At 44.4% G+C, this 72,089-nt stretch overlaps 2 protein-coding genes and 1 long non-coding RNA gene across 3 annotated transcripts in view; 2 read left to right on the top strand and 1 right to left on the bottom strand.

The window, feature by feature from the left end:
- Nucleotides 1–8,860: 8,860 nt before the first annotated feature.
- Nucleotides 8,861–10,069, top strand: LOC143706823 (uncharacterized). The gene is made up of 3 exons (XR_013193037.1): nucleotides 8,861–8,898; nucleotides 9,742–9,783; nucleotides 9,956–10,069. It is a non-coding gene; the product is annotated as an uncharacterized LOC143706823 (long non-coding RNA).
- Nucleotides 10,070–26,723: 16,654 nt separating this feature from the next.
- Nucleotides 26,724–28,373, bottom strand: LOC143707263 (uncharacterized). Its single transcript, XM_077199977.1, has 2 exons — nucleotides 28,217–28,373; nucleotides 26,724–28,032 (listed from the first exon to the last, which is right to left on the bottom strand). Exons 1-2 carry the CDS (start codon nucleotides 28,352–28,354, stop codon nucleotides 26,932–26,934), a joined length of 1,239 nt encoding a protein of 412 aa, XP_077056092.1. The 5' UTR covers nucleotides 28,355–28,373; the 3' UTR covers nucleotides 26,724–26,931.
- A 42,820-nt stretch (nucleotides 28,374–71,193) lies between these two features.
- Nucleotides 71,194–72,089, top strand: part of LOC143706817 (delayed-rectifier potassium channel regulatory subunit KCNS2) — a 3,597-nt gene continuing 2,701 nt past the window's right edge. The window contains exon 1 of the mRNA XM_077199163.1: nucleotides 71,194–72,089. This exon is cut by the window's right edge and continues 78 nt beyond it. Within this exon, the coding sequence (XP_077055278.1) occupies nucleotides 71,202–72,089 (888 nt within the window). The 5' untranslated portion in view covers nucleotides 71,194–71,201.

Genomic DNA, 72,089 nt, shown 5'->3' with positions numbered 1-72,089 from the left:
ACACGTGATACAACAATTGTGACCATCAGAGAGAGACAGGGAACGACCGCACCCAGAAACGCATGGGCGGAATGACATCTTGAAAAAGACGCAAACGCACCCGTGTTGCTCTTTTAGGAAGTGAAAAACTCTCACCAGTGCCGGAGCACACAGGGGAATGACCGCGGCAACACCAACAAAGGAATGGTGCACCCTGTGTCAGTGAAGCACTCCCTTTCTCGCCCTCAACCGACCGTCAGACAAACAAACACAAACAGAAACTTGGTTGCTGTGAGAACAGCAGTTGAGAGCTTGAAGCTCGCGATCACCGCTGCACTCGCGCTGCAAACACCGACACCAGGAGAGACTTCCCAAAGAAGCGCCGACACACTCGCTCGTTGTACAACAACACTCTTCAGATCCAGACATTAAGCTCGGCTCCGAAGCGAAAGGCAAATGGTGCGTGCATCTACTTCCGTATTTATACCCGCGCTGCAGATCTCACACGCCAATGTGTATTGGCTCGTTCAATAATACTCAAAGACAATAGGCTCCCTGGCGTGATCCCATTCAGTCGACCGTCGACTACGTCTGACGTTATCGACTGAAAGGGAACCAGGTTTTCTACACCAAAATAGTAAATCCTGTTAAGCAGGTTTTTAAACTCAGTGGTTTCCATATACTTACTATAAAAACAACTTTGGTGTTGTGTACTACAGTAGAATATCAGCCAACAGGACATTCAATATTTACCATTGGAATTGTTTACTAAGAAAACCTGTAAACCTGTAAAAAAAAGGGCAGCAGAGGACAAGACAGCACTGCTTTCTTGTAGGGCCTGTGGTGACTTGGAGTATTCCTCTACCAGAGAGACCATAAGATTTGTTGCGTATCCTTGAGGAGAGATGTTTAGAACACATTTAATAACATGGTTGATTCACATAAAAAAAGATATTGAGAAACTAAGTGAAACTACTAACCGTAAGATGGTTTCTCCTTGATGGGGTGGACTACCCAGCCACCTTTCCGAAACCGCGGGTAGCGAACGGCGTAGCGTGCCTCACCCTCACTGGTTCGAGCTACATCTCTGTTGCCATTACTATTGAAATGTAGGGCTGCCAAGAGAAGTCTGTAGGAGATAAGTAGATAGAACATTAGGTCTCCAAAGCTAACCCAATGCAGTGAAATGCAACATAAATACATGACATTCATGTTTTCAGTTCAAATGGGTCTAAGACAATGACTCAACTTTGCAATTATTTTTTTGCAAACAATATGTAATGCTGTTATCAATCAATAACATTTTGGTCCGCTATACAAGACAGCATTAGTTTTTAGCCATATTCATTGTATACCAACATCACAATACATCACAATACATACTTTTCCCAATATGCCAGATGTCAAAGAAATGCCTTGTTCCTTCTGAACACATTTTCTCACGTACCCACTTGGCCACCTAAAACAAAGATCACACAAATTGATTTTATAGAATTTAGAATTTATTTGGAGTGATACTGTGCATGTCAATACTGTTCAGCTTTAGATCTCTCCTAGCATCATTACCTGCCGATTTCTGTCTGTTATCAGAGCAGACACTTGCTTGTCTTGGTCCATCAGGAACTGCATACTCCGCTTTAGACCCCCTACCTCACACCAAGAGCTGCTTGGGACTTCTGAGCTCTGTAAAACGTCCTGGTTGCGTATGCAACCCACCGTTCCCTGAAGGAGGGAACGGAGGACGTAGTCGACGGTCGACTGAATTGGGATCTCGCTAGAGAGCCTGTCTTCTTCGAGTACTATTGAACGAGCCAATGTAATTGGCGTGCGTGATTCGCATCACACACTCCGCCCCCGCGGCGCGGGTATAAATACGGAAGTGGATGCACGCACTAGTTGCTTTTCGCTGAGGAGCCGAGAGTAACCCGGGGTCAGCGGTGGTCCAGCGGTAGTGGCAAGGGGACTACGTCCTCCGTTCCCTCCTTCAGGGAACGGTGGGTTGCATACGCAACCAGGACGTTCCCTTTCAGTCGAGAACGTCAGACGTAGTCGACGGTCGACTGAATTGGGATCACCCATTGAACACGCCACTAACGCTGCCACCTTCCAGTGCCTAAACCAAAGCCTCCTGATGCCCCCGCAAACTAAAGTCACTGCTGTTCCTACAGGACCACTGGGAAAGCGTTCCCCGTACGTTGGAAGGAAGGGACGCTGCGGAAGCCACATCCAACCCAGAGGGAGGTAATGTGGAGAATACACATATGAACTGGGCGGAAACCGGGCAGTCTAACATATGGACTGTCACTGGGGTGGCTTCAGCCTAAGACGGGGGGAGACACACCGGACAGTGACGGCAGAGAGACTCTGCCGAGGGAAGACACGGGGTCACCGCAGGGAGCCGTATCGTGGAAGAATACACATATGGGGTCACCGAAGGGACCGCAACATATGGACCCAGCCTAACACAGGTTCCACACTGCTTATGAGTGGTAGGCCTAACACCAGACGTTCCGCACGTCCGACGTCGGAGGGGTGTGGAGGAACTCAACAGGGTTCAATTTTAAGGGAACTCAACTGGAGTAGAAAGGCGCACGTATCCAGTCCATAGGAGGGGAATGGCGCAGCAAGCCGACACTTGAACCGGGCTCACGGTGAAACTGGCTTCATGAGAAGGGAGCCCACGTGAGGCAGCGGTTCAACTAGGTGTCGTCCAGCCCCCAACTCTAGAATCTGTTTTAGCAAAGCATATCGTCAACGCCCAGGCGGAGCACTTTACACTCATCATAGAGGAGCTCAACACCTAAGTGGACATGTTGCATCTCGGACCTTTGCCGAAATGAAGGCAAGCACTAAGTGCAACTTTGCAACTTTGCATTCCCCAGAGAGGGAAACAGCCTTCCCTCTCTGCTGAATTCCAACAGATATTTGAAGAGCTGGTCTGAGGTCTATGACTTGCATTCTGTACACGTCCAAGCGAACGGACAGAGAAGCCAGGGCTGGATCTGCCTCCTCCAGGGCAGCGCTTGAAGTGATCGAAAGCTTTCAGGATCTCCTCTGGAGAGAAGACGCACTCAACGACTAGGTTCCACTTCTAAAGGCGTAAGCACGCTACCCAATTCTAGGGGGTGCTCGCAGAAGTGATGGTAACTATCACATGTTCTTGTGATAGCCACCTGAACCTCCGCGTTCAGATGTAAGACCGCCCGGAATCTCCTGGGGAAGAACGCATGTGCCATCGTGCCCCGTCCCCGAAAGAGTTTTCAGGGGAAGTCAGGAAGGCTGTTGAAGGGAACCAGGTCTAGTTGGGCCAATAAGGGGCAACTATGAAGACCTGTTCCTCTCCTGACTTGGCACGTAGGTGCAAGCGACGGGCGCAAAAGACAGGAGCATTGCTCAACACAACATGTGAAGATCACTGGGCTTCAGGAGCATTTTCTGCTCAGCACTTGGGTGTGACAAGTTCACTGAGCTTCAGGAGCATTCCTGCTCAACACCTGAGTGTGATAAACTCACCGAGCTTCAGGAGCATTTCTGCTCAACACTTGAGTGCGAAGAACTTCACTGAACGACAGGAGCATTTCTGCTCAGCACTTGAGTGTGACAAGTTCACTGAGCTTCAGGAGCATTACTGCTCAACACCTGAGTGTGATAAACTCACTGAGCTGCAGGAGCATTTCTGCTCAACACTTGAGTGCGAAGAACTTCACTGAGCACCAGGAGCATTTCTGCTCAGCACTGCGTGTGACGAATTCACTGAGCTACCTGTGATGAACTCACAGAGCTACAGGAGCATTGCTGCTCAACACCTGAGTGCGATGAACTTCACTGAGTTTCAGGAGCAATTCTGCTCAACATGAAGAGTGATGATTTCACTGACTTGAGCAGGCGCAAGGCGACCATGAGTCGCAGTCACTTTTAGAAGGCTCACTGGGGTTAAACGCATTTCTGCGGGCCCCTGGGGCAGCTGAGACCCAGTGTTTGTCCAAGGGTAGTCCGCTCGGTTTACCCAAACACTGGCGGAAAAATAAAACCGGGGGGGCAACTGAGCAACCCCGGAATGGTCATGACCCAGCCGGACCCAGGGGATGGAGTCTCCACTGCCCTGGCTATAAATGTCGTGAGGCTCGATGGCGGCACGATTGAGTAAGCGGGAGGAGTGGAACAAGGCGCCCTCAGAAGCGTCTGACTCCAAGGAGGAGGTGACGGGTGAGTTTGTGACATGCAGGGGAAGCTTGCGCAACGGTCGCAATGTCTAACAACTCGAGGCACGAATGCCTGTGTAGTCGGGGGTCGCCCAGGCCCCCGTTAAAACACGCCCTTTGTACATGGCCCCTCTGTTGAAGAGGGTTTGGCAGCAGACCGGGATGAACTATAGTCACACAGGGTGAGCTGCTCTGCCACGGTCACCTCGGGACTCGATCGTGAAGCTAGCGCTGAAGCGGTCACATATGGAGGAAGCCAAAGGCTGCGACTACCATATACCCCAGGAGCCTCTGAAAGTTCTTTCAGTGGGACCCTTTCTCACTTCAACACCAGCTGAACACATTCTCATTGGAGAGACATGTTGGACCGAGTACCTCTCCAAAACTAAGAAAGAGATACTCAGCCCGTGGGCGAGACTACTCTCTTCCAGTTGACCTGACGACCCAACGGGCTCTGGAGCACTCGAGGGGAAGGACACTGTACTGATACTCCACCCTTAGACGCAACACACAGGATGGCCTGCGGTGCGGGAGGTAGAGATCTGAAGCACATGTCTTTCAGGTCAAAGCTGCAGACCAATCTTGGGCCAAGATGGTCACGACCCACCCCCTAGTAGCACGAAGAACGAGTTTACAACTGGCCTTCGTACCGGCTGGAGGAGCGGCTATATCAAATCCTTCGCCAGCAGGATAAGATAAGCACGCACAAGTCAGGAGCACTGCTCAACACTCGGTGTGATGAATATCACTGAATTTTCAGGAGCACGTCTGCTCAACACCTAATGTGATGACTATCACTGACTTGAGCGGGGTAGCCGAGCCTGAGGTCGGGCAGCAAAGTAGAGAGAGTGGTGTTAGTGTGCTGTGCAACACTTACCTGTCTCCACAAGCGGCAGGGGGCGCGTGAGAAGGCGGATGACCGGGTCCTCGAACGCACCAAGCTGCCTGCTGGCGACCAAGGGGGAGCTGAGGGGTGTAAGGCTATACAGGGTCACACCCGCCAGACTGGCCCTCTTGGGACCCAGGAACAGATGAAATTGCTCTCTCTTTGAAGTGTGGGTACCGCTTGCTCAGCTTTTTTTTTTTTTTTTTTTTTTTTTAGGGAGCCAGCGGCGGAACAGACACACACACAAACAAAGGCTCCACCCGGCCCTCACCCGGGGGGAGGGAGTGATCGTGCCACTCCAAGAGCATCTCATCCATTCCTGGGCGGCCCGCTCCGGAATGCTTTCGCTGTCGCTTGCCACCTGGCTTGGCAGCGCCTGGAGCGGGCTGGGTGTCTCTACTGCGGCCGGCTCCATGCTGAGGCCTGGGTGGAGGCTGCTGCGGAGGGCCAGCAGGAGCGGCGGCCGGAGAACACCCACGGCGACGAGCAGGCGGAGGAGCTGCCACCGGCGGCGGGTGGAGGCAGCAGCTGGCCACCGGGGCAGGATGTGCCGGATGACCTCCGTCTGCGCTTGAGCGGCAGAGAACTGTTTGATGCAGTTCTCCAAAGCGTCGACCAGCCCAACCTGGGAAATTGGGGAGACCAGGAACCGAACCTTATCCGCATCCGCCATACCAACCAGGCTGAGCCAACGAAGGCGCTACTGGACCACCAAGGTGGACATCGCCAGACCGATCACGCACGCTACGACACCCGTACCCCGGAGGGTGAGGTCGGATGCAGTGCGGTGCTCACCTATGAGCGCACGGTCTGGATTACCCTCGTGCATGCCATGGGTGCCCTAGCCTGCAGCAATGCCATGGCACGCAAGAGGAAGGGGCTTGCCCACAGGCTTTGTAAGCTCTGCCCGTCGGAACAGACGAAACTCACAGGCCTTAGGGGGGAGACGAGGATCCCCCCAAATGGCAGCGGCCGCCGGACACAGGTGCACCTGTGTCGACAGACCGCTCCAATGGAGGGACACCTCGCAACCCTTCACCGTTCCTCCATCAAGGGTAATGAGGGGGAAAAGCTATTCAGGCAGTTTCTGGCAGAGAAAGATGCTGTTCACCACCTGATAAGCTCTCCATGCATTTCGGGAAAGAAAGGCACTGGGGCGGCGAGCTGAGAACTAGCGCGGCCCGCCCCAAGATACCAAACTCCAGATTCCAACCGAGACTGAACGGGACACGGTGGAGGTTCCACTCGAGCCCGGCAGCCTCGGCGGCCCGTTTCAGCATAGCTGATAATTCTGGATCCGGCTCGGGCAACATTGAACTCCCGGAGGGAGACAATGCAGCCGAGTCATCATCTCTAGAAGTCAGCTCACCCTCCGATGCTGCAATCGGCGTCCTGTCCTCCAGGGGAGCCCCGAGTGAAACCGCTGGCCCACCCATTACAGATGGACCAGCAGACAACACAGGAGGCTCCAGTGGTTGCAGTGGAAGGGAGGAGTGAGGAGCCCACAGGGAATGGTTACCGGGCGGGACATCCAACACTATCCTCCGGTCACCCATCCCACACAGCACCCGAGGGTGGGGCATGGTAATGGGGACTCACTCTCCGCGAACGAAGGCGAGTCTCGCCCTCAACACTGCGACAGTCATGTTCCCACAGTGAAAACATGAGCTGTCCACAAAAGCTGTCTCAGCGTGCTGTAAGCCAAACACGTGACACAACAGTTGTGACCATCAGAGAGAGACAGGGAACGACCGCACCCAGAATCGCACGGGCGGAATGACATCTTGAAAAAGACGCAAACGCACCCGTGTTGCTCTTTCAGAAAATAGGACCGTCACCAGTGCCGGAGCACACAGGGGAATGACCGCGGCAACACTGAACAGAGAACTGAAACAGTGAAGCACTCACTTTTCCGCCCTCTAACCAGCCATCAACACACACAAACATTTAGAAATTTGTTGCTGTTAAAACAGCAGTTGAGAGCTCAAAGCTCGCGATCACCGCTGCACTCGCGCTGTAGAACACCGGCACTGGGAGAGTCTTCCTGAAGAACACCGACACACTCGCTCGTTGTAGACAACAGCACTCTCAGAGACATCACACGATCGGCTCCGAAGCGAAAGGCAACTAGTGCGTGCATCCACTTCCGTATTTTTACCCGCGCCGCGGGGGCGGAGTGTGTGATGCGAGTCACGCACGCCAATTACATTGGCTCGTTCAATAGTACTCGAAGAAGACAGGCTCTCTAGCGAGATCCCAATTCAGTCGACCGTCGACTACGTCTGACGTTCTCGACTGAAAGGGAACCAATTGATTATTACTGAACAGTATCAGTAATAGTAGTAACTAAATCAGACACAAGATTTCTGTGTGACATCAACTTACTTGGACTAGTTGAACATCCAAAACTTTGTTAATCCGATCCTCAATCAAGGAGTAGCTACCATATTTGGCACAGTGTCCAGGAGAATCTGATCTAAGAACGTCAAAAACAGTTACATTTAGAGGTTAATGCAAAAACACACTGACCTGTTATACATCAGTGACGTGAGGTGGATCATTCTACCTGCAGTCACCAGACAGGATCAATCCACCTGCAGTCTCCTTCAACTCCCTGATTATCCCCCTCTGCTCATTCCTCCAGGCCTGCACGATAGTAGGGATAGTGTAATAGCGCTGATGGCGGAAAAAAGTGCCGGGACTTATGCACTGCAGTCCAAACAGCTTCAGCATCCTGATGGTCTGAGTAGCCATGCAACCTGAGAAGTGGATGGCACCGCTGAGTAACAGGTTGCAGGCAGGCATGTTTTGATGCACCTTTTCTTGGTTTTGCCAGTAACGCTCATAACCACAAGTTCCGCAGGCCTGAAAGATGAGAGAAGATTCAAGACTCAAGCAGCTTTAAGATGAAGCAGTGAAATGCCTGTATAGTTAAGACACAAATAATTAATATACGTACTGTACATTCAGATTCATGGGGTTAACGTAACAAGAGTAAGCTGACGGCGTGCCTCCATTTGCCAGCCCAACCCAATCTCTTCGTCGAAATCCCATGCGAAATTCCCATGCGAAATTGTGAAGTGTTTTTCACATACCACCGTGTGTCTTGTCACCAAGGAGGCAGCGAAATTGCTTCTCTTTGCCTGGACGAAATGTATCCAAGCACGGAAATCTTTGTGTTTCTTGTTTGGAAATCGGTGGACCCGATGACCAGACAAGTTGGAGTGGTTGCATCCAAAACAAACACAAGAATTCACCATCGTGACAATTCAAACCAACTCAACTATAGCGATAACTACAAGCTCTATTTTCTGTACCACCTCTCAGGCTACGTAAACCCACACTGAGAACCAGGGCAGCAACGCCTATTTGTGTGCCTGTGGTTACGTCATATGCCGCGTTCTCTGGAAAAGGGCGGGTTTTTAGCCTAGCTTAGAATAGGTACACTTTTTTCTTAATTTCTGCCTGTGGGTGTTGTAAAACATATGTATTCTTATGTATGTCTTTTTAAATTGACATTTTCATACAAGATTCTGTATAATTTAAGTTATACAATTAAATTGAAAGGTGGCCTTTAAGCGTCTATAGTAATTTATTGCCATGTGTAACCTGAAAAAAACAAGAGGTGATAAAAATGTCAACGTGGACCTCATGGCTACGGCTGTGAGAGGACTCCATACTGAAAGAACATTGTGGACACACAGCTCTGACGTTTTCCAAGAGTATTTTGCCCAGCCTCTTCTGTATAAATAGTTAAGACAAATCATTTCTGGACCAAAAACTTTTGCACTCTCACTCCTCTTACCACCTCATCAAAAGACATGTCTAAAAGTGAGTATTGTCTCTATAATTAATTTATGCTACGGTGTTTTATTTAAAAAGATTGTTTATACATAAGGAAAAGACGGTATAATTCATTAGTGTTTTAAACGTGCTATTGCTGTTTAGCTTACCCTCTAGCATGCTTTGTTGCTCTTACACATTGTTATATGTTCTATATCAAATGTTTTTGGCGTCATATATGTTTCAGAAAAAAAAAAAAAAAAAAAATATATATATATATATATATATATATATATATATTTCACCCCATCCAATCACAGTTTACTGTAGTTGGCCGCTGCGGGATTTCCATAAAGGACTTTAAAATAAATGTTTTGGTTTTTAATTCAGTTTTAAATCTTATTTAGATTATTTTAGTCAGACATGGTTATATGTGCCTAAGCCTATTTAATTATTTAATCTGTATTTTATTCCTCTTCATTTACTTATTTTTTTTAAATTTCGGTAGGCTACTTTTTAATTCTTCTTTTACTTTGTCTTTGATTTTAACTTTTAGCACTTTGCATGATACAATTGTTTAAAATGTAAGCTATAAATATGAATGGCACAATGTGATAACCAAAATATATAAAATTAAGTGAAAGCTATTTATATAGCCTAGCGTTTTTCACAATACACATTCTCATAAATTAGTTGTACATTCTGACGCTGGGCACCGTCTAGCGTCTTCTTTCAGATGGTTCAATGTTTATGATATTATGCTCCCTTGAATGGAAAAGAACTGTAAACTTTATTAATGTACTGTAATGCACTGCGTTACTGCCTATAGGATGATTGCATGATTTTTTCCATTTAAAATAACATGGTCTTTCCTTTTCTCTCTCTCTCTAGAGACAGCAAACACTGCAGGACAATCGGGCATCCAAGTAACATGTTAGTGTGGTTTATATTTATTTTTAATGAGAAACATTATAGGGTGCAACAGGCGTTTTCTGGAAGTAAAAACATTTCCGGTAACCAGCGACTGTGGGAAAGGGGGCAGGTACTCTATTGGGTTTATAATGAACAATTGACAGATAAACTGACAGATATTTTATGTAAACAGGCAAAATCTCTTCATCTGATGGTGGCCATGTGTTTTCGCCTATCATAACTGGTGTAACTGGCTCCTCCTTTGAGATCAACATGACTTCTGCCAAATCAAATGTACCAGCAAATTGTAAGTGTAATAAAACGTCCCGGTTTACGTATATAACCCTAGTTCCCCGAAGGGACGGACGCTGCGTGTAATCGCAGTGGGAACGCCCTCCAGCGTAACGCGTCTGAAGCATGAATGAAATCAGTCAATGGAGAGATGGAGCGTCATAGCGAGTGACTTCATCGACCAGGAAGCTATAAATATTCCCTGAGCACACAATACGCCAGCTTAAAGTTACTGAAGCAAGCGACCCAAGGGGATGCCGGGAGTATGGCAGGACACGCAGCGTCCGTCCCTTCGGGGAACTAGGGTTACATACGTAACCCGGGACGTTCCCTTCAGGGACTACCGCTGCGTGTAATCGCAGTGGGAACGCAATACCCACATCCCCATACGACCAAATCCCCGTCGTGTGTCATTAGGAGACACAAACCGACGAGAGAACCTGAGCCCCGGGAGTGGAGCTAAGATCAAGGGAATAAAATCTAACGAAAGTGTGCGGTGAGGACCAGCCTGCTGCATCACAAACGTCCTGAAGAGAAGCTCCTGAAAGAAGAGCTGTAGAGGCAGCCATACTCCTGGTGGAATGAGCCCTTACAGCCAAAGGTGAAGGCTGATGGGCCGAACCGTAAGCAAGCGAGATGGCCTCGACCACCCACTTGCTCATCCTTTGCTTAGATGCCGGACACCCTTTCTTAGGTGACCCAAAACAGACAAACAGTTGTTCCGATCCCCCACAGGGCAGCTCTGTGGACATAAGCATCTAAAGCCCTAACGGGGCACAGCAAATTAAGTCACTTCTGGTCTGACGTCAGAAAAGGCGGAGGACAGAAAGCCTGCAGAACTATAGGTCTAACAAAAGTAGTTGGCACCTTAGGAACATAACCTGGTCTCGGACAGAGAATGGCCTTAACCATACCAGGAGCAGATTCCAGGCACGAGGGAGCCACCGAAAGTGCTTGAATATCTCCAAATCTTTTTAGAGATGAGATAGCGAGAAGAAGGATAGTCTTTAGCGTAAGAAACTTTTCTGAAACTTCCTCGATGGGCTCGAAAGGAGCTAGGGAAAGACCTTCTAAGACGATGGCCAGATCTCAAGCTGGTACCCTCGTGCGAACTGCAGGCCTCAGCCACAAAGCGCCACGAAGGAAGCGAGATATAAGTGGGTGTCTCCCGAGAGAACCTCCGCTCGAAGGGGCGTGGTAAGCAGCTAAGGCCGCCACGTACACCTTCAGTGTGGAGTGGGATAACCCTGTGGAGAGACGGTCCTGCAGGAAATCCAGCACTGTATCAACCAGGCAGTTAACTGGGTCCTGCTGGCGCTCTCCACACCAAGAGGTGAAAAGTTTCCACCTCGAGGCATATGACTTCCTCGTGGCGGGAGCTCTGGATTGGAGGATGGTCTCAACGACCTCAGTCGAGAGACCAGAATCTATGAGCTGGGCCCCCTCAGAGGCCAAGCCCAAAGCCTCCATAGTTCTGGGCGGGGGTGAAGGATCGACCCACTCGCCTGAGAGGGTAGATCTCTCCTGATCGGTATCTCCAGGGGAGAGCCGTCGAGGAGAGACACTAGGTCCGCAAACCATCCTCGGGCCGGCCAGAACGGGGCTATTAGCAGAAGACTGAGCCCGTCCCGGCGAACCCTCTCCAGAATTCCCGGGAGCAGAGCGATCGGGGGAAAAGCGTACAAACGTGACCTCGGCCACAGATGTACCATCGCGTCCAACCCCAGTGGGGCTGGCAGGCTGAGAGAGAACCAGAGTGGACAGTGTGATGTCTCTCGGGAAGCAAATAGGTCTACCTCGGCACGACTAAAATGTTCCCATAGGAGCTCCACCACCTCGGGGTGAAGACTCCATTCCCCGGGCCTCGGCCCCTGCCTCGACAGGATGTCTGCCCCCTGATTTAAATACCCCGGGAGATAAATAGCTCTCAGAGAAAGAATTTTCCCCTGGGACCATAGAAGGATCTGACGTGCCAGTTTTTAAAGTGGGCGAGAACGCAGACCCCCCTGATGGTTGATATAAGAGACCACCGATGTGTTGTCTGACCGGACAAGAACATGGTGGCCCCTTAGGTCTGGGAGGAAATGTTTCAGAGCCTGAAACACTGCCAACATCTCTAGACAATTTATGTGCCATAGACGGTGACGGTCCTCCCACAGACCCTGAGCTGGGCGACCAATCATGATCGCCCCCCACCCCGTGAGAGAGGCATCTGTCGTTAGCATAACGCGACGACAAGGAGCTCCCAACACAGGGCCTTGGGACAGAAACCGAGGATCTTTCCACATAACCAGGGCGCGATGACACCGTCGCGAACTCATGATCATGCGAAGCGGATTTCCCCTCGGGGAGAATCCCCTGGTTCTGAGCCACCACTGTAACGGTCTCATGTGCAGGAGGCCAAAAGGTATCACGTTGGACGCAGCTGCCATGAAACCTAACAGTCTCTGGAACTGTTTTACAGTGGATGACTGGCCTAGCTTGACCTGATCTACTGCGGCGAGAATCGAAGCAACACGAGCAGGTGACAACTGTGCCTGCATCGTCGTCGAATCCCACACTACACCGAGAAAAGTGGTTCTCTGTAATGGAGAAAGAACACTCTTCTTGGCGTTGCGGCTCAACCCCAACCTCTTGATGTGAGCAAGAACGACATCTCGATGCCGAACCGCCTGTTGTTCTGATTGAGCTAGAATTAACCAATCGTCTATATAGTTCAGAATACTGATGCCCTGCAGCCTCAGCGGGGCTATAGCCGCATCCATACACTTCGTGAACGTGCGGGGTGACAGTGCTAGGCCGAACGGAAGAACCTGTTATTGGTAAGCTTCGCCCCCGAAAGCGAACCTCAGGAACTTCCTGTGTTGAGGTAGGATAGATACGTAGGGAACCAGCCTCTCGAGGCTGGCCTCTGGATGAACATCCCGAGTGACAGACACAGCGCCCTGTAACGTACTGGCAGGGAACAGCTGGTCTGGGCACTCCACAACCCTCCTTGGAGGGGGCGAGCGTCCCTCGGGAAATCGCTCGCCGAGTCTCTCTACGCCCTGTAAGGCAGGGTTAGTAGAGCAGACCCCTGAGGGCATCGGGAAAGACAGGGCACCGTGTTTTGTGCAGTGAACTCAAGTCTTCCACGATGGGGACCACCCTCAGAGTCCTGACGTTCAGCACGTCAGGATTTTTTCTACGCGGCCTTCTTGGCGATAATGACTGTCCTCAGATCAGCCCTACCCCGAGAAGGTCGCGCCGGAGAGCGCCCCGCCTCGTCCCTCCAGTTTCTCTGCGGGGGGCACGAGACACGACGCTCCGTTTCTGCTGCGCTCTTTTTGAAGTACTCGGCAGCTGGGACTGCCCTCGCTCAGCAGCCCCAGCGACACGCACTTTAAGGGGCATAAATTTCTGAAAAGCAGCCGCCTGTGTCTTCTCTTCCGGGAACCTCTCCGTGACAGAGTGAAGAGCGTCACCGAAGAGGCCTGCAGGCGAAACTGGAGCATTTAAAAGGAGAGTCTTATCTTTCTCCTTCATAGAGGTCTGACTCAACCACAAGTGTCTCTCTGTGGCCACGATGCCATAGACCGGCCGATAGATTTATTGGTCTCCTTGGTGGCCCGGAGAGTGAGATCAGCAGTCTGCCTGAGCTCATTAATCATATCCACAGAAATTTCACCCCCCTCACAAGCATCTTTAAGCAGGTCAGCCTGATAAGCCTGCATTATGGCCATAGTGTGTAGACATGCAGCCGCCTGACCCGCCGCCGAGTAAGCCTTCCCCACTAACACAGAAGTATTTTTTAGTGGCTTAGAGGGCAGAGCCGGTGCTTTAAGTGAAGATGACGAAGCAGGAGAGAGATAGCTGGAGAGCGTCTCCTCTGCCTTCGGCATGGTCACGTACCCTGAAGCTTTTGCACCAAAAATGTTTCCATAAGCATTAGACTAGTTAGTATAAATTCTATTTGAAACAGGTCTAACCCAGGTCTTTGAAACCTCAGAGTGAAGACCTGGGAAGAATGGTAAGCACCGGCGAGAAGGCTGAGGATGTGCAGACAGAAGTCTATCATCTAATTTGCTTTCATTTCTAGACTCTTGCCTATCAGTTGGCCACTTTTTTTTTTTTTGAATTTTTTTTTTTTTACAGCCCGAGATAACACATCTATCAGCCCCTCTTCAGCAGTATGCTGGAGTGACGAGTCAGTTTCTTCTGATGCAAAACTTTCGACATCGAGCTCCTCAGAACTGGATAATCTAAGTTCGACATCATGTGCCTCGACCCGGGCAGAAGTAACCGCCGCAGCGCGTGCTTCCAGAGCCGGGTGAGAGGCACTACATTCTCGCTGGAGATAGCTGAGATAGGGCGGAGCCCGTCTCAACGTCGCCAGTGAGATCCATCTGCGAGCCCCAAGACAAGCGCCGCCGCTCTGCCTCAACAGAAGCGGGACCCGAGCCTCGGGGAGCTCGCAGCAAACCACTCTCCTCGAAGAGCGATCGCCGCGAGCGCAGAGTTCTCAAGGGAAAACGCTCGCAATGCTCACAATCGACCCCCTCGAGAGCCGACTGGGCATGCTGCAATCCCAAACAAGCAACACACAGCTGATGTGTATCCCCACCCGTGATGTATCGTGTACAGGGGGAAACACACTTTCTATATTGCTCGCTCGTCACTTTGACACTCATATTGTTTTATATATATATATATATATATATATATATATATATATATATATATATATATATAGTGAGAAACTCCTGTCTAAACAGACAAACACAATTGCTAGATTTCAGACACACACAGAGCTTGCTGAAGTAACAAAAAGCTGGCGTATTGTGGGCTCAGGGGATATTTATAGCTTCCTGGTCGATGACGTCACTCGCTATGACGCTCCATCTCTCCATTGACTGATTTCATTCATGCTTCAGACGCGTTACGCTGGAGGGCGTTCCCACTGCGATTACACGCAGTCCCTGAAGGGGAACAGTTTCGCCTATGTAATGTATTAAATTAATCTTAATTAAGCAGTCCGAGTTAACTATTTGGGACCAATTGGAAATTTACATTCTGATCTAACAGCGTCATGTACAAATTTGTCATGCTCCTGGATTATTTTACTATACTACATTACTATAGCCTTTTATTTACTGCTGATTTTATCAAAGCCACAAATTAACTCAATTAACCTGTCATATCTGACAGATGAACTGACAGATATTTTATGCAAACTGGCAAAATCTCTGGATCTGATGGTGGCCATGTGTTTTTCGCCTATCATAACTGGTTCAAGCTCCTTCGAGATTAGCACAACTTCTGCCGAATCAAATGTACCGGCAAATTGTAAGTGTGATACATGAGAAACTATTAAAACAGTTTTTCGCCTATGTTATGTATAAAATTAATCTTAATTAAGCAGTCGGAGTTAACTATTTGGGACCAATTTTAAGGAAAGTTATGGTGTCATGCTCCTGGATTATTCAGAATTATAACTATAGCCTTTTATTTTACGGCACTTATTTATTTTACTACAGATTTTGTCAAAGCCAAATACTGTCCAAAAGGGGCGACTGGGAAAGAAGAGAAACAGGTCAATACAAGGTTAGATTCAATCTTTATATTCTTTCCCATTTTGCCTTCATTTTCCTTTTCCTGTTTTAATTTTTTAATTTTTATATTCTCAGATCATCAAGGGTTTTCTGAAAGCAAACACCAGTCAGTTGGTTGAAAAAATGAATAACATTGATCCAATCATTGACGATCTTGACTTGCACAATGAATCAGTTGCAAATGTGCGAGTGAATCCAACACGCCGGATGAAGATGAGGGAACTGCTGGACTGTGTGATGAAGATGAGGGAACTGCTTGACTGTGTGAATTGTGAAAGCTTTGCCAAGGACCTGGTCAACGCTTTGTTCAAGCATGAAGAATATCTCATGAAGAAGAAACTGCAGTAACAGTTTTTAAGCTTAGATATCTTAAAATACATTTTAATGTTTTTTCATTCTACTTGACCTTATGATTATTATAATCAATTATAATAATCAAATATAATGTATTTTTTTATTACCATCAATTGAGAAACAACTAAACATCACATCAAGTTTTGTTGACGTAATTTTTACTGCTTCCTAAAGACAACACTTAATTCAATTTCCAGGTTAGTTTTTGACAAATGATTGGTTAATAATTGAACAATTGCATGATACCATCCTCTGTGAACTAAAGCAAATGCACTAACATTAAGAGTCTTTACGGAGTAAAGATTTTGTAAAAGGTTTTCTTATTAGATAACTTCATTTACATAAGTAAATTGAACAAGCATCAAATATTGTTTTTGCTCTAATTAACATGAACATATTGAGTTAAGCCAAAACGCAATCGTGTTAAATGAAAAATATTTTTCATAAACTGACCAGTATTTTTTAAATGTAGTAAAACAATCCAGGAAGATCATTCAACTATTAATTTGTAAGAATCAAGATACAAATTTTTTTATTTTATTTTTTATTTTATTTTATTTTTAGTAGCTATTTTAAAAAGATCTTCTCTTTCAAAAGAAGCAAAACATAATTTAATTTAATTTTTATATCATCTGGACTTAAATAAAACATATCCAAAAGAATTTGATATATTTTTGATTTTATGAGTTGTGTCTCCTGAGATACGTTGCCTGATTAGGGTATAAAAAAGGACCATGTCATTAATCTGTTAACTGCTACTGCCACTGTATGTTTAAAACAACTCATTTGTGTAATCTCGACTCAAATGCATAAAGTAAAATGTTTGAAAGTATTGTGTTGATTTAACTCCATTTACTTAAGTAATTATTTTGGTCTACTTAACTGAAACACGTTCTTTCAACATGACAATATTGAGTTAAGTCAGTTTAACGCAATGCATTGTGTTTGAACTATACTCGGGCCGGCCAGAACGGGGCTACTAGAAGTAGGCTGACCCCGTCCCGGCGAACCCTCTCCAGAACTCCTGGTAGCAGAGCAACCGGGGGAAAAGCATACAGACGTGACCTCGGCCACGGCTGTACCAGCGCGTCCAACCCCAGAGGGGCTGGATGACTGATGGAGAACCACAGATGACAGTGCGTTGTCTCCTTGGAAGCGAATAGGTCCACCTCGGCTCGACCGAAACTCAACTAAAGGAGCTCCACCACCTCGGGGTGGAGCCTCCATTCCCCCGGCCTCGGCCCCTGCCTCGACAGGGAGTCTGCTACCACATTCAAATAACCAGGAAGATACATAGCTCTCAGAGACCGTAACTTCCCCTGGGACCACAGGAGGATCTGGCGGGCCAACTTGTAAAGTGGACGCGACCGCAGGCCCCCCTGATGATTTATATACGAGACCACCGACATGTTGTCTGACTGAACTAACACATGATGACCTCTGAGGTCTGCAAGGAAGTGTTTCAAAGCTTGGAACACCGCCAACATCTCTAGACAATTTATATGCCATGATAGATGATGGTCCTGCCACAGACCTTGGGCTGGACTACCACTCATGACCGCCCCCCACCCTGTGAGGGAAGCATCCGTCGTTAGCGTTACGCGACGACAAAGAGCCCCCTACACAGGCCCTTTGGATAGGAACCAGGTTTCTTTCCACATGACCAGAGCACGAAGGCAGCGCCTCGTGACTTTGATCGTGCGGAGGGGATTTCCCCTCGGGGAGAATCCCTTGGTCCGGAGCCACCACTGCAGTGGTCTCATGTACAACAGGCCGCAAGGTATAACGTTGGACGCTGCTGCCATCAGACCCAACAGTCTCTGAAACTGTTTTACAGTGAGTAGCTAGCCTAGCTTTACTTGTTTCATAGCTGAAAGAATCGAAGCGATGCGGGTCGGAGAAAGTCGCGCCCGCATCGAGATCGAATCCCAAACGACACCCAGAAAAGTGGTCTTCTGAGTAGGAGATAATACAATTTTCTTTGCTTTCAACCTCAACCCCAACTTTCTCATATGAGCGAGAACAACATCTCGATGCTGAACCGCCATCTGCTCTGTCTGAGCTAAAATCAACCAATCGTCGATGTAATTGAGGATACGAATGCCCTGAAACCTCAGGGGCGCTAAAGCTGCATCCATGCATTTCGTGAAAGTGCGGGGAGATAAAGCTAGGCCAAATGGAAGAACCTTGTACTGGTACGCCTCGCCCCCGAAGGCGAACCTCAGGAACTTCCTGTGTTGTGGAAGGATGGAAATATGGAAGTACGCGTCCTTCAGATCTATCGTGACAAACCAGTCCTCGGATCTGATTTGTGACACGATCTGCTTGATAGTGAGCATCTTGAATTTTAGCTTCCCTACCGAGCGATTCAACAGGCGCAGATCTAAAATTGGACGCAACCCCCCATCCTTCTTTGGAACGATGAAATATCGGCTGTAAAAACCTGACTCCAACCTGGGAGGAGGAACCCGTTCTATAGGCCCCTTTTGAAGGAGCGCTTTCACCTCTTGTTCCATTACCAGAGCCTGCTCGGGGCCCACCACTGTGGGCAGAACCCCTCTGAATTTTGGTGGACGACACCTGAATTGGATAGTATAACCCTTTTTTTACTGTGTGCAGAACCCACTGAGATATTTTTGGAAGGCTTTTACACTCTGCCAAAAATACTACTAAGGGTACCAGTCTCTCGAGACTGGCCTCTGGTGTAACTTGAGCAGCAAACACAGCGCCCTGTAACGGCGCACCGGCAGGGAATACTGGCTTAACTGCTCTGAGACCCTCCTCAGAGGGGGCGAGCGTCCCTCGGGAAAGCGCTCGCTGGGACCGTCTGTGCCCCGGCATGAAGGCGGGGTTGGCAGAACGGGCCCCTGAGGGCACCGACGCCAGTGGCGTCAGGACTTCCTCTTTGCCGATCCCTTCTTAGCCATAATAACTGTCCTCAGATCAGTTTTGCCAGAAGACTTCAGCTGAGAGTGCCGCGTCTGGTCCCACTGTTTGGAAGGGGGAGCGCGAGACGCGACACTCTGCTTCTGTTGCGCCCTATGTGAGGAGCTGACTGACGGCCTGGACTGCTCCCGCCCAGCAGTACCGGGGACATGAATTTTAAATTTCTGAAACGCTGCAGACTGTTACTTCTCTTCCTGAAATCTATCTATGACAGTATTTACAGAATCACCAAAAAGACCATGAGGAGAGAGCGGAGCGTCCAAAAGAAAAGCTTTGTCTTTTTCTTTCACACCAGAGAGATTTAACCATAGATGCATCTCTGCGGCCACCAGGGCTGCCATAGTACGGCCCATTACCTTGGCCGACTCCTTGGTGGTGCGCAGAGATAAATCTGCAGCATGACGCAGTTCGCAAACTACGTCAGTGCTGACCTCTTGAGTGTCATTCACATCCTTTAATAAGTCAGCCTGGTATGCCTGCAAGATGGACATCGTGTGCAGGCACGCCGAGGCTTGACCGGCCGCCGAATACGCCTTACCCACTAAAGCTGACGTACTTCTAAGAGGCTTAGAGGGTAAAAGTGGTGCTTTAAAAGAAGATGCAGCTTCAGCAGAAAGATGACTAGCAAGCGCCTCTTCTGCTTTGGGCATCGCCCCACAACCATGAGATTTAGCCCCCACAATGTTTGAATAAGTGGAAGTTTGAGGGCTAAAAACACGATAAGAGACCGGCTTTTTCCACGATCTCGAAACCTCTGTGTGGAGATCAGGGAAGAAGGGCAAGCACCGGCTTGGAGGTTGAGAACGGGAAGGCAAAAATCTTTCATCTAATTTAGATTTTTCTCTAGACTCCTGCCTAACAGCTGGCCACTCGATTCTTAATTTAGAAACAGCACGAGTGAGCACCTCCATAAGCTTCTCACTTTCGGGAGAGCGAGATGGCGAATCATCGACATCTCCCGCATCCAGACTAACAACATCCAGATCCTCAGAACTGGATAGTTGCAGTACTAGGGCCTCAGTTCGGGGGGAAGAAACCGCAGAGCGTGCTTCCGAACCCGAGACTGAGGCCCTGGATCTAACAGGTAAGGGCTGAGATAGGGCAGAGCCCGTCTCAAGCCCCGCTGTTAGATCCATCTGCGATCCCCACGAATGACGTCGCCGCTCAGCCTCGGCACAAGCGGGACCCGATCCGCGGGGATCGCGAACCGAACCACTCTCCTCAAAGAGTGATCGGCGGGAGCGGAGCGTTCTAAGAGGCAAACACTCGCAATGCTCACAATCAGCCCCCTCGAGAGCTGACTGGGCATGCTGCACTCCCAAACAAACAACACATAAGCTGTGTGTATCCCCGCTCGTTAAATAGCGCAAGCAGGGAGGAACACGCTTCTTAAATTGTTGTTCGCTCGCCATTGTCTCTCAATATAATATATATATATATATAGTTTTTTGAAATAGTGAAACTCCTGCTTAGTGACAGACAAAAACACTTGAGACAGATCCACATATAGCGCTTACTGAAGGCGAAGAAGCTGTCGCGCTTGTGTTTTGGGGGTGCTTTATAGTTTCCTGGTCGATGACGTCACCCGCCTATGACGTTCCGTCTCTCCATTGGACTGATTCCATACGTGCTTCATGACGCACACACGCAGAGGCGTTCCCACAGCTTGACGCAGCTCGAATTCCCTTGAAAGGGAACATACATCGCGGTGAGCGCGCTAAATACAAAAACATCTCCCAGCATCGTTTCTTTTTGGATATAAACACTAGAAATTGACTATATTCGTACAAGAAGATTTGCTGTACGCATAATAACTGGCAAGGGATATCGGACGATCATCACAACCTCGAACAGTCGAGCTTCATTCACCACGTCTAAAAGTAAGCTATGGCTTGTTTAACCTGTTTGTTATAGTTAATTTGACTATCTTTAAATCGAGAATATTGGTCAAAACAGCATGCCTCTTTATACACAATTATGTTTTCAAATGTAGCTTAAGGTTGTCAATATTCAAATGATAATTAATGATGTCATATGTTTTGTATAACATTTGCCACATTTCTTTTTAAATCATGCTTTAAAGCCAAATATGTCGTTCCCTTTCAGTCGATAACGTCAGACGTAGTCGACGGTCGACTGAATTGGGATCTCGCTAGAGAGCCTGTCTTCTTCGAGTACTATTGAACGAGCCAATGTAATTGGCATGTGTGATTCGCATCACACACTCCGCCCCCGCGGCGCGGGTATAAATACTGAAGTGGATGCATGCACTAGTTGCCTTTCGCTTCGGGTCGATCGTTTGATGTCTCTGAGAGTGCTGTTGTCTACAACGAGCGAGTGTGTCGGTGTTCTTCAGGAAGACTCTCCCAGTGCCGGTGTTCTACAGCGCGAGTGCAGCGGTGATCGCGAGCTTTGAGCTCTCAACTGCTGTTTTAACAGCAACAAATTTCTAAATGTTTGTGTGTGTTGATGGCTGGTTAGAGGGCGGAAAAGTGAGTGCTTCACTGTTTCAGTTCTCTGTTCAGTGTTGCCGCGGTCATTCCCCTGTGTGCTCCGGCACTGGTGACGGTCCTATTTTCTGAAAGAGCAACACGGGTGCGTTTGCGTCTTTTTCAAGATGTCATTCCGCCCGTGCGTTTCTGGGTGCGGTCGTTCCCTGTCTCTCTCTGATGGTCACAACTGTTGTGTCACGTGTTTGGGCTTACAGCACGCTGAGACAGCTTTTGTGGACAGCTCATGTTTTCACTGTGGGAACATGACTGTCGCAGTGTTGAGGGCGAGACTCGCCTTCGTTCGCGGAGAGCGAGTCCCCATTACCATGCCCCACCCTCGGGTGCTGTGTGGGATGGGTAACCGGAGGATAGTGTTGGATGTCCCGCCCGGTAACCATTCCCTGTGGGCTCCTCACTCCTCCCTTCCACTGCAACCACTGGAGCCTCCTGTGTTGTCTGCTGGTCCATCTGTAATGGGTGGGCCAGCGGTTTCACTCGGGGCTCCCCTGGAGGACAAGACGCCTATTGCAGCGTCGGAGGGTGAGCTGACTTAGAGAGATGATGACTCGGCTGCATTGTCTCCCTCCGGGAGTTCAATGTTGCCCGAGCCGGATCCAGAATTATCAGCTATGCTGAAACGGGCCGCCGAGGCTGCCGGGCTCGAGTGGAACCTCCACCGTGTCCCGTTCAGTCTCGGTTGGAATCTGGAGTTTGGTATCTTGGGGCGGGCCGCGCTGGTTCTCAGCTCGCCGCCCCAGTGCCTTTCTTTCCCGAAATGCATGGAGAGCTTATCAGGTGGTGAACAGCATCTTTCTCTGCCAGAAACTGCCTGAATAGCTTTTCCCCCTCATTACCCTTGATGGAGGAATGTGAAGGGTTGCGAGGTGTCCCTCCACTGGAGCGGTCTGTCGACACAGGTGCACCTGTGTCCGGCGGCCGCTGCCTTTTGGGGGGATCCTCGTCCCCCCCCTAAGGCCTGTGAGTTTTCGTCTGTCCCGACGGGCAGAGCTTACAAAGCCTGTGGGCAAGCCGCTTCCTCTTGCGTGCCATGGCGTTGCTGCAGGCTAGGGCACCCATGGCATGCACGAGGGTAATCCAGACCGTGCGCTCATAGGTGAGCACCGCACTGCATCTGACCTCACCCTCCGGGGTACGGGTGTCGTAGCGTGCATGATCGGTCTGGCGATGTCCACCTTGGTGGTCCAGTAGCGCCTTCGTTGGCTCAGCCTGGTTGGTATGGCGGATGCGGACAAGGTTCGGTTCCTGGTCTCCCCAATTTCCCAGGTTGGGCTGGTCGGCGACGCGGTGGAGAACTGCATCCAACAGTTCTCTGCCGCTCAAGCGCAGACGGAGGTCATCCGACACATCCTGCCCCGGTGGCCAGCTGCTGCCTCCACCCGCCGCCGGTGGCAACTCCTCCGCCTGCTCGTCGCCGTGGGCGTTCCCCGGCCGCCGCTCCTGCTGGCCCTCCGCAGCAGCCTCCACCCAGGCCTCAGCATGGAGCCGGCCGCAGTAGAGACGCCCAGCCCGCTCCAGGCGCTGCCAAGCCAGGTTGCAAGCGATAGCGAAAGCATTCCGGAGCGGGCCGCCCAGGAATGGATGAGATGCTCTTGGAGTGGCACGATCACTCCCTCCCCCCGGGTGAGGGCCGGGTGGAGCCTTTGTTTGTGTGTGTGTCTGTTCCGCCGCTGGCTCCCTAAAAAAAAAAAAAAAAGCGGAGCAAGCGGTACCCACACTTCAAAGAGAGAGCAATTTCATATGTTCCTGGGTCCCAACAGGGCCAGTCTGGCGGGTGTGACCCTGTATAGCCTTACACCCCTCAGCTCCCCCTTGGTCGCCAGCAGGCAGCTTGGTGCGTTCGAGTACCCAGTCATCCGCCTTCTGACGCGCCCCCTGCCGCTTGTGGAGACAGGTAAGTGTTGCACAGCACACTAACACCACACTCTCTACTTTGCTGCCCCACCTCAGGCTCGGTTCCTGCTCAAGTCAGTGATAGTCATCACATTAGGTGTTGAGCAGACGTGCTCCTGAAAATTCAGTGATATTCATCACACCGAGTGTTGACCAGGGCTCCTGACTTGTGCGTGCTTATCTTATCCTGCTGGCGAAGGATTTGATATAGCCGCTCCTCCAGCCGGTACGAAGGCCAGTTGTAAACTCGTTCTTCGTGCTACTAGGTGGTGGGTCGTGACCATCTTGGCCCAAGATTGGTCTGCAGCTCCGACCTGAAAGACATGTGCTTAAGAACAGATCTCGAGTGCTCCAGAGCCCGTTGGGTCTTCAGGTCAACTGGAAGAGAGTAATCTCGCCCACGGGCTTAGTATCTCTTTTTCAGTTTTGGAGATGGACTCGGTCTAACACGTTTCTCCAATGAGAATGTGTTCAGCTGGTGTTTGAAGTGAGAAAGGGTCCCACTGGAAGAACTTTCAGAGGCTCCTGGGGTATATGGAAATTGCAGCCATTGGCATCCTCCATATGTGACCGCTTCAGCGCTAGCTTCATGATCGAGTCCCGAGGTGACCGTGGCAGAGCAGCTCACCCTGTGTGACTATAGTTCATCCCGGTCTGCTCCCAAACCCTCTTCAACAGAGGGGCCATGTACAAAGGGCGTGTTTTAACGGGGGCCTGGGCGACCCTCGACTACACAGGCATTCGTGCCTCGAGTTGTTGGACATTGCGACCGTTGCGCAAGCTTCCCTTGCATGTCACAACTTACCCGTCACCTCCTCCTTAGAGTCAGAAGCTTCTGAGGACGCTTTGTTCCACTCTTCCCGCTTTACTCAATCGTGCCGCCATCGAACCTCACGACAGTTATAGCCAGGGCAGGTGGAGACTCCATCCCCTAGGTCCAGCTGGGTCATGACCACTCCGGGGCCGCTCAGTTGCCCCCCCGGTTTCGTCTTCCCGCCAGTGTTTGTGTAAACCGAGCGGACTACCCTTGGACAAACACTGGGTCTCAGCTGCCCCAGGGGCCCGCAGAAATGCGTTTAACCCCAGTGAGCCTTCTAAAAGTGACTGCGACTCATGGTCGCCTTGCGCCTGCTCAAGTAAGTGAAATCATCACTCTTCATGTTGAGCAGAATTGCTCCTGAAAGTCAGTGAAGTTCATCGCACTCAGGTGTTGAGCAGCAATGCTCCTGTAGCTCAGTGAGTTCGTCACACTCAGGTGTTGAGCAGAAATGCTCCTGTAGCTCAGTGAATTCGTCACACGCAGTGCTGAGCAGAAATGCTCCTGGTGCTCAGTGAAGTTCTTCGCACTCAAGTGTTGAGCAGAAATGCTCCTGAAGCTCAGTGAGTTTATCACACTCAGGTGTTGAGCAGGAATGCTCCTGAAGCTCAGTGAACTTGTCACACTCAAGTGCTGAGCAGAAATGCTCCTGGTGCTCAGTGAAGTTCTTCGCACTCAAGTGTTGAGCAGAAATGCTCCTGAAGCCCAGTGAGTTTATCACACTCAGGTGTTGAGCAGGAATGCTCCTGGAGCTCAGTGAACTTGTCACACTCAAGTGCTGAGCAGAAGATGCTCCTGAAGCCCAGTGATCTTCACATGTTGTGTTGAGCAACGCTCCTGTCTTTTTGCGCCCGTCGCTTGCACCTACGTGCTAAGTCAGGAGAGGAAAAGGTCTTCATATGCCCCTTTTCCACCGAAGCATTTTGAGAGCCGGTTCGGAGCCGGTGCCTACTCGCGAACCAGTTCTTTGTGTTTCGACAGCCAAAGAACCGGTTCTCGGTCAGGGGAACTGGTTCCAAAGCGGCATCAACTCTTTGCTGGACTAGAACCGTTCTTTTACCACGTGATGCTTACGTCGGGGGCTGGGGGCGGGGTTATTGTGACCAACAACACAACGGAATGGGAAAGGTTGTGACCGCCATTGCTAAAAACACAGCGCTAGTAAAGATAGTAACAACGATTGAAGAATGGATTCTAAAGCGAAACAGTGGTCGGTGGAGGAGACAAACTGTTTGTTAGCGATATGGTCTTCGGCAGAGGTACAGCAAAAAATAGAAGGTGCTTCGAGAACAAAACATGTGTTCGAGGAGATCCAGAGGGAGATGGCTGCAGCAGGATTTAACAGAACCATAGAGCAGATCAATAACAAGTTAAAAAAACTAAAAAAGGATTACAGGGACCAAAAGAAGGAATTGGGCCGAAGTGGTAATGGACGGCCACGCAGTAGAAATACCCATTTTGAGGTTTTGGACTCGGTCCTCGGTGACAGACCGGCGTGCCAGGTCACCGGCGCATTAAATTCAACAACTGTTATGCTAGAGTCTATGGTGGTGGATGAGACGCTGCTGCAGGGTATTGCCAACAACGTTACTGATTCTGGTAAGTTTAACTTTTCTAATGTTTCACCTTGTCGCAAACCAACTATACATTTCTTAGCTGTTTCGTTTGCAATGCTACTTATTAGTAGCGGTGCTTGCTTGAGTCAGCTAGCTAGCATGCTATTGCTAACAATAGCTAACGCAGACACTGTATAGGGTGCAATGGAAACTTTTGTGATTGAAACACTGTCTTATTTTTGTTGTTTATAGAGTTGTTGGCCATTGATGATTGTGAACCTGACCGGGAGCTACCGCTACCACTCCACTGCAGCTCACCAGTACCGTCTCGCAGCTCAGCAGCTGAAACCTCCTCATCTTCCTCTTCCAGTCGGTCAACCAGAAAGGGTAAGGATTGTTGTTATGAGTATCAACAAACTGAAATATATCAGTCTTCATTAAATAATTCACTGCAGATCTGTTGTATTTGATTAGATAGCATAAAGTGCTCAATAGTGTGTACTAGTGGTAGTGTACAGATATGATAGTAAATATACATTATAAGGTGTATCAGTGTAGTATTATATCATATAATATTATTTTTTAATATGTTGCATTGACTCTTGTGTCAGATTCTTTACAATTGCAAAATACACAAAGATCTGTGTTAATTTTTATGTTTTTTTTGGGTGCACAGGCAAAAGGAAACGAGACATGATTGGGGAGCTGCTGGAATATTTTGAGAGGTGTGATGAAAGGTTCCTGCAGCACTGCAAGGACATGAATGATACCTTGCTGAGGAAATTGGATGCAGACTCATGTGCAATGCTTGGACTAATGGAGCGTATGGTCACAGTGATGGAGAGGCAACCCCACTGAATCAGAAAGAAACAATCTTGCACACTTTGCACTGCACACACTTTAATATTTTGTGATTTTTTTGTACTTGTTTTTAAATAAACGTTTTATAAAGAAACATGTCTGCTGTGGTATGCTTAATCAAGAGAGAAACAAATGCAAGTAATCAAGGTGTACGAATTTTTATTTATTTACATTTGTGCTGAAATTGTGTATTTTATTTACACACTGCTGCATTTCAGGAAACCAGAAAGAGATAACTTAACTCAGCAAGTAAACATAAAAATGTAACATCTGGTGTTATGGCAGTTTAATTATTTAACAAAAAAACACAGGTAGAATTGCAATGTATGGCAGTGGTAAGAAAAAAAAAATCAGTCATTCCCTGTACAAAAGTACTGTATTAACGCAGCTCTGATGTCAGCCCCTTCTTGATTACCATGTTCAGGTACCGCCTGGACAGGAGGCTGAATGTTTATAGGCCTGTCTTGATGCTCCTCTGTAAAGTTATCCCCATGTTCCTCACAAATGTTGTGAAGCACACAGCAGGCGAGTGTCATTTGCTTGCTCAGCTCCAGCTTGCAGTCATTTCTTTTTAGGAGGCACCTCCATCGACCTTTTAGTCTCCCAAAACACATCTCCACAACTGACCGTGCACTGCTCAGCCGGTAATTGTAGGTCCGTTGTTCATGTGTCAGTCTGCCAGTGTCTGAAAAGGGCTTCATGAGCCAGTTCTGCATGGGGTAAGCTGGGTCACCAATTAAATAATATCCAACATCACACCCAGAGATGTTCATTTTATTTTGGCCTAATAACTCCCCGTCATTTAGGACTTCCCACAAATTTGACTGTCTCAGTACTCTTGCGTCGTGAACACTACCTGGATAGCCAACGCATACATCCCAGAAAAGACCTTTGCCATCAACCACTGCTTGGAGAATAATTGAATGCCATCCTTTCCGGTTGTAATAGTCTCTAGGGTACTCCTCTGGTGCTATTATAGGGATGTGACTTCCATCTATTGCTCCAACACACTGTGGTACTCTCCAACGATTCTGGAAGAATGTGGCCAGTTCTACAAGCTTGTCAGCGTCAGGAAATGAAATGTGCATAGGAAGCAGCACCCTGTTGACTGCGTAGCAAAAGTCCTGAACACAGTTAAACACAGTGCTGAGGCCTACCCCAAAAAGATGGCTTATGGTCCTGTATTCGCTGCCGGTGGCCAGTTTCCAGATGGCAATTGCCACTCGCTTTCGGATTGTGACACACATACGGTAATTTGTGTTCCTTCTCCCCATGTCAGGCCTGAGTCGACTACAGATGTACTCAAATGACCCCCGGGACACTCGGAAATTATGCAAAAACTGTTGAGCGTTGAAATCCGGAACGATTGTGTCCCACCAGTGCTGAGATCGTGGGTGTGCCCAGACAACAGGCGGTCTCCGTCTTGCGATGTGCCGCAATACTAACGTTGCCTGTAAAGATAAAAATCGGTTCACCATTATTTTTTTGTGTTTATTTCCAATGTAATCTATAGTTAGTCTGCGCTACCGGTACATACTGTAGCTAACGTTAGCATTAGAGCTAGCGGCCTGGCATTTGCATCCAACAAGAGCTAACATCAATAATAATAAGAATCGAAACAAATTATATAATTACCCTTCTTCTCGAACGTAACCTCCGTCTATAGTTATCCAGACGAGCAGCACAAATGTGTTCTATACGTCTTCTTCTGACCCCAATATAAGATCGCAAAGCCAGGAGAAACATTTGCAGAAATCCGATGTAGTCCGCCATTGTAACTGTTATGCTTGAAGTTGGCGCAAGCGTTTCTGGGAAGGCTAAGACGTATGGCGACGTACACAGTGACGTAATGACGTCGTTCGCTGGGCTCTTTAGTCAGTGGAAAAACAAACAGGTTCTGAGAACCTTCTCATGCAGCCAGTTTCACCGTGAGCCCGGATCAAGTGTCGGCTTGCTGCGCTATTCCCCTCCTATGGACTGGATACGTGCGCCTTTCTACTCCAGTTGAGTTCCCTTAAAATTGAACCCTGTTGAGTTCCTCCACACCCCTCCGACGTCGGACGTGCGGAACGTCTGGCGTTAGGCCTACCACTCGTAAGCAGTGTGGAACCTGTGTTAGGCTGGGTCCATATGTTGCGGTCCCTACGCCGACCCCATATGTGTATTCTTCCACGATACGGCTCCATGCGGCGAGCCCGTGTCTTCCCTCGGCAGAGTCTCTCTGCCGTCACTGTCCGGTGTGTCTCCCCCGTCTTAGGCTGGAGCCACCCCAGTGACATTCCATATGTTAGACTGCCCAGTTTCCGCCCAGTTCATATGTGTATTCTCCATGTTACCTCCCTCTGGGTTGGATGTGGCTTCCGCAGCGTCCCTTCCTTCCAATGTACGGGGAACGCTTTCCCAGTGGTCCTGTAGGAACAGCAGTGACTTCCCTGGCCTAAGCCCTGTCCTTCCCCGCCTTAAATTTGCGGGGGCATCAGGAGGCTTTGGTTTAGGCACTGGAAGGTGGCAGCGTTAGTGGCGTGTTCAAAGGGTGATCCCAATTCAGTCGACCGTCGACTACGTCTGACGTTATCGACTGAAAAGGAACGTCCTGGTTGCTTATGCAACCCACCGTTCCCTGAAGGAGGGAACGGAGGACGTAGTCCCCTTGCCACTACCGCTGGACCACCGCTGACCCCGGGTTAATCTCGGCTCCTCAGTGAAAAGCAACTAGTGCGTGCATCCACTTCCGTATTTATACCCGCGCCGCGGGGGCGGAGTGTGTAATCCGAATCACGCATGCCAATTACATTGGCTCGTTCAATAGTACTCGAAGAAGACAGGCTCTCTAGCGAGATCCCAATTCAGTCGACCGTCGACTACGTCCTCCGTTCCCTCCTTCAGGGAACGGTGGGTTGCATACGCAACCAGGACGTTCTTTCCAATGACAAAAAACAACATAGAAAACTGTTAATGTTTTGTCATGTTTTATGTTTCTCTTAAGGCAGGGTTAGATGTTATCAGGGGTTACACCTATTAGATGTTATCAAAATGCCAGCAGAGTTAATATTGCACCCAAAATTCAAAATGTGGTGGAAAAAAATGCCCTAGTATGAGTTATTTTCATAATTATAACATATGATATTAAAAAAATATTTCCAGAATATTGACGCGATTGCAAATGTGATAATGATTTTATAAAACAGTTCAGTAAACAAAGAGTAAATATTGTGATGTGACATTTAGACATAGCCTAATATTCCAAATATTTTCTGTTTTTGCTCGATTTCTCCAATGACAATAGTTCCAAACAAGCCTCAGAAAGAGTTATGCGTATTTGTGATTCAGTGACCTAGTTGCTTAGTTCCAGAACGAATCTGCCGTTTTGAACATAAGTTAAATGAATGCTTCTATGACTCGTACATTAATACAGTAATTTGGCGCCACCTATTGGCGGTTTTAACTTCGTAATTAAAAATATATAACTTGTATTAAGGTGATGCCAGTTTGAAGAATGCCTTTGGTCGCATAGGAATTATACTTGAATTGTGAATTGTTTAATACCTTTTAATGGTCTTCTGCAATGTTTGTATGGAGCTAGAAATGTGTCTTTATTACATGTGAGAAAATAAATGATCTGAGAGAAGAAAAAAAAAGTTTGAGAGAAAAAGTTATCACACTGATAGCAAAAAAGCATTTCATGAGAGAAAAAAGAATATTTGAGAGAAAAAGTTTTCATACCAATAGCAAAAAATAATATTTGAGACTAAATTTGAAATTTTTAAAATTATTTCTGAGAAAAAAAATCTCTCTCAAAATACTTTGAAAAAAATCTCGAATATATATTTTTTGCTATCAGTGTGAAAACATTTTCTCTAAAAATAAAAAGTGTTTCTCTCAAAACGCTTTTCTTTGCTCTCGATGCAATTTTTTGCTCTCGTGTCAGGATTTTGCTTTAGCTGTGAAAATTGTGTCATGGGCGGGGCCACGTTCTTTTTTTCCTATTGGAACGTTCCTATTGGCCAGTCGGGTGAGCATCGTCTTGTCTTAGGAGTCGAACTGAATCATTACACCATTGTTCGCGTTCGGTTCACCTAGATAGATGCCGTCTCTGCAGATGATGACACACACACAACTCGATGGGTAGCTGGCTGAGCAAGTTCAGCATCACTGAAGATTACACATTAAACAATAGCACTCATGCAAGTTTACCTAGCATGATGGCTAATTAATAATTAGCTTTACTAGCGATTAGCAAGCTAATAATATAATACACATTCATTCATGAATATGAGTGCTATTTTTAATGTTTAATCTTCAGTGATGCTGAACTTGCTCAGCCAGCTAACATCCAGTTGTGTGTGTCATCATCTTACCCAAACATTGGAGTGTCCGTGCTCGACTTAGAGCTTAGATCAGGCCCAAAAAATCAAGCCCGATCCTACCCGAGCCCGTGCACGTTGTGTCCGAGCCCAGCCCGACGCATTAACAATAATTATGAGCCCGAGCCCGATTTAAACCCGAGTCCCGACCATTTTAATACGTGGGTCGTTATAACTGACGTTCTCAACTACTTTCTATGTTACTTTCTCCTCCTCCTCTGTTCTGCACCTCCAAATACTTTCAAGTTAGCCTACGTGTCGCCATCATACACATCAGCATAAATGCTCCTGATAAATTATGTGTTATTAAAGCATTAACACACAAACCACTGTTATAACATAAAATCAAGCAGCTACTGAGTGCATGGTTTGGCATGACTGAATGCGCGCAAAGTGCGCTCCCTGAAAAATCCCTAAAGCTGACATCAGTTCATCGCGATCTCACACATCTCTGTTATTATCAATGACGCTGACTGCACAATGAATCTTTCATAATATATACACTTTGTTTGTTATAATTACTGTACGTTCACACCGCCGCCGACTTGAGCGTCAAAGAAGCTCTGGCCGCTCTGTCAAGGACGCTTGTCAAAAAGCACGGGGAAGCTCTTTGACGCTTTGGACGCTCTGACGTAGCAGGGAGAAGAGAAGTGTCACAACATGAAATGTAATAAACAGAAAAAAACAAGCAATACATTGAAAAAACCTTTTATAATGACAGCATTTTTATAACTGTTTTGGTCACATTTGGTCTGGGAAAAAAATAATAATTACCTATTATTATTATTTGCATTAGGCTATTATTTGCATTAGTGCAATTGGTCAAATCGTTGTCACCTTGAGCAAATGAATTGCATTCCCATGCCTCGTTCTTTTGTAACTGGTCCCTGTAAGCAAACAACGTCATATCATATATGATAGGAAACCCAGCAACAGCGATTATCAGCTTCTCCTCGATTTTCTCGGAACTAATGTTTTGGTAGGAACGAAAGTTCACATCGTATGTTTCTCCGGAATCAGCCAGAGTGAAGGACGTCTTTATTCTGATTGGTTTCTGGCGTTTTGCCGCTGCTTGCCGCTGAACCGCGTCATAGCTCATTACCATAAAGTTGAGCTTCTTTCAACTTTCTGATTGACGCTCAAAACGCTCAAAACGCGACGCCGAGGGATTTGACGCTCCTTGCAGCTGAGAGAAGCCAGCTTCCATTGAAAATGAATGACTTCCGGCCGCTTTGGAAGCTCAAGTCGGCGGCGGTGTGAACGCACCTTTAGAGGATTTGCCAGCATACAGAATTCAGCTCTGAACAAAAAGTCCGTTTTGAGCAGTGAGGGGAGACTATCTTAAATGCTTCTGATTGGCCATTGCGTTCAAGAAATCAACACATATGTCTGTGATTGGCTACATCGCTCAACGCTGCAAACATGTTATAAAACAAAACTCTGGCCTGTAAATCATTTGTATTTTGTTTTAGTTGTTCTTGTTGTTTTTCTGCAACAGATGAATAAAAATGTATTAGTTTTTATGTTTTATTCATAGATATTTCTAGTTTGCGGGAGTCCCACAAATCGTTTTATTCTCCCGGAACCCACACACACAGAGTGAGTGCATTACAGCCCGCGCCCGCGCTCGCACTCGGCCATCAAACCTAGTCCCGCGCCACACTGCTTGCGTTCGGAGTGCACGTCTCTAGATCAAAAGCCCGGCCTGGCCCGAGGATGGTGACGGGAAATATCGGCCCGAGGTCGGGCCTGGGCTCGGGCAGAGAATCTAAACTCTAAGGCAGAGACGGCATCTATCTAGGTGAACCGAACGCGAACAATGGTGTAATGATTCAGTTCGACTCCTAAGACAAGACGATGCTCACCCGACTGGCCAATAGGAACGTTCCAATAGGAAAAAAAGAACGTGGCCCCGCCCATGACACAATTTTCACAGCTAAAGCAAAATCCTGACACGAGAGCAAAAAATTGCATCGAGAGCAAAGAAAAGCGTTTTGAGAGAAACACTTTTTATTTTTAGAGAAAATGTTTTCACACTGATAGCAAAAAATATATATTTGAGATTTTTTTTCCAAGTATTTTAAGAGAGATTTTTTTTCTCAGAAATAATTTAAAAAATTTCAAATTTATATTTTTTTATGTTCTATGAGAAAATACTTTCTCTCAAAACTTTTTTTAGTCTCAAATATTATTTTTTGCTATTGGTATGAAAACTTTTTCTCTCAAATATTCTTTTTTCTCTCATGAAATGCTTTTTTGCTATCAGTGTGATAACTTTTTCTCTCAAACTTTTTTTTTTCTCTCAGATCATTTATTTTCTCACATGTAATAAAGACACATTTCTAGCTCCATATGTTTGAGGCATATTTATTTTTTCATGCTTTAATGTTGGCCTAATTTCAGTTACATTTAGATTTTTGTTGTAGTAAACACTCAGCTATATTTGGAAATGCATATATTAAAAAAATAAAGTTGCATATAAAACCATAGTCCACAACTTCTGTAGTTTTAACTTATTTTAATATATAAATTCAGTGAAATCGTCAAACGTTTGTATGACTTGCCAGTGACTTGTGACCCAAGCTACGACTTGACTTGACTTGCTTGACATAAGGCAGTGACTTGACTTTACTTGACTTGCCTTTATAAAAAATTTACTTGGACTTGCTTGAGACTCGAAGGTTAAGACTTGAGACTTGCTTGCGACTTGCACATGTGTGACTTACTCCCACCACTGACTAATGGGCATTGTTGCCTAGAGTTTTTGCTTCAAAATGATCTGAAAATCATCCTGCCTAATCATTTACACAAAACAATACATTGATTTAAATTTTATAAGACACCTTTTGTTTGGAAAGTCAAAATGCGTGGAGGCGTGTTCACACCTGAGAAGACAAAGGCTGGATAATGTGCCACATACATAATGAGCTGCATATTAATTAGCCCTTTCACACAGGAGTGTCACAGGGTCCCAAAGAACGCAAGGACAAAATAAATTATCTATATATACATATTTTACAATTAGAAATTGTAACCAATTACAAATAGGTTACAATTACAACAACAATTACAATTTTAACAATATTTCAAGTGTATTCTTTCTTTGTAAAAAGTATACATTTTATCATACATATTAAAAAAGGTAAGGATTCATTATTTTGAATATTGGAACAAACACTAAAATAACATCTTAGTTGATAATTCAATATACATACTTTATTTTTGACAAAACATCATATAGTATATTTTCATGAGCAGAAATTGGTGAACAAAAGCTTACCTATTTAATGTGACAGTAGTCTTTTTTTACAGTCACAACTTTATAATCTATCCAAAACTAATCACAAAATCTTGTCTAAACATTCATATTTAGTCTGTAACATATTGTGTATGACATATTAGCATATACATGTTAATTTACAGTTTGTTGCTTATACAGACATTTTATTTCAACATTTTTCAGTCTATTTTTACTCATCTTAGTATGCTATAGCAATATAGTTTGGATGTGTTCATGTAAATTTAATAACATGTTAACTAATGTAGATGCGAGAGTGAATGAACGGCACAGACACGCGCTGTATAACTGTAGTAAACAAAGCGGCGATACCAGCTCACTTTTTTCCTTATCAGTGCAAAAGAGACTCAAATTACTCTGTTGATTTTGATCTTACATATAAGTGCCGTACATCATTACATCCTGTTAAGTGTCAATTTTTTTTGTGGGTACTCACAATAAAAACAAAGTGTTGTGCTTTTCGTCAAATAAAGAAAAATAAACATGATGCGCGTTTTACCTTCTCTCGTCATTGAGGTCCATTCTGAAACGCGTCCGAAAAATGAACTGTAACTCTGTCAATACTTGTCACAGAGATACGAGAGATTTCTCTTTATGAAGCTGAAATTCTCTTCACACAGACACGCAATTCATATTTAAACAGTCTTTTTGCGGTTTATAAACACTATTCAATATCGTGATTAGAACAAAGCACTTAAGAATAAATGACTTACTACATCAGCTTGATCCGTTGCTCCTCGAAATGAAACTACCAGCTCTTCTGGTACATTTTCCAGGGTTATTAGATAGTATTATTCCTCACAGGGTAGGGATACGCTGTGTTCACAGCGGTAGTAAGAAACTTACTAAACATGATTTTATAATCCAGCTGGTGGGTGTTGGCATGTTTGCATGGCTTGCCTTAGATCATTTGCGTTTGAATACCGCGCGCTCTCCGTGGGCGTAGCATATTAACGCGTAATGAGGTATAATGAGCTGGAAAGAAAAATACTGACATCTTTTCATACAGATTACATAAACTGAGAATATTTGTTTTTTTATATAAATTACTTAATTTAAAAGAAGAGAATTTCAGCTTCATAAAGAGAAATCTCTCGTATCTCTGTGACAAGTATTGACAGAGTTACAGTACATTTTTCGGACGCGTTTCAGAATGGACCTCACTGACGAGAGAAGGTAAAATGCGCATCATGTTTATTTTTCTTTATTTGACGAAAAGCACAACACTTTGTTTTTATTGTGAGTACCCACAAAAAAATAGACACTTAACAGGATGTAATGATGTACAGCACTTATATGTAAGATCAAAATCAACAGAGTAATTTGAGTCTCTTTTGCACTGATAAGGAAAAAAGTGAGCTGGTATCGCCGGCGATACCGCCGACCCCAGAGGGTTAAAGACCATTTTAGAGACCAGATGGTTGACTTGATGCGCAGGATCATCGATGCTGCGTGCGATATGGAAAACGATTGTGCGCAGGATACCAAACCTGTCACAAACCTCAAAAATGAAACGGATGACATTAGAGGGTTGGTGGGGACATGGACCGATGCGACGCCCATGTTTTTTAACAGAAAAGAACCGATAAGCGTAATCGTCAGAAAAGTTCTGGATGTGATGCTTGAAAGTAGGGACGCATTCGAAGACGACGAACTACTCTGTGTGTGTGTATGTTTGTAACAGATCTCTGTGTGTCACTGGTGTCAAAAAATTCAAAAACAGATGTTGATGAAATAGTGGAAAGTCAGGTCAACTATTCCCTAGACCAAAACATGATTGGATCACAAATAAATGGAGTTATTGTCTACTTTATGTATATGTAATGCCGGTCTATCATAATTTTGGAAAGGAAAATACTGTTGAAATAAAAGATTGTACCACTTAACTCATCATTCTTTGCGACCGTGTCAGAGCTTTGGAGTTTCACAATTTTATAATAAAATTATATTATAAGTCTTGATTCTTGCACATTAATAATTTAATGAATAAGTACTAGATGAGAATATTTAAGAGATGAAATATTTCAGAGATCCTATGGATTTCCCCTTCCCATCATGCTGGATAGGGGTGTACAATTTGAAATAAAACGTTATTTATTTGTTTTAACAGCAAGATAAAAAAATCGTTGACTTGTTAATGTTTATATTTAAAAGTATTTCTGATATGTTAGTGTTTTACCATAAAGTGTAGACCATGCTAATAATAAATAAAGCGGTTTTAATCATTATAAAAACAACTACTTTGGGGATGCATTGGATGCGACAAACCAATAAGAGTCTTTACGGAGTAAAGATTTTGTAAAAGGTTATCTTATTAGATATATTTGTAAAGGTTGTTTAACACAATCCCTAAATAAACGAAACAATTGTATTATTTGTTTTAATTTTTGTTTGATATTAATTTTAGGATAATTGAACTTAATAGTTTTGGACTAAATTAAGAATGTTAACCTGATTCAACTAAATGGCATTGAATTAATCTTATGTAATAAACTTAAGTTTACTGAAATAAACAATGTTAATTAAATGCGACATTACCCAGCTATGTAGAACCTGTTGACATAAAAAGTTGAGTAAATCCACCATATGTTTTCCAACAAAATGTTGATTAAACATTAAAAGTTCAAAACGTATGGATGGATCGCAATAAGCTCCGTAACAAGCATTTAGAAAGTAGCTAGGATGTTTTTTATTTTGCGCAGACTTTCAGTGAACTTTTACCAACTATTAAGATGTAGTAGACTATTAAGTTCAGTTATAACCATTTAGCGCATTCAAATGTATTGAGTAATCGAATTCAGGGTTGTTCAATAGTTATCAAGCACCCGCACTTGGTGAGATTATTCAGAAAAAGCGACAAAAGTAATTTTCTGATAAATCATCGTACACGGATGCACTGTGTTTTGTTGTATGCCCAGATGTTGAGGGTCGCTGGTAGAAAGATGTCTTTGTATTTTTAAAAACATAGATAGATCTACATAGATGTTTTACACGAAAAAAAATATTTCAGAGATCCTTGTGCGGTAGGCCTATTCTATATTTGCATAAAGGGTTAAAATATAAAATATACATTTAAGCGCTATTTAAAAATGGTATAATAAAATAATGTGGTTTAAACCATCATTTTATTAAATCAAGCCAATTCATGTGCATACGGTCGTATATGAACAAAGAGAAGACCTAGAGTTCACTACAGCTAACTGTAGGAACCAGATATCCAGGGGGAAAGTGTAAAGAAAAACACCATACAAAACATTACAATCACACCCGGCGATACGATAAGTGTTACGATAATGTTGTTCAAAATGAAACCGTGGTAAACAATATAAGAACCCTAGAGATGTTAAACATGCGGTTCAATAACAATGTACAATATAAACAAGAATCCAACTCTAATGTGACTGAGCTTGTTTCACATATAACTGTTGATAGTTAGGTATAATCGTTAGATAATTTATCAAACAACTGAAACTTGCGCTATGTTAAAACATTTTGATGAGGAGGCCAAAAACTGCTTACCACATTTGTTCATAACTTACTGCTTACCGTCTGTTTTCTGGATCAGACCTAAAACTCTGGTGTCAAAGTATTGATGTGGACGGAATAAAAAATGAATCATACCGCCTTACACGTAAAAATAACGCTTATCAAAGGTAATTCATTAGCTTAACTCTTGTTTAGTGACATACACAACATAACTGTGTATCTATGACCGTGCTGTGAAAAGTGCAATAATTAGACGAGTTTGAAGCGTAATAGTTTTATAGGTACCATAAAAACAGCAATACTCATCTTTCATGACGATGTTTCGTAGACATAGCAGAAATATGAAAATAATAACTAATTTTAGAAATAATATTCTAAAAGAAATATGATTTGTTTAGTCTTAAACACTCTCATGTAGACGACCGTAATTATCTTTATGCTATATTTGCCCATGTTTTTCATAAATTAGGGGGGTGGTGATGGCGCAGTGGATAAGACACATGCCTTTGATGTGAGAGACCCTGGTTCGAATCCACTGTGAGACACCAATGTGTCTCTGAGCAAGACACTTAACCCCTAGTTGCTCCAGAGGCGTGCGACCTCTGACATATATAGCAATTGTAAGTCGCTTTGGATAAAAGCGTCAGCTAAATGAATAAATGTAAATGTAAAAAATTCCTATATGTTTCACCGCGCTCGGAGACTAGTAAGCAAGATGTAAACGGCTAATTGACTAGTATATAAAATGTAAATTACAAAACTGATCACAAGTGGCTTTTCTGTATGGCTCATGTTGTATTTACTTTTTAGCAAGTTGATCACTAGAATTTACTTTGTGCAATGTTATCTGCAGGTTTTACCGAACTTTGTTTAACAGCCTCGAGCTTTAATGAATATGCGTCTCTCAGTGCAATAGTCAGGTGTGATTCTGTTGTAATAGTTTAAGTGTAAAACAGCATGCGCTTACTTTTCGCGTTAATACTTACTTATCAGTAACTTAAACGTATTGTAGGTAGAAATCCACAAAAATACTTTTTGTCCAAATTTGTTTAAACTGTCTTTATATATCATTGCATAATTAAAATGTAAGTACTCTGGAAAAGAAATTATAAAAATCGAGTGTCTGTAGTCCTCTCAGGACTGCAATAAACACAGCTCATTATTCCATTAACTCCCACCCCCTCCCTTCTCGGCTCCTTCCAAAGCCACGCCTCCAAAACAGATGAACGCACGATCCCGGCCGTTCGCTCAGCTGGAAGAGTCGGACGCGTTTACCAGCTTTACCAGATGTAGTGACATCATGTCAGAATCAAAAGTAATAAAATAACTAACTTTATCAGTATGAATATAAACAATTAACATGGCTGTTAGTACTCACTATCAAGCTTGCATATCGATACCTGTAAAGTTTAAAATATTTTACTAGCTCGTAACGGAATCAAACTCAATATAAGGCAAAGCTATAAATAGCTTCATTGATACACGTTTGCCGTTACTATCAGTTACACTGTGATGATGTTGAATTTTTAAGATTCATAACATAAGATTGTTTACAGATAAACTGGGTAACATACACTCAAACACCTTCTCACAACTGCATTGCAGACCCAAGATAATATAACACACACACACAACATATATTGTATAGCACATACAGATACAACATAAAGACATAGGTAAACATATGTAGAGCATATAACAACAAACCAAACGTGAAAAAACGGAGCAGGTAGAGTTCACGGTGAAAATAGGAACAAAGTTTAGGCAGAGGGTAAAGCTAGGTATAAAAATAGATCCCCTAAACTGTTTAACCTAAAGTTAGATTTGGCAAAATTAAACAAAACAGCTTTCAACTGCAGATAGGCCTATTGCTTATTTATCGTCTCAACCCTGGCTCACTAACAGTAACGTTATACCAGTCGAAACCAAAGTTACACTGTCATAGCTAAGCCAGTACCATTAGTTATGCTACGTAACGTTAGGTAGCTATATTAGGTAGCGACGTGTGCTAGTGATACATGCTTCATGAAAAATAAATGCCTTCAAAATGAAAACAGCCATTTTTTTAACAGAAATAAAGCCATCATGGAGTCACTTTTCAGGCCCTTGAGAATGAGTACCTCAGTTGTCGCCACCGCTGGAAAGCCACGCCGATATTGACTCTCGTATGATTTCTTTATTTATCCAAAGACTTTTTTTTCATAGCCTTTTCAAATACTGTCTTCCTTTTTTTAACTTGTTTGACTTCGCTGCCTCTATATGCAGGTAACGTTACTGAGCCATAATTGTTATTATTAGCTTCCGTGCCTCTTCAAACGGGTGCGCGCATTTGGGCTGCTCCTGTATCAGCAGAGGTGGTATCCATGGTAGCGAGGGAGAGTGACAGTCGCCCCAGCCAATCATTTATTTCGTCCCGAATGGAATAATGAGCTGTGTTTAATACAGTCCTGAGAGAACTACAGACACTCGATTTTTATCATTTCTTTTCCAGAGTACTTACATTTTAATTATGCATTGATATATAAAGACAGTTTGAAAATATTTGGAAAAAAGTATTTTTGGGGATTTTTACCTACAATACCTTTAAGTAAGTAGGCTTACTTGCAGCGTGTTAATACTTTGTGTGATTCCACAACATAGATAGAGGGAAGGTTGCACTAAACAAAGTATCAATTTAGTTCTCAAACAGAAATAGTATCACTTAAATTATTAGCGGTCATTTATTCCTATAAACACTGAATGTTGACGGCTCTCAAAGAAAAGTCTTCACCTAAAACACATACGGTCCAACATGTGAAACAGCGACATCGGCTAGCTATCTGAATAGTAATAAAACCATCATTTGCAAACTTTTGTCTATTTATTATAAACAGTGCTTTTCAACCCTCCTTTCTTAGTGATTTGGTCTTTTGCATTACTGTATAAAGTTAGTCCATAGGCTAGAGTATGGTACTTTGCATCGCTACGGTGTGACAAAATACAGCCAAAGATTTAAGCACTACTATTTAAACACATACTATGCAGGAGAATTTCTAACTGTAGCTTATGAACATTACATTATCTAATTATTTGGGATCAGAGAGCAATTTTTGAACAAAATTTTGTGTTGGATATTGAAGTGTTAGATAAAAATAAAGGTATTAATTAATAACAAATTTAAATCAACATGAAACCATAATATTAATAAAATATAAATGTAATATAATTACGGTTTGAAAATTACTTCCATAATATTTTCCTTTTAGTAAAGCTATGCCGTATCACCCAACACAAAGTTTTGCATTTGTGGGTGAGACCTCGCAAAGATTACACTTTCTCAAACATTGCATGTTTGCACTATGCCTGAAATTTAGTAATCGACATGCATTTCTGTAGGTTTGTCAAAAGAAAAATCATCTGGTTTAGTTGCATTTTAAAACACTACTTTTCTTAAAAAACATTGTGTCAGATGTAATTGGTAGCATGATTATCTTGTTTCATCGTGTATTAAGTACATATTTATCAGGCTGATATTTGTAGAAATAAGTAAAGTTAATTTATAAAACAAAAAGAATCAGCTAATGGCCTTGTGTCAGAACATAACACGTATGTAGATATGCATGATTTTAACTTTTTTATTCTAACTTTAAAGCTAGATTATACTTTGAAAAGTGTAAAACAGTATTTGATTTTGGGGGGTAGGTATGCTGGAACCTAGTGTCATTTAGCTTAATCTTTGGTTTTTAATCTTTTGGTTTGAAGTTATGACTTCTGAAGATCTCTCATGCGTAGATTCACTCGGTTGAAAAATTGAGTTTTGTAATTTACACATCTGAAATTAAACTTATGGTAGTTTTTAATAAAGTATTTTATTAGCTAAAATCAATGTCTTTATTCATAAATATTTTCTCATTGGTGTAAAATTACCTTTGCCAACGAACTGACTTATCCTCGTAAGCAAAGAATTTCTTATCTTTATTTACATGGTACGGGTAAGTCCATGGAGGCCTCCATGTCGTTCCGCCATCTTGAAAAACTATAATAGCAGAGAGGGACAAAAAGCACTAGCCTAGCTCAACTAGCCAACCTTTTCGTTCAGAGCCGGCTGACTGAAACCTTCTGAAGCGGTCAGTGAGAGGCGCTTGAAAGGTTGCACTGCACAGTACTTCATAATGCAATCCTCGTAGCCGTGATAAAGCATACAAATTAATTTAAAGGGGGGACGTGTCCGGCAAATTCAAAACGAGGGTAAATATGGTGATAGCTTTTCCCAGGTGGATAGAGCTAATGAAGGAGAAGTTGTCTGCTTTCTTCTTGACAGGTAAGTCGATGTTACGGTCTAAATTACAAGCTTTTTCTTTCCGTGGTTGTGTAATTCATTATATAGGCAGCATAACAGTAGAACATGTATAGTTAAACTCGATGAAATGCTATTGGAAGATGTGTTGTCATAGCTTCTTGGCACACAATGGCTACCGTAGTTGCAACATGCATTTGCAAAAGCGAGACGCTAGAGAGCACTATGCGTTTGAATGCAAAACACAATATCACCGCTAGATGGGAGAAATTCCTACACAGCATACCATTAAGGACTAAGTTGTAGGGTCTTTGACAAAAAGCCTAGAAAATCGAGGAGGTCAAAGGACATGTTTCCTGCTATATAGTATCATCAGCTCTCCCAAAGGCTGTTCATGCAGCCTACGGACAAACTGTTGCATCAACAAATGATAACATTTTAAAATTCTACATATATTTGAGTAGATAACCAATAGTATACTCTCAGTAAAGGGGTTCACCCTGTGTGTTTCCACAATGAATAAGGATAGTTTGGGAGATACAAGAAAAGTAAAAATGATCTTATACGTACAATAGATCATAGCTACCGTAGAAAAAAAAGTAAGATCATGCTTTGAATTAAGACGAGTAAAATGTAATATTCGCTCAAGACAAACTTTACTTATGCAGCGTCATGGACCACAGAGGCACATCGCGTCTCTGAACATGTGTGGTGATTTTCTAAATGATACAACTTAATCTAAATAAGAGCAATGTAGGTGTCAGGAATCAATCAGATTCATTCCCATCCACCACTCAAAGATCACTCTCCCCGGAATACTAACCACTCACAGCTGTGCACCATCAATTACCTCATCACCCAGCTCTACAAAACACCCATGCACACTTCAGTCTTTGTCAAGCCTCCAACAGGTATAGACCACAACCCTCTGTCTCCTGAAGTCTCCAAGTCAACCTGAAAACCACCACGTAACGTATACTCACCTTTGAAATACTCACCTTTGTATCCTTGTCCCGCTGTTCCCAGAAGTCCTGCCTGGTCCCATGTTCCCCGAGTCCTGGAGATTCGTCTGAGTGTCCCACGTTCCCGCCGAGATCTCCGTGTCCTCTACTGTATCTGAAATAGAAAAGGAGACGTATCAATGAACAGTGTCTGCTCACGCCAAGCTAACTAAAGGAGGATCTGCTCACCTGGAATCCGCTCTGCACATAGTGATCGTCACCGCACCTTCACCTTAACCTTGCCTATTCACCTTGTCACTTGAATCATTGTAAATAAACTCACGTTTGAATTCACTTACCTCCGCCTCTGTGCCTGTATCCTGACAGAAGGCTTGACCTACAAAGGAAAAGAAACAGCGCGATGGAGTCTACCCGCCATGGTGATAATCCTGTACAACCTACAACCGCTGTTGTGAATTCCAGTCAGCCGACGCTCAGTACTTCCGCAGGCCCCACTTCTTCTATGGTTTGCTTCGCGAACCCAGCATCACGTCCAGCGCCATTCTCCGGTCGGGCGGAGGATTGCAACGGGTTCCTGCTTCAGTGTTCGCTCGCTTTGGAACAGCAGACCCAGTTGTACCCCACAGAAAGATCGAAGATTGCTTTTATAATCCAACAGTTATCCGGGGCTGCTTTAAGATGGGCTGAAACATTGTGGTTACAGGAATCCACTGTTACTTCGTCGGTACAGGAATTTGTAGACCATTTTAAAGAAGTTTTCGGGCGACCAGTTGATGATTCCTCCACCAGCGACAAACTACTGCAACTGCATCAGAGCAGAAAATCGGTTTCTGAGTATTCATTGGAGTTTCGCACTCTAGCCTCCGCAAGTGGGTGGAACGAGAAGGCGCTCATCTCTGTCTACCGACGTGGTTTGAATCCTGCTCTCCGTCTTCAGATGGCAATATATGATGACAGGCTGGGTGTGGAAAAGTTTATCCAGCAAGCTCTCCGCGTGCACCAACGATCTCAGGGCTGCTATCTCGAAACTCAACGACCCACTAGTACCTCTCAGTACCCCGCGGAAGGTCCATCCGAAGCAGGTGGAGAAAGGATGCAAGTGGATACTCACCGACTGTCTCCAGCGGAACGTGCCCGACGTCGAGAGCTAAAATTATGTCTGTATTGCGGAATGGGAGGACATTTTCGTCAGTCATGTCCAACTCGACCCCCCAGAATGCTTGTGAGTTCTGTCTTTACGACCGATTCGGTGTCAGCCCCATTAACGATATCAGTGATCCTAAAATCCACGACTTTCAATGTTTCTGCCACAGCCATTGTGGACTCCGGGTCAGCAGGAAACTTCTTTTCCGGACAGCTCTGTCAAAAACTCCAGCTCGAGAAGTCAGCCACCACCAGACCGTACTCCATCCATGCAGTGACGGGTGAAACCATAAATCAGGGGTATGTCACATCTCAGATCAAACCTGTCATCCTCGGTGTCGAAGACACACACCATGAATTATTTGAACCTTTCATATTAGAGAACAGTCAGACTGATATAATCCTTGGCCGCCCATGGCTTATACGACATCAACCGAATATCAACTGGAAATCTGGTAAAATACTGACTTGGGGTTGTAAATGTGCGTCCAGGACCGCCGAACTCGCGATCACGCCCATCGTTAACATACCCGGCAACATTCCAGTGAACTCAACCTCCGTTGAAAGCCCCACAGAAAGCCTGTCAGTGTCCATCCCTACCTGTTACTCTCTGTTTGCAGATGTGTTCAATCCTGTCGAGGCTGCCCAAATTACCACCTCACCGAGCCTGGGATTGTGCCATCGATCTCGTCCCAGGAGAGCCCATCCCTAAGGGACGAATCTACTCCCTGTCTATCCCCGAACAAAGAGCCATGCAACAGTACATTGAAGAAGCCTTGAAACAGGGTTATATCCGCTCCTCCACATCACCTGCTGCTGCCAGTTTTTTCTTTGTCCCTAAGAAGGATGGCGGACTAAGTTCCGTGTATCGACTATAGAACCCTGAATCGGATAACCGTGAAGTTCAGCTATCCACTCCCGCTGGTTCCTTCCTCTCTGGAACAACTTCGAGAGGCTAAGGTATTCACCAAACTGGATTTGAGAAGCGCATATAATCTCATCCGAATTCGAGAAGGCGACGAATGGAAGACCGCGTTCATCACCCCAGCAGGCCATTACGAATATTTGGTTATGCCATATGGTCTGGTAAACGCTCCTTCCATCTTCCAAAGCTTCATGGATGAAGTCTTCCGAGATTACCTGAATCGGTTCGTAATAATCTACATTGACGACATTCTAATCTATTCCAAGGATCCAGTGGAACATCAACGACATGTCTCCCTAGTACTCCAATGGCTACGTGAATTCTCCCTGTTCCTTAAGGCAGAGAAATGTTCCTTCCACCAAACCTCAGTCGAGTTCCTCGGTTATCAACTCAGTGAAAAAGGAGTAGAGATGGACGATCGCAAGACCAAGGCGATAGCTTCCTGGCCAACCCCACAGACTGTTAAAGAATTGCAAAGTTTCCTTGGATTTGCCAATTTTTACCGGAGGTTCATTCACCAGTACAGCCTGTTAACTGCCCCTCTAACATCTCTCCTCAAAGGAAAGCCCAAGACACTGCTCTGAACCGGTGAGGCCGATCACGCATTCCAGTCTCTAAAGACAGCGTTCACCACAGCTCCTCTACTCCGACACCCTAATCCTGAGGAAATGTTCATTGTTGAAGTTGATGCCTCCACTACTGGGGTAGGAGCTGTGTTGTCCCAGTACTCCAACTCGTCCCCCAAACCTATGCCATGTGCGTTCTTCTCTCACAAGTTATCGCCTGCTGAGGTAAACTATGATATCGGCAATCGGGAACTCCTGGCGGTAAAGCTTGCTCTTGAAGAATGGCGACATTGGTTAGAGGGCGCCAAACAACCATTCCTGGTTCTCACTGACCACAAGAATCTCCAGTACTTAAAGGAAGCAAAGCGACTCAATCCACGCCAGGCCAGATGGGCACACTTCTTTACTCGATTCCATTTCCAGATCTCCTATCGCCCTGGTTCAAAGAACGTCCGAGCGGATGCTCTGTCTCGTCTCCATGCCCCCGAAACTCACCACGAAGAACCCGAGAATATCTTGCCAGAAAGGATGTTTGTCAATCCCATTCAGTGGGATTTAAACGAGCAACTGATGGAGTTGTCCCGACACCAGCCCAGTCCTCCAGAGTGCCCAACCGGAAAGATTTACGTACCCGATGAATTTCGCTTGTCACTAATCTCCTCAGCACACTCATCCGTTGGGACGGGTCACCCTGGAATAACCAAGACCTGCTCCACCCTCCAGACCCGCTACTGGTGGCCCAACATGCTCCGCGATGTCAAGACCTTCATCCAAGGATGCATCCTGTGCGCTATGAATAAGAATCCCCGTCACTTACCCGCTGGAAAGCTCATGCCCCTACCTGTTCCACAAAGACCCTGGTCACACATTGGGGTTGATTTTGTGACTGACCTTCCACCCTCAGAGGAAAACACCTGTATCATGGTGGCCATTGATCGCTTTTCTAAAGCGTGCAAATTGATTCCCCTGAAGAACTTACCCACAGCATTTGTAACCGCAGAACTGTTAATGGAACATGTCTTCGGAATTTCTGCCTTCCAGAGGACATTGTGTTAGACAGGGGGCCACAATTCATCTAAAAGGTGTGGCGAGCCTTCTTTGCATTAATGAACGTAACCGTAAGTCTAACTTCAGGGTATCACCCACAGGCGAATGGGCAGGCGGAACGTAAAATCCAGGATGTCAGCCGTTTCCTCCGTACCTTCTGCCATGCCAACCAGCATCTCTGGAGCCGCTATCTCGTATGGGCAGAGTATGCTCAAAATTCCCTTCGACAAACCTCCACCAACTTAACCCCGTTCCAATGCATTCTGGGTTACCAACCCCCACTGTTCCCGTGGTCCGGGGAGACCTCAGAAGTCCCTGCAGTCAACGCCTGGTTCCGGAACAGTGAGAGGGTATGGAACCAAGCTCACCATCACCTCCAACAAGCCATAAACCGCCACAGTCACTTCGCAGACGCTCATCGTCGCAACGCCCCCGAATACCAACCTGGCCAATTGGTTTGGCTTTCGACCAAGGATATCCGGCTGAGACTACCTTGTCGCAAACTAAGTCCAAGATACATCGGTCCATTTTCCATAACGAGGCAAATTAATCCAGTTACCTACCAGCTCCATCTGCCAAACCAGTATCGCATCCACCCCTCATTCCATGTCTCCCTTCTGAAGCCCCATCACTCACCTGTTCCAGTTCCCTCTACTGATCTGGCGCAAGATGAGAATCCTCCGGTACTCCCCATTGAAGCAGAATCCATCTTCGCTTTAAGAAGGATCCTGGACTCCCGACGTCGGGGTGGTCAACTCGAGTACCTGGTTGACTGGGAGAATTATGGACCAGAGGAGAGGTGTTGGGTACCTCGTAAGGACGTCCTCGATCCCATGCTACTCACTGACTTCCATGAACAACATCCTGAAAAACCTGCTCCTCGACCTCGAGGTAGACCCCCGCGACGTCGGGGTCCTGGGTCCGCTGGCGCGGACGCTGGAGGAGGGGGTAGTGTCAGGAATCAATCAGATTCATTCCCATCCACCACTCAAAGATCACTCTCCCCGGAATACTAACCACTCACACCTGTGCACCATCAATTACCTCATCACCCAGCTCTACAAAACACCCATGCACACTTCAGACTTTGTCAAGCCTCCAACAGGAATAGACCATAACCCTCTGTCTCCTGAAGTCTCCAAGTCAACCTGAAAACCACCACGTAACGTATACTCACCTTTGAAATACTCACCTTTGTATCCTTGTCCCGCTGTTCCCAGAAGTCCTGCCTGGTCCCATGTTCCCCGAGTCCTGGAGATTCGTCTGAGTGTCCCACGTTCCCGCCGAGATCTCCGTGTCCGCTACTGTATCTGAAATAGAAAAGGAGACGTATCAATGAACAGTTTCTGCTCACGCCAAGCTAACTAAAGGAGGATCTGCTCACCTGGAATCCGCTCTGCACGTAGTGATCGTCACCGCACCTTCACCTGAACCTTGCCTATTCACCTTGTCACTTGAATCATTGTAAATAAACTCACGTTTGAATTCACTTACCTCCGCCTCTGTGCCTGTATCCTGACAGCAGGGTCCTGGGATTTCTTTTAAAACAACAAAAACATTGTGCCAACATGTTTCATGTCGCATGGACAAAAATACTGTTTGAAATAAGATCTAAGACGCCAAAGCACAGTTCTTGATTTATACATTTTTTTATTTTATTTTTTGAACAAAAGATGTTTAGTAAAAATAATACCTTAGGTTAAATTTATGAAAATCATTTATATCATACAGAAGTAGAAGATAAATAGAAGATACGATTTTAATAAAACTTTACAGATTTGATTTAAATGGTCTTTTAATTTGAAAAGATCTCATTTAAAATTTTAAGATTATGCTTTTAAATGAGTTTAATATGAATAAAACAGTGGAAAGCAGACTAACTTTGCATATGCTGGGGCATTGTGACCCCAGAGGCTCATCTGGCCTGTCACTCCTCTCGTCTCTGTGAGGGTGTGAAGCTTCATCTCACCCTGTAGTTTATCCCTGATGGATCTGGGAGGGTTTTTGTTTATGACATGTTAAACTATTTGTTTTTTTATTGTTAGTTCCCTTTCAGTCGATAACGTCAGACGTAGTCGACGGTCGACTGAATGGGGATCTCGCTAGAGAGCCTATCCTCTTCGAGTACTATTGAACGAGCCAATGTAATTGGCGTGCGTGATTCGCATCACACACTCCGCCCCCGCGGCGCGGGTATAAATACGGAAGTGGATGCACGCACTAGTTGCCTTTCGCTTCGGAGCCGATCGTTTGATGTCTCTGAAAGTGCTGTTGTCTACAACGAGCGAGTGTGTCGGTGTTCTTCAGGAAGACTCTCCCAGTGCTGGTGTTCTACAGCGCGAGTGCAGCGGTGATCGCGAGCTTTGAGCTCTCAACTGCTGTTTTAACAGCAACAAATTTCTAAATGTTTGTGTGTGATAATGGCTGGTTAGAGGGCGGAAAAGTGAGTGCTTCACTGTTTCAGTTCTCTGTTCAGTGTTGCCGCGGTCATTCCCCTGTGTGCTCCGGCACTGGTGACGGTCCTATTTTCTGAAAGTGCAACACGGGTGCGTTTGCGTCTTTTTCAAGATGTCATTCTGCCCGTGCGTTTCTGGGTGCGGTCGTTCCCTGTCTCTCTCTGATGGTCACAACTGTTGTGTCACGTGTTTGGGCTTACAGCATGCTGAGACAGCTTTTGTGGACAGCTCATGTTTTCACTGTGGGAACATGACTGTCGCAGTGTTGAGGGCGAGACTCGCCTTCGTTAAACGCGGAGAGCGAGTCCCCATTACCATGCCCCACCCTGCACGGGTGCTGTGTGGGATGGGTGACCGGAGGATAGTGTTGGATGTCCCGCCCCGGTAACCATTCCCTGTGGGCTCCTCACTCCTCCCTTCCACTGCAACCACTGGAGCCTCCTGTGTTGTTTGCTGGTCCATCTGTAATGGGTGGGTCAGCGGTTTCACTCGGGGCTCCCCTGGAGGACAGGACGTCGATTGCAGCATCGGAGGGTGAGCTTACTTCTAGAGATGATGACTCTAGAAGCGGAGGCTCTAGACGCCCACCAAGGGTAGGTGTCCCATCCCACCAAGGGTAGGATGACGTATTGACGTATTGACGTAGTGTGTGTGTGTGTGCGGTGGGTGCGAAAATTCAACATGGCAGCGCGCCGCTGCTAGAAAAAAGATAACAAATTTTATTTTTATTTTTTATTTTTTTTCTCTTCTCTCTCTCTCGTTTTTTCCCGTAACAACATCACCCGCTTTAAACCTAATTCAAAACCTGGATTTCAACTCGGACCTGGACCAACTGGAGGATTACATTGACCATCACTTCAACAGACTCTGTACAATGGGCCGATCACGCAAAGCCAAAAAACCACGCACCTCGGATTCTCCCTCATCAACCGACTCACCGCCGTCAACAACATCACCAACATCTCCTACCAAAACAAACTGCTGTTCCGACATACTTTTATCAATCAACGAGCGCTTATCTAACTTGGATTCTAGACTCTCACTAATCGAAGTACTACACAAAGAATTTCAAAACCTCCGCCATAGCCTGGAATACAGTCAACAACAAGTCGATTCGCTCACAGAAGAAAACAAATCACTGAAAAGCTCCGTGGACACACTCACTGCAAAACTTTCCACTGTAAACACTCAACTTACCTCCGTCGTCGCTGAGAACAAAGCCATGCAAGAAACCATCCTGGATATACAGTCACGAAGTATGAGAGACAATCTAATCTTCTCCGGCATTCCCGAATCATCCACCGAAGACCCCGAAAAATCTGTCAAGGACTTCATGGTTAACCAGCTCAAACTTACACCAGAGACTGTGGAGCACATCACCTTCCATCGCGTTCACCGTTTAGGACAGAAACCCATCAACTCCACCCGTTACCGACCCATCATCGCCAAATTTGAACATTTCAAGCAAAAAGTACTGGTTCAGCGACAAGGACGGCAGCTCAAAGGGACTCATTACGGACTCAACGAACAATATCCACAAGAGATCATCCGCAGACGTAAGCTACTTTTCCCCATCCGTAAGACAATGACCAATCAAGGTAAAAAAGCAATCATCACAGTGGACAAATTATATATTGATGGACAATTGTTTAGAGACAAAGACACTACTGGCTTTACTAATTATTGAAACTAGCAATGTTACATTTCCAATCCGTTTATGCTCAATTTATATTCAATTTATAATCTTCATATTCTTTAATTAAACCACTTGCACCATGCACGCACATTGTATTCTAAATGCACCTAAATAGCCTTGCTCACTGTTTATATGTTCTGTTGTTGGTTATAGGTATCTATGTTTTCCCTGTTTTATTTGTCATTTGGTGTTACACACACACACACACACACACACACACACACACACACACACACACACACACACACACACACACACACACACACACACACACACACACACACACACACACAACCACACTCACATCCATACACACAGACTTATACTCATACAAGGTAACTATGAAATATACATTATAGGTTCATGCAATTGAAATTCTTAACTTGGAATATTCGTGGAGTTGGTTCACAAACAAAAAAAAAATAAAGTTTTAAATTACCTAAAAAATACACAAGCAGATATATTTCTAATACAGGAAACACACCTCTCACAATATACACAAAACAGCTTAAAAACTACACATTTTAACCACTGTTTTTCCTCCCACTATAATTCAAAACAAAGAGGAGTATGCATCTTAATAAACAAAAAAATACAGTTTAACCACCATACAACCATTTCAGATCCTGAAGGCCGTTTTATCATTATTAACATTTCAATCAATAATAATCCAATTACAATTGGCAACATTTATGGACCAAACTCTGATGATTCATCCTTCTTTACAAATTTCTTTTCCTCGCTTTCAAACATTTCCAACGGTCCAATAATTATAGGGGGAGACTATAACACTGTAATCAATCCATCATTTGACAGGTCAAAACATACAGGAAAATCTTGGCAGTCCTCTAAAACAATAAAACAGTTCATGAGTGATTTTGGTCTTGGTGATGGTTGGAGACTACAACACCCACTCGCCAGAGAATACACCTTTTATTCTAATGTCCACCAAACCTACTCCCGCATTGATTTCTTTCTAACCAGTAATTCAATCATACCAAATATCTTAGAAACCAAAATTCATCCGATCATTATTAGTGACCATTCTCCAGTAACTCTTACATGGAATTTATCTGCAATACCACAGCACCCCACCAGATGGCGTTTTAATACATCACTCTTGAAAGATCCAGAATTTGACAGCTATTTCAAGAGAGAGTGGACATCCTACCTTGAAATAAATGACTCTCTAAAGTCGTCAGCATCACTGCTCTGGGAAACATGGAAAGTAGTTTTACGGGGGAAAATTATATCATATTCAGTACATAAAAAAAAAAAGACAGAGAAAAAGAAGTCCAACTGGAAGAAAGAATAAAAGAATTAGAAATTGTACATGCAAATAATCAATCAGAAAGCATCTATAAAGAAATTAGAGAAAATTTTTTTTTGCTTAATGAAATAATAAACAAAAGAAACCAGTTTCTGATTCACAGGCTCCGTCAAGAAACTTTTCACCATAGCAATAAATCCGGAAAATATTTAGCCAGTCAAATTAAAAGAAATAAAGAAAGAACAGCTATAACCTCCATCAGAAACTCGGCAGGGAAGCTAACCAATTCACCAGTTGAGATAAACAAGACATTTCAAGATTACTATACAAAATTATACTCATCTGATCTGGACCCAAACCAAGAAGACATAACCCAATTCCTCGATAACACCATTCTACCAAAACTCAACATGGAACAAGTAAACGCACTAGAATTACCAATCACAGAAAAAGAACTTCACTCCGCATTGAAAAGCATGCAAAATAACAAAGCACCAGGTCCGGATGGCTTCCCTGCTGAGTTTTACGAACATTTTTGGTCAACCTTATACGCACTATTTAGCAGAACAATAACAGAAATAAAACATAACGCAAAGTTCCCTTCCCATATGAATACAACACTTATATCACTCATTCCTAAACCTAACAAAGACCACACCTTCACATCTAACTATCGTCCTATCTCACTTATAAATGTCGACATAAAAATTATTAGCAAAGCACTAGCCCATAGAATTGAACAAATTATACCGTATATAATCCATCCTGACCAGACCGGCTTTATAAAAGGTAGACATGCATCCAATAATACCCGCAGATTATACAATTTAATGCATTACTCATCAGTACAACAGAAAGATACTCTCATTGCCACATTAGACGTCGAAAAAGCTTTTGATAGGGTCAACTGGAAATTTTTATTCACCACATTAAAAAAATTCGGCTTTGGAGAGTCATTTATTAACTGGATCAAGATTTTATACACCTCACCATTGGCCACAGTCACAACTAATGGACTAACATCACAAAGCTTCACACTGCACAGGGGGACGAGGCAGGGATGTCCACTCTCTCCATCCCTATTCACGATTTTTATTGAACCCTTAGCAGCAGCTATCCGTCAAAACCCAGCAATCAAAGGTATTGAAACACCACAACAAACACATAAAATCTCACTTTATGCAGATGATATCCTACTATATATACAAGAACCCCTAGCATCTACTCAAGAAATAATTAAAACAATCCAGTCCTTCTCAAAAATATCAGACTATGCAATAAACTGGAACAAATCTTCCATCCTCCCTTTACATAAAACCAAATGGGATGTGGCACCCCATCAATCACCAATATCTATATGTCATGATCACATCACTTACTTAGGCATTAAGATTTCCTCCAGACTGTCAGAGTTGGTAACACTCAACTTCACACCACTGCTAAAAAAAATAGAAGACGATTTGCACAGGTGGCTCAACCTTCCAATCTCCATAATCGGCAGGATAGCAGCAATAAAAATGACGATTTTACCAAAAATGAATTACCTATTCTCAATGATTCCAACCCACCTCACACTCACCTGGTTTAAATCACTAGACTCCATTATAAATCGCTTCTATTGGAAAAATAAAATACCAAGGATAAAACTCACTACACTACAAAAAAGTAAGGTTCAAGGAGGACTGGAAGCACCAAATTTCCAATATTACTCAATGGCTAACCAACTGCAATACATATACAAATGGATTCACCCCACCCAATCTGATATTATATGGCTAGATATAGAACAATCACTATGCAAAGAATTAAATATAGCTGACATACCGTTTCTCACCAAATCAATTAAACAACACACATGTTTTAATGCAGTAACCATAGCCACCACTCTGACAGCCTGGTGGAAATTTCACCAAATCACAAATTCTACATTAGCTCCATCTAACCTCACCCCACTATGGAACAATCGTGACTTTATAAGCAATAAAAAAACATTGAATTTTCACACATGGGCGGAAAAGGGTATCACCCACATTAAGCATATTTTCAAATCTAACACATTTAGACCATTTCCGCAACTGGCCCAGGAGTATGGCATCGGGAGCAACGAATTTTTAAAATACCTGCAAATCAAATCTTCTGTTCTGACAAAAATAAACATCAGAGACACAAATTTAGAATCTCCACCGGCAATATCAGACTTGGTCAACATTTCCTCCCCAAAGAAACTCCTCTCTAAAATATACAAAATAATTTCAAACCAACTTCAGACCATACACTTACCAACAATAAAATGGGAAAACGATCTTTCAATAGCCCCTGATGCCAACTTCTGGACCCAAATCTGTAAAAACATCTATCTCATGTCCAAAAATGCGAATCTTCAGTTAATACAATACAAAATACTTCACAGAACACATTACACGGGAAACGGATTAGCTAAAATGGGTTTCACATCAGAAGTTTGCACACATTGCAATCAAAATTCTACAGATACATACATCCATGCAACCTGGCACTGCACTCCAATCAAGCACTTTTGGAATGGGTCACACAGTCACTATCCACTATAGTTGGCTGCCACATCCCACTGTCGCCTTCTCTTTGCTTGCTGGGGGACCTCACAATAATCACTGATAAAACTATAAACTCTAAAATACTCCTCATAGCTCTAACCATCGCCAAGAAAACTATCCTCATGAACTGGAAAACTAGAAATAAATTACACATTAACATTTGGAAAAATCTTATTACAGACTTCATTGCAGTGGAATACGCATCTCCCCTTCATAACTACGCATCTGAAACTGACCTCTGCCATCCAACACTTTCTGACCTCTTACAGCTATGAATCCTATCTCTGTTTTCAACTCCGACTCCTCCCACCCTCTTAATCAACCCACGAATATTAATGCATTTTAGTTGTTGGAACTTGTTTGTCATCATTGTTATTACTATCTTTACTGTTATTGTTATAGTTACTATTTTCACTTTTATTTTTTATTGCTGTTTTTGCTGTCTTTTGCTTTCACCATTGCGGTCGCCACTGCCACCATCATTGTCATTTATTATTAATATTATTATTATCATAATTATTATCATTAATCTTGCCATTGTCAATGCTGTATTGGAATTAAGTATCATTGTCATCACTACTGCAATAACTCCCCCCTTATCTCTTCATGGGCTTTTAATGCAACACAACATAGAATAGAAAAAAAAAAAAGGAATATGTATGGAAAACCTTACAAACACCAAGGCAGGCAAGACAGGCGAGAAGTGGTTTCAACGGGACAGCATCTCTGTCCCAATTTGAGACACTCTCGCACTGTACTCCCTCTTTTAATGCACCTTAGACATTGCACATAACAAAAAAAAAAAAAAAAAATATTAGGAAAAGATAGGGACTGATGAGATGTGGGGGAAGGTTATCTTATATCTTATATCATCTTTTTGTGCAGGATTGACAATGGCAATTGTTACATAGGAGGTAAGATGGAAATAAAAATCGACCAACACAATATTGGCAGTGTGGTGGTAGTGGGGAGTAGGGTGGTGATGGTAATGACAATGGTAATAGATAATAAATGGTTACTTTGTTTACGCATACACACACATGCACATACCCACACTCACACCCGCTCACATACACACTTAGATCAAACACTTAAATCACTTTTATGTCACTTCTGGAATTATGGATTTACAAGATTGCTCACTGCTGCACTATGTTGGTTTGTATGTATGTTTGACTGTTAAATAAAATTAAAAAAAATAAAAAAATAAAAAAAGAGATGATGACTCGGCTGCATTGTCTCCCTCCGGGAGTTCAATGTTGCCCGAGCCGGATCCAGAATTATCAGCTATGCTGAAACGGGCCGCCGAGGCTGCCGGGCTCGAGTGGAACCTCCACCGTGTCCCGTTCAGTCTCGGTTAGAATCTGGAGTTTGGTGTCTTTCTTTCCCGAAAGGCATGGAGAGCTTATCAGGTGGTGAACAGCATCTTTCTCTGCCAGAAACTGCCTGAATAGCTTTTCCCCCTCATTACCCTTGATGGAGGAACGGTGAAGGGTTCCGAAGGGTCCCTCCATTGGAGCGGTCTGTCGGCAAGGGTGCACCTGTGTCTGGCGGCCGCTGCCTTTTGGGTGGATCCTCGTCTCCCCCCTAAGGCCTGTGAGTTTCGTCCGTTCCAACGGGCAGAGCTTACAAAGCCTGTGGGCAAGCCGCTTCCTCTTGCATGCCATGGCGTTGCTGCAGGCTAGGGCACCCATGGCATGCACGAGGGTAATCCAGACCGTGCGCTCATAGGTGAGCACCGCACTGCATCCGACCTCACCCTCCGGGGCACGAGTGTCGTAGCGTGCGTGATCGGTCTGGCGATGTCCAACGTGGTGGTCCAGTAGCGCCTCAGCCTGGTTGGTATGGCGGATGCGGACAAGGTTCGGTTCCTGGTCTCCCCAGTTTCCCAGGTTGGGCTGTTCGGCGACGCAGTGGAGAACTGCATCCAACAGTTCTCTGCCGCTCAAGCGCAGACGGAGGTCATCCGGCACATCCTGCCCCGGTGGCCAGCTGCTGCCTCCACCCGGTGGCAGCTCCTCCGCCTGCTCGTCGCCGTGGGCGTTCCCCGGCCGCCGCTCCTGCTGGGCCTCCGCAGAAGCCTCCACCCAGGCCTCAGCATGGAGCCGGCCGCAGTAGAGACGCCCAGCCCGCTCCAGGCGCTGCCAAGCCAGGTGGCAAGCGACAGCGAAAGCATTCCGGAGCGGGCCACCCAGGAATGGATGAGATGCTCTTGGAGTGGCACGATCACTCCCTCCCCCCGGGTGAGGGCCGGGTGGAGCCTTTTGTTTGTGTGTGTGTCTGTTCCGCCGCTGGCTCCCTAAAAAAAAAAAAAAAGCGGAGCAAGCGGTTCCCACACTTCAAAGAGAGAGCAATTTCATCTGTTCCTGGGTCCCAAGAAGGCCAGTCGGGCGGGTGTGACCCTGTATAGCCTTACACCCCTCAGCTCCCTCTTGGTCACCAGCAGGCAGCTTGGTGCGTTCGAGGACCCGGTCATCCGCCTTCTCACGCACCCCCTGCCGTCTCTCGACTTTGCTGCCCCACCTCAGGCTCGGCTACCCCGCTCAAGTCAGTAATAATCATCACATTAGGTGTTGAGCAGACGTGCTCCTGAAAATTCAGTGATATTCATCACACCGAGTGTTGAGCAGTGCTCCTGACTTGTGCGTGCTTATCTTATCCTGCTGGCGAAGGATTTGATATAGCCACTCCTCCAGCCGGTACGAAGGCCAGTTGTAAACTCGTTCTTTGTGCTACTAGGTGGTGGGTCGTGACCATCTTGGCCCAAGATCGGTCTGCAGCTCCGACCTCAAAGACATGTGCTTCAGATCTCTACCTTCCGCACCGCAGGCCATCCTGTGTGTTGCGTGTAAGGGTGGAGTATCAGTACAGTGATACTGTGATACTGTGATACCAGTGATACCTTCCCCTCGAGTGCTCCAGAGCCCGTTGGGTGTTCAGGTCAACTGGAAGAGAGTAATCTCGCCCACGGGCTGAGTATCTCTTTTTCAGGTTTTGGAGATGGACTCGGTCTAACACGTCTCTCCAATGAGAATGTGTTCAGCTGGTGTTTGAAGTGAGAAAGGGTCCCACTGAAAGAACTTTCAGAGGCTCCTGGGGTATATGGTAGTTGCAGCCTTTGGCTTCCTCCATATGTGACCGCTTCAGCGCTAGCTTCATGATCGAGTTCCGAGGTGATCGTGGCAGAGCAGCTCACCCTGTGTGACTATAGTTCATCCCGGTCTGCTGCCAAACCCTCTTCAACAGAGGGGCCATGTACAAAGGGCGTGTTTTAACGGGGGCCGTGGCGACCCTCGACTATACGGGCATTTGTGCCTCGAGTTGTTAGACATTGCGACCGTTGCGCAAGCTTCCCTTGCATGTCACAACTCACCCGTCACCTCCTCCTTGGAGTCAGACGCTTCTGAGGACGCTTTGTTCCACTCTTCCCTCTCTACTCAATCGTGCCGCCATCGAGCCTCACGACAGTTATAGCCAGGGCAAGTGGAGACTCCATCCCCTGGGTCCAGCTGGGTCATGACCATTCCGGGGCCGCTCAGTTGCCCCTCCGGTTTCGTCTTCCTGCCAGTGTTTGTATAAACCGAGCGGACTACCCTTGGACAAACACTGGCTCTCAGCTGCCCCAGGGGCCCCCAGAAATGCGTTTAACCCCAGTGAGCCTTCTAAAAGCGACTGCGACTCATGGTCGTCTTGCGCCTGCTCAAGTCAGTGAATTCATCACACTTCATGTTGAGCAGAAAAGTTCATCACACTCAGGTGTTGAGCAGAAATGCTCCTGTAGCTCAGTGAATTCATCATACGCAGTGCTGAGCAGAAATGCTCCTGTTGCTCAGTGAAGTTCTTCGCACTCAAGTGTTGAGCAGAAATGCTCCTGAAGCTCAGTGAGTGTATCACACTCAGGTGTTGAGCAGGAATGCTCCTGAAGCTCAGTGAACTTATCACACTCAAGTGCTGAGCAGAAAATGCTCCTGAAGCCCAGTGATCTTTACATGTTGTGTTGAGCAATGATCCTGTCTTTTCGCTTGCACCTACGTGCCAAGTCAGGAGAGAAACAGGTCTTCATAGTTGCCCCTTATTGGCCCAACTAGACCTGGTTCCCATCGACAGCCTTACTGACTTCCCCTGAAAACTCTTTCAGGGACGGGGCACGATGGCACACGCGTTCTTCCCCCGGAGATTCCGGGCGGTCTTACATCTGTGCGCGGAGGTTCAGGTGGCTATCACAGGCATGTCATAGTTACCATCACTTCTGCGAGCACCCCCTAGAAATGGATATCGTGCTTACGCCTTTAGAAGTGGAACCTAGTCGTTGAGTGCGTCTTCCTTCCAGAGGAGATCCTGAAAGCTTTTCGATCACTTCAGTGCTCTCTTTCCTGCAAAATAGGTTGGAGTAGGCTGTTTTCCTACACCCTCAAAATGATGTTGCCTCTGTGTTTAAACGACGCTCATCGTGTTGTGGAAGTGTGCAGACGCACGTTCTGATCGTCAGGTTCCTGAGGAGCAAGGTCTTGTAAATCCTTGCGTCCCTCTTTATCCTCTTGGGCCTTGTCCCTGGTGCGATGCACTGCAGAGACCGCCCCTGAGCCACTGCAGGCAGTGAGTTAAAAATTCTGTTATATCAGTTCTCCTGCTCGCGTGGTCTCTACTAGAGGGTAGGGACTTGCTCGCTTTCGGTCAACGTATTGTGCCTGGAGTCTGGGCCGGCTAACTCTCAAAAGCTGAGACCCCGGCTCGGATTGTGCCCAAGGTTCCTACCTCTCCCGTAATAAGAGCAGGTGGTTAGCCTGCAAGCGGTGCCCTGGAGGAGGCAGATCCAGCCCTGGCTTCTCTGTCCGTTCGCTTGGACGTGTACAGAACGCAAGCCATAGACCTCAGACCAGCTCTACAAATATCTGTTGGAATTCAGCAGAGAGGGAAGGCTGTTTCCATGCAAAGTCGCACTAGTGCTTGCCTTCATTTCGGTAAAAATCCAAGATGCAACATGTCCACTTAGGTGTTGAGCTCCTCTATGGTGAGTGTAAGTGGGGCAGTCATGGCCTAATGGTAGCAGAGTTGGACTGGTGACCCAAAGGTTGCTGGTTCAATTCCAGTACCGGCAGGAATATGACTGAGGTGTCCTTGAGCAAGGCACCTAACCCCCAATCGCTCCCCGGGCGCCACTCAAGGCTGCCCGCTGCTCCGGGTGTGTGTATCCACATTTGCAGTGTGTGTGTGTACACTACTCACTACTCTGCTCCTAATGTGTGTGCACTTACTTGGATGGGTTAAATGCAGAGGTCAAATTCCAAGTATGGGTTACCATACTTGGCCATCACGTGTCACTTTCACTTTCACTTTTCACTTTAAAGTGCTCCGCCTGGGCGTTGACGATATGCTTTGCTAAAACAGATTCTAGAGTTGGGGGCTGGACGACACCTAGTTGAACCGCTGCTTCCCGTGGGCTCCCTTCTCATGAAGCCAGTTTCACCGTGAGCCCGGTTCAAGTGTCGGCTTGCTGCGCCATTCCCCTCCTATGGACTGGATACGTGCGCCTTTCTACTCCAGTTGAGTTCCCTTAAAATTTAACCCTGTTGAGTTCCTCCACACCCCTCTGACGTCGGACGTGTGGAACGTCTGGTGTTAGGCCTACCACTCGTAAGCAGTGTGGAACCTGTGTTAGGCTGGGTCCATATGTTGGGGCCCCTACGGCGAACTCATATGTGTATTCTTCCATGATACGGCTCCCTGCGGTGAGCCCGTGTCTTCCCTCGGCAGAGTCTCTCTGCCGTCACTGTCCGGTGTGTCTCCCCCCGTCTTAGGCTGGAGCCACCCCAGTGACATTCCATATGTTAGACTGCCCGGTTTCCGCCCAGTTCATATGTGTATTTTCCACGTTACCTCCCTCTGGGTTGGATATGGCTTCCGCAGCGTCCCTTCCTTCCAATGTACGGGGAACGCTTTCCCAGTGGTCCTGTAGGAACAGCAGTGACTTCCCTGGCCTAAGCCCTGTCCTTCCCCGCCTTAAATTTGCGGGGGCATCAGGAGGCTTTGGTTTAGGCACTGGAAGGTGGCAGCGTTAGTGGCGTTTTCAAAGGTTATCCCCATTCAGTCGACCGTCGACTACGTCTGACGTTATCGACTAAAAGGGAACGTCCTGGTTGCGTATGCAACCCACCGTTCCCTGAAGGAGGGAACGGAGGACGTAGTCCCCTTGCCACTACCGCTGGACCACCGCTGACCCCGGGTTACTCTCGGCTCCTCAGCGAAAAGCAACTAGTGCATGCATCCACTTCCGTATTTATACCCACGCCGCGGGGGCGGAGTGTGTGATTCGAATCACGCACGCCAATTACATTGGCTCGTTCAATAGTACTCGAAGAGGATAGGCTCTCTAGCGAGATCCCCATTCAGACGACCGTCGACTACGTCCTCCGTTCCCTCCTTCAGGGAACGGTGGGTTGCATACGCCACCAGGACGTTTCTACTACTTCTTCAGTTCTATGAAAATGTAAGGAGTTTTTATATTTTATATTTATATATATATAATTTTTATATATATTAATTTAGCTAAAACTAAGGTTAAATTGTTTGAATACATTTTGTCATTATACATTGAGTTATATACTTTATTTGATTTTATGGAACCAACTTAGTGTGTGAGAGTGCAAAACACTATGTAAAAAAACAATGTAAAAATTCAGAAAACACCAGTTTTCCTTGATGGTCGTGTTTAGGTGTACGGGGTAGAATATGCTGTTACAGTACAAAAATCATTATGGCTATATTAATAACAATTATACTTAAGGTCACCGTTTAACAAAAATCATCACAGTAATCTTCTAAAAGATATGAATGTATTAAAACTGTAAAGATTTAATTTAAACAATCTTTTCATTTTTAAAAGATCATATTTAAACTTTTACGATTATGCTTTGAAATAAATTTAGTACGAACAAAACTTTGGCTCTGGAAAGGCGTTAGCAGACTAACATTACATGATGCACAGAGGCTCATCTGCTCTGTCACCCTATATCCTGAAGCTAACATTATTGTAAAGTAACGTATTTCTCTGAAGATGTGCTGGTGATCGGAAGGAGCTTATAAGCAGGCTATCAATGGGGCTCGGCCTGAGGCAACACAGATTCTAAAAGTCTTCATTGTTGCTCTCTCACAACAGATAGGCCTATGTGGGGATTTTCTCACAGATACTACTTGAGGAATAATTAAACATTTCACACAATGTGTGAGATAACTTGTGAGAGCTGCAAATTTCAAAGTTCTTTACATGCACCATGATAAATAAAAAAATACAGTCAAGTTTTCCCCAGAGACCATCAATATAGCATATTTGTTTTTTTATGAATTCATTGAATTTAATTAAAATCATATTTTTAAAAAGATCTATTTCAAACTTTTAATGCTTACACAATATGAAATAAATTTAGCAAAACATTCACAGTCTCATTCTGATCACTGAACACACCCCTCTGACTGTCAAACGCTGTTGTGAGAGAGAGAGAAAGAGAGAAATACTTGAAAAGGGTTCTTTTCAACTTTAAATGGTCAATATGGAGATTTTATTTTTATCTAAATCTAACATAATTGGTACAGTCAATTTGTAAAAATTTATTTTAAATGAACAGAATGCCTTTCAACTTCAGTAATTTAGTAAGAATTTTTAATGAACGGCATGATTTTCAACTTCAGTAATTTAGTAAGATTTTAAATGAACAACATGCTTTTCAACTTTAGTTAAATTAGTAAACTATTTATTTTGTATATGATATATTGGAATTTATACATTTTTAAAGGAACACAATGCTTTTCAACTGTTGTGTAAGATATTTCTCAATGGGCTCAGGAACGTGTCACAAAAACAGATACCAGGCAAGCCACACGCTGGTGTGACAGAGAGAAAAGACTTCAGGGGAAACACTTGTGGGTTTTTTTCAGCCATGGTGAAACAGTAAGATGATTTTATTCTTGTTTAATTTATATACTTTTAATTGAACAGCATGGTTTTTCAACTTGAGTCAGTGTCAAATATTTGTGAATGACTAAATGTAAATTTTATAACCATTTCATTTAAATGAACATAATGCTTTTTCAACTTCGGTGTGAGATAAACTTCCAACGTCCTCAGCAATGTGGAGGGAGGGGAATTCCTGCTTTGACACACACACACACACACACACACATACATAGACGAGCGCTCCCTATGTTTAGAGTCAGTGTGAGATCATTCATACATTGCATTGTTTTTTTTTCTTCAACTCTCTAATACATTTTTAACTGTTTGCAATTTTTTGTGGCTCCATTTTATTTAAACTTTTTGTGTGAGGTTTTACATAAGCTGTATGTTTTTTTCTTCAACTCTCTAATACATTTTTAACTGTTTGGAATATTTTTGTGGCTCCATTTTATTTAAACGGAAATGCTTGGTTCAGTGAATAGTTCTGCATTTATTTAAACTTTTTGTGTGAGGTTTTATTTTATATTCTTTTTACAGAACAGATAACCTTCCACAATGTTTTCTTATCACTTTCACAGCTGACCGTGATAAGCTCAGGGATATGTAGGGGATGCGGTGACAAAACACCAACTTCAAACTAACTGTCATCATCAAAGCCAATTCATCTCAAACTAACTGTCATCATCAAAGCCAATTCCTCTCAAACTATCTGTCACACATCCTATACCCCTTTTTTCTTGATCAAACTAACTGTCACAAATCCTATACCCCTTTTTCTTGATCAAACTAACTTCAAACGATCAAACTAATTGTCACACATCCTATATGCCCCTTTTTCTTGATCAAACTAACTTCAAACGATCAAACTAACTGTCACCATCCATCATTTTGACAGAAAGTTTAACAGGAAGCGGCGGAACTAGGTCAAAGGTAACATGAAGGGGTTGAACCGGAAGGGCGGGGTAAGGGGCGGGACCGGAAGGGGCGGGACCGGAAGGGGCGGGACGAGATCAAATGACAACCACGCCCACCTTTCAATCAATCATTTTTTGACAGGAGGTGTATTGTATTACTACTCTGAATGACTAGGCTGAGAGGATGCCCCAACCGCGAGTATTGGAGTCGTCTCGGGGGTTCTCTTGACCTTAGAGAACGTCTAGGAACAAAACTCTCTTCCCTTTGATCCTCTTGTTCCATCTGAGCCTTGTGAGAATTCACCTCCGTGTTTATCTCATCTTGAGTCATCGTCCCTTCTTCATTAGTGTTGGACAATGTATTCTGGATTCGCTCAGAAAACTCACTTGATGGTCCTTGGGGTTCTTCTCTTTGCCTCTGTTCAACAATTTCTGTTACTTTTCCAGATTTATCCTCAGACACAGCTATTTCCGCCAGACCCGGTACATGTAAGGAGTTTTCTTCTGGTGAGTTTCCAGGTACGTTTCCCACAGGTTCGCTAGTAGGTTCTTTTGGAGGCACTTGATCAGGTAAGTTGGTCACACTTCTTTTCACACTCGTTGATGCTCTGGAAAGAATGTTGGTATCAATCTCAAATCCTCTTGCAGTCATATAAGAAAGCTCAGGATCATAGTCACTATCTGAATATTCTTCAGCCGCTTCTGATCCGTCCGCTTTTCCAGCATCCAAGTAAGCTCGTGTTCTGGGTCTATGGTTCAGACTCTGTTTCGGCAACTCTTCTGATTCATCCGCTTGGAGAAACCCGCATGGTAGTAACAAGTCACGATGCAGAGTGCGGATAGGACCATTCTTTCCCTCTGTCTGGACTGTATAAACTGGAAAATCACCTGCTTTCCGAAAAACTTCGTATACATCCGACTCCCATTTGTCTGCTAGCTTGTTCTTTCCTCTCAGTTTAACATTCCGCACCAGGACTCTATGTCCTTCTTCAAGAGGAGAAACCACTACAGGTTTGTCAAACCTACACTTGTTGCGATCGGCTACCTTTGCAGCGTTCTTGATGGCTAATTCGTAGCTCTCCTTTAAACAGTCTTTCAAAGCTTGGAGTTCACAGACTTGCTTTAAAAGAGTTGCTTCAGCATGGTCAACACCAAGTGCATCGCATGGGTGTACAGATATCTGTTGGGTTGACATTCTCAATTTCGAAGGAGCAGGACAGTGCTTGTTTTATCTAAATGCTTCCGCATTCGTTCCTCTTTGGAGGCATTTTTGTCTTCTTCTGTGCGAATGAGCGCAACTAATTCTGCACATAAAGGTGGGTTGGATTTCCTCTTTTCCAGCTGAAGGTCAGAGATGAGGCTGTTGTCCCAACAGCCACGACAAAATTGCTTTCACTTTCAGATATTCCACCTTGTTGAATTGTTATACTCATGAGAACTTGTAATCTATGCAAATAAGTTGAAGTCTTCTCGCCATGATTTTGAAGAGAACTCATAAACTTGGCTTGCAACTCATCTCCGTCTTCAACAGAGCCATACACAGACTCCAGCAGTTCCAGATACACAGTAGGTAGGCTTTTGGGGGAGACATGTTTGACAATATCCCCAGCTGGGGGAAGCAGACTGTCAAGAATTTTCCTTGTTCGATGCAAATCAGAGATTGAAGGATCTGTCATAAGAAGGTCGACACTCGTAACAGGTATGGCTCCATTGGCTTCCGACTGCAAGGGTGTAGCAGTAGTTGTGTTGTCCCTGACCGGGCTTTTTAACTCTGGGATCTCATCACTCAACAGAGGGGGATTGCTGCCCCCCGGACTCAGGTGACTGTTACCAAGATTGCAGTAACTCACTCCCTGTGACTCCGCTGGTTCTTTTCCAGAAACACTAACCTGGTGAATCTTTGACAATTCTTCCTGGAGCACATCTTGAAATGACTTCCCGCTTGCACTGGCAATTGCTTGCAGTTCTTCGAGGTACCCCTTAGTAACTTCACTGGTGTCAGCCTGAGGGCACATACTGTCTAAGGGGTGTATATGAAAAGTAACATTCAGGTCAGTAGGGCATACAAATGTCAAGGGTAGTAAAGGTCCTAAATTTTGCATGGCAGTACTATGGGCAAATTCCACTATGGCATTACGGTGAAATTTTGAGGTAGGGTCATCTATCAGCAAGTTACGTTTTATAGAACCATATCGAAGCAAATATGCTTCAACGTGCTGGTTTGCTTCAGTTAGAACAAGGCCGCTAACGAGGACAGCATTTGTAACGTTCACGTTTTCTTGTTTCACTATGTTCATTTTGACTGTTTCACTCTGGTAAAGTATAACTGGCCCCCTTTTTAGTCTTGCACTTAATATTTTTGTTCTAATTTTTGTTTTTTAAATAATATTATTTTTTCCTCCTGGCTGGGCTCGCCAAATTTTTGTAACCTAAATCACAAGCTTAAACTAAGTTTAGACCAGTCTCAGAAGATTAAGTGCGACTCTCTGGAGGAAAAAAGCTAATGATACACAACGACAACAAAAGGGAATAACCACTCAAAACATCAATGGTAAGTATTAAATATACGAAAGGTATTTATATTTTTCGTATCTTTTTAGAAAAAACAAAACACAACATAAACAACAGTATGTCTCATTCAATTGAAATGTCCAATGAGAGATAAACAAAAAAATAAAAATAATAATGTCTCAATTCAGAAAATCAGTGTTTCAGTTCAGAAAATCAGTGTTTCAGTTCAGACTCAGGGAAGAGAGAAAAAAAATAATATGACTTAGTCCATAAAAAAAATCAGTTTCTCAATCCAGTGAGTCCGAAAGAAAAATGAATAAAAAAAAAATGTATTTGCTCAATCCAGTAGAATAAAGGTGATTAGAGAAGAATGGTTCGTCCTACCAATATGTATTCCTCACGCTTGAAACTATATCACCAGGTACGATTCAGATGGTAATGGCTCGCCAGTCCTCGCAATCAGGGCCGGTCCGAGGCATAAGCGAACTAAGCGGCTGCTTGGGGCCCCCTGGCCCCCAATCGAGTTAAAAAAATTTTTTTTTAGATGACTTAAACAAGTGACATAAATGAATGAATGAATGATTGAATAATTATAGACAGGAAAATTCTGATTTCATGATCAATATACCTGCCAACAACTGCTGCTGTGTCTGCCAGCGTTTAAGTCGCATAATCTAGACACCTCGCGAGTGCATAGACAATTCGTGCGCAACTGCAACAGCATAGTCACGGTATCGGTTTAAGTTGGAGAAAATAGCCGCAGGGGAACTTAACCTTCTAGGTGTAAGGTTAGCAGTTTGAATAAATAATAAACATAGCAGTTTGAACTCTTCTCCACTTTATTATACCACACATCAGATCACTAACTCCAAAAACCCGCGACACTCCAGTACCAAGTGCGCACGACCAATTCCTATCTACGGCAAGCCCCGAGGGGAAAAATAGATTGCATACACACATACAACGAGGGCCAGTACATTACCGGTAGGCTGTTATAGTAACAGACTTTGTTGGATTCTGTCATGTACAATCCAACAAAGTCTGTTACAATAATAATAATAAAAAAGATTTTGAGGACAGTTACACTGTATTGAGACAGTTGAGAATTAATAATAATATTTTTACAATTTTCAACAATAATAGCATTGTTGAACCCTTGCTCTTATTATGTTTCTGATTTCTCAGTTTTGTCATTATTTTTTGCAAATAATTTATTTTATATAAGTTTTGAGACAGTTTGTTTTAAGAAGTTTCAAAGAGTTAGTAAAAGAGTAAAGTAAAAGTTTCAACTTCATCTAGTAGGCATCTATTTTTTATTTAGTATTTATTTTGTAATAATACATAACCTCACTCTATTCATTTATAATTTATCATTATTGCGTGACATTTGTGTCAATAATCGTCAAGCACAGGTGACTTTGTGTAGTGGGAGGGGGCCCCCAAATCAAATTCTGCTTAGGGCCCCCAAAAGGCTCGGGCCGGCTCTGCTCGCAATGCATCCACAGCAAAAGGCAAGGACAATTCATCGACGTCAATCTCAACTGCTGAAGCTCAGGATCGGCAGCAGATAAAACCTTCACTCACATATGCTCAAAAGAAAGAAGAGAAAGAAAAGAAAAAAAAGAAAAGAAAAAAAGGAAAAAAATCCGGCCAAGGAGAATATAATCCGAAAAGAATAGAAAATGTATGTGATTATCCTAAAAACCCATCGCTTTGGTCTTATTACTTGTGTAAATCGCCACTGCCTAAATTTTCCTTCCGATTAAGAACATAAAGAACTTCTGTCCAATAAAATCAAAGTTTGTTTTTATCTCTTATCAACTTCAATACGAGTAATGCTCTCGCATAGCTTCTCTCATATGGCTTCTCTCATATAGCTTCTCATATTTCTCTTTTCGACAATCTTTTTTTCTAGAGGCGGGGCTCAACTTTCACTTCATCCAATTCGCGATCTCTTCAGGTTACTCTGACTAGTTTCAACTTAGAATTATTTTAAAATTCAATTATTGTTTAGATTTCTCTCTTTTTTTATACTATATTGAAAAATAAAGATTATTCTCTTTCTATATATAATATTATTATTTTTTTTTTTCAAGGTTCTATTTTAACCCTTTGTGACCTGGGTTACACAAACATAGTCCCCTTTCTCTCCTTCTCTGCTTATCTTGCTGTGATAGATGGGATCTGCCCATCTGCATGGGCTCAGGATCTGGAAAAGACACCATAGCTTCACCTGGAGAAAAAGATACATTAGGCTGTGCGCTGATAGGCCACCCTCGCTGTGTCCGTGGTCCCCGCCATCGTAATCTAGTATCCACTTGAATGGCCAAGTCTATGAGTTTATCCACCCCCGTCGGTAAGTCCAAGGTGTAAATCTCATCCTTGACGGAATCAGAAAGTCCATATAAAAACATGTCCCATTTAGCCTCCGAATTACAGCCACACTCCGCCGCCAATGTGTGAAATTCAACTGAATAGTCCGTTACAGGATGATCTCCTTGACGCAACTCCGTGAGCAGTCGCACTGCGTCTCTACCGGAAGCGACATGATCAAAGACCTTTCTGATCTCGTGAGAAAATGTTTTTAAAGAAACACAGCAAGGTAGTCTCTGTTCCCAAACAGTAGTTCCCCAAGTGGCCGCTCGACCCGACAAGAGAGTTATAACAAAAGCCACTTTAGACCACTCAGTGGGAAATGATGAAGGTTGCAGAGAGATAGGGAACATTTAGTCAAAAATGAACGACATAAATGCGGCTCACTGGAATAGAACGCTGGAGGCGGAAGACGAGGCTCAATAGCACGAGTGGTCTGAGTGACAGAAACAGGTGGAGTTGTGGTGTCTCCTGCTGTTGCATGCGAGTATCGCTCTTCGACAGAATTTCCCTCAATTCGGCCATACTTGCTGGATCCATCCATCCATTCTGTCACAATAACGAGTCCCAAGATCCAAGTGCAAGTAAAAGACAGTTTATTAGAGGCAAACGGGGAACAATACTCAAAACGCCACGGGTTGCAGGCGGGCGACCTGAATTCCGTAATGCCTGGAAGCAAGACGAGGAGTCAAAAACAGCAAGGAGACTCCAACAGGAACTAGTTGAGAGAACAAACAAGAGTGACGAACCGACAACAGTGCACAATGCCAGCTAGATAAAGGCAGCTTACAAGCCACAGCTGAGCTTCTAATTAGAGTAATCCGCTGTAGTACCTAGGCAACGCACATGCATTGACACACCCAAACTCCCAATACACACCCGACATAAACTCAAGGAATATAACACACAGATTTATGATTCGTGACAATTTAAGCCCTTATGTTTGCTTTGTTACTTTGTCAAATTTGTTTCCTGTTACCACTGTTTGGTGCGTTCATGTTTTGAGTTCATGCCACGTCATGCCTTTGTTTTATATTTGATCTTGTTAAGGAAATAAATGCTGGGTTCTTCAAACTTGCCTTCAGTGGACTTCATGACACACTGACACTAAAGGCTTTATACTTCAAGTGAAATCGAAGAACGAGCTGATGTAATGTCATTTCGAACAAATAAATAATGAGTAATCATATAGACATAATTTAAGGCGTATACCCTAAATAGATGCCATCTGAATGAAAACTGTAGTCATTTATGTGGTGCTGTGTTTGCACTGTAGGTACATCACTGAGGTTCTAGGTGGTGGCAAGTATGTATCCTGCTCTGTGGCGCTTCCTGCACTATGTCATCTCCTGCGCACAATGGAGGTCTCTGATGTTGACCCTGCCTACATAGTGCTCTTGAAGGCTCCATTCCCTAAGGACCTCAATGGGTGAAAGGATAACTAAAATCTGTGGTGGTTAAAGGTAGCAACCGCTATAGATCCTAGGTTCAAGGACCTTAGGTGCTTTCCCAGAACAGAAAGGGGAGAAGTGTGGCAAAAGCTGAGTGAGATGCTGAAGAAAAGAGAACCAGCACCAAAGACATCTGGAGAAGAAGTGGAGCCAGAGCCACCAAAGAAGAAGACAGCCCTCCTACTGATGGGATTAGTCCGAGTCTAATGATGAGACACTGTCCACAGATAAATCTCTATAGAGGTACAAGGTAGAGCCCTGTGTCAGCATAGACACATGTCCACTACAGTGGTGATCTTCACAAGCGGGTGCATTTGTTAATCTGGCCCATATTGCAAAAAGATACTTGGTTACACCTGCCTCAACAGTGCCATGTGAGAGGCTGTTCTCTTTGGCAGGCCATATTTTGCTAAAGAATAGGTCAGCTCTATCATCTGAAAATGTGATGCCTAATGTGAACAAGCTAGATTGCCTGAGCAACTGGCTGAGAGAAGAGTAGACTGTATGATTGGTTGACAGGAGGCATGTTGCACAGATGCACACTGTTTGAAGTAATTATCCTTAATCAAAAATGTAGAGATTACTCACTCTGACTCTTCACAGACATTATGGGATTCCATTTCTAAAATAGGCCTAATTAGTGTTGCATTATTTTGAGTTGATGTTACTTACTATGCAAAAAAATTACAGTTCAGCTATTTGTGAATTTGTAGCAGACATTTGTTTGTAACAGTTGTTGGTTTCTGCTAAATATGTCTGCAATTCATATGGATGCCTCAACAAATTAAGAGATTGTTATTGAACACTTGTTAAATAAAGGTTAATGATTGAGGTAATACAACTGAAGAATTTGTTTACTTAAAACAGTTTGTTTTATTTATTTCAACACTGCAGGTTAAGTAAATCCTAATATTTTAAATGTGCGATTAATCGTGATTAATCACAGCCCATGACTGTGATTAACTCGATTGAATTTTTAATCGATTGACAGCACTAATAAAAACACTTCAGAATATATTTTTAAATAAAAAAAAGGATGAAAATAAAATATACAGAGTTACATAAATTGAAAGTTAAGAATTGTTATTCACAGAATAAGCTGAGAACTGCATCACACATCACAGGATTTTCTTTGTGGAGCCAAACAGTACGCAAATAACATGAGAACACAGTAATTGTGTAAAATTATAATCATATTGTGTAAAAATATATATTGTAAAAAATTACTCATACCCTCTGGAACTGACAAAATTACAAAAAATTATTTTTAACATGTAAATGGAATAACCAAAATGAACCTGTTATTTTTTCCAGCCATACTAAATTTCCTTTTTTCCATTACAGCGTGAAGGTAGACCATGGTGAAGGAAAGACATCCTTGGTGGATTTTGGATCCTAAGGACCACCTTTTACACATCAATGTAGGTGGGTTGAGGCACACTCTATGCTCAAGCATTCTGAAGAAGTTTCCGGACACACGTCTTGGCCAACTCTTATCTTGTGACTCAGAGGATGACATTCTACAGCTTTGTGATGACTTTGATGTTCAACAGAAAGAGTTTTACTTTGACCGTAACCCTGGTCTCTTCCCTTATGTCCTGCACTTCTATCAGACCGGCAAGCTGCATATTATGGATGAGCTGTGCATTTTCTCCTTCTCTCAGGAAATAGAGTACTGGGGAATCAGTGACTTTTTTCTGGACAGCTGCTGTAGTTACCGTTACCTTGATCGTAAACTGAAGAGACATCATACATCCTGGGATGAAGAGAGTGATGTTAGCAGTGTGGATACATCAGTTGATGAGATTTCTGATCTAAACAAAGATATTGAGCACTTCCATGAAATACGTTTTGGAAACATTCGGAAGTGTCTGTGGCTAACATTGGAAAATCCAGGATATTCAATCCCTAGCAAAGTTTTCAGCTTGCTTTCCATTTGTGTAGTGTTAATATCAATTGCCACCATGTGTATCAATAGCATTCCAGAATACCAAAAATTTGATGAAAGTGGTAATCCAACTGAAGACCCAACTATGCATGTATTAGAAGTGTTCTGCATCTGCTGGTTTACCTTTGAGGTAGTAACTCGCATGCTTCTTGCTCCAAACCATCGCAAATTCTTCTTGCTACCACTAAACGTGATTGACATCATCTCAGTGATGCCAATATACATAACAATCTTTTTTGATCTGGTCATTGGGAGTGAGTCAGAGCTGGGCAACTTGGGAAAACTGGTCCAGGTGTTG

Source organism: Siphateles boraxobius, unplaced genomic scaffold (assembly GCF_051911475.1).
Source record: "Siphateles boraxobius isolate OS27281-9 unplaced genomic scaffold, OSU_SipBor_1 41, whole genome shotgun sequence".
In the NCBI taxonomy this organism is placed as follows: domain Eukaryota; kingdom Metazoa; phylum Chordata; class Actinopteri; order Cypriniformes; family Leuciscidae; genus Siphateles; species Siphateles boraxobius.
This window is presented reverse-complemented; position numbering and strand designations above follow the sequence as displayed.

Excerpts from the sequence above, each read along its gene's own strand:
- LOC143707263 (XM_077199977.1), bottom strand. The coding sequence starts at position 28,354 with ATGGCGGACTACATCGGATTTCTGCAAATGTTTCTCCTGGCTTTGCGA. Across the intron at positions 28,033-28,216 it reads GGTTACGTTCGAGAAGAAGG|GCAACGTTAGTATTGCGGCA; the intron begins GTAATTATATAA and ends TTATCTTTACAG.